Source organism: Orbicella faveolata, unplaced genomic scaffold (assembly GCF_042242905.1).
Source record: "Orbicella faveolata isolate gen_17 unplaced genomic scaffold, um_ofav_v1 contig_13, whole genome shotgun sequence".
Lineage (NCBI taxonomy): Eukaryota > Metazoa > Cnidaria > Anthozoa > Scleractinia > Merulinidae > Orbicella > Orbicella faveolata.
Window position 1 is genome coordinate 31874429 of NW_028301540.1, and position 60948 is coordinate 31935376.

Genomic DNA, 60948 nt, shown 5'->3' on the forward strand with positions numbered 1-60948 from the left:
CGACGGACCGTGGAGGTTTCGCAATCGTTCTCCTTTGTAAGAATCAGTTTACTTAAGTTAAGTGTCGAAGTGTTTGGCACGGCAGTACTAATTGAGAACACTGAAACTGACAGCAAACAAATATTTCAAATGGAACAGAAACTTGTCAAAAATCCCATTTGGCGAGAGACTGACCGGTTAGCTGTTTACAAAGCGTGGAGTTTAATTTGGAACCACCGAACACAGCTCCATCTAGCGGTAGGGGAGAAGATTCAACCCTTGGACCTCCAACCTCAATTTGTAAAAACATTTTTTCAGATTGGTGCTCGGTGTTCGGTTTTCATAGCCTTACGACGTGGAATACACAGGAAAAATAACAGTTTCAAAAAAACCGATTTTGATGGGAAAAAAGAAAGAAAAAAAAATAATGGGTGATCCTGGTAACTAGTTCGCCTCAACTCAGTATGCCAACTGCGAATACTGTGTACCCACTCTCCTCCCGCCAATAAAATTATGCGCAGAGGTAATGATTCCCTCTTATAAAAATGCTGTCCTCTAAAGGGGCTGAAATTTCATCTCGGGCTGAAGTCCACGGTGTAATCACCCCTTTGGCCCTTGATTGTCGGTAAATGAAGAATTTCAGCCCGGACTGAAATTACAGCCCGGTGAAGTAGCTGGAATCTTGTTGTGATTACTTTACAAGTTTCATGCAACCGGGATTTAAACCTCCTTTTCTCTCGGAATTTGATTAAAAACACAGTCACTGCGAATGCCCAAGATCTCTTTTCAGCCCGGACTGAAAGTGCATTCCGATTACGTGGGTTCTTTTGGGCTTTCAAGCCCATTTGACCGAGTTGAAACTCGAGGCTGGAACTTCCATCCCGGTCTACTATTCAAGCAATCACCATCTTTTTTCCAAGGGATTTTTCTAAGAGGCCACTTAATTAAGCACTTCCTGGAGGGCGATTGCATTGAATTAGCCCGGCTAAGCTTTCGAAACAAATCCTCTTTAAATGAAGTGAACGAATACATGGAGAAAATTTCAGCCTTGGCTGAAATTCAGCCCGTGCTTAAAAATTCAGTCATGGAGAAAAAATTTCAGCCCGCGCTGAAAAATTCTTGGAAAAAAAATAAGCCTATAATAGGAATGGAATTTTCAGTTCGGGCTGAAAACAGAACTTGGAGCAAGCGTAGTGTATTTCAGTGAAACAAGATCAGTGAAGGCGGCCACGAAGGAGAAAAGGTTTCAACCTGGGAGGGAATTTGTTACGTAAGATCAACTGAAATTACACTTCTTAACTCTGAATAAGATGATATTTTCTTCAAGGTATAAAGCCGATAAAAGGATGAATCGTGCTGGAAAGAATTTGCTAACATACTGGCATTGGAATAAAGCCATCTGAAACAGATTGTTTTGCTGTTACGGCTTGTTCATCAGTTGTTGTGTCTAGAAGTTACCTTTCAGGTCAATACTGCTGCAAAATATTCATTTTTGGAATGTCTGCATTTACTATTAGATGTATCTTTTCGTTTATTCTCAAGGGCAGAAACATACAGTTGTTTCCTCATTTAATTGTGTCTCGCACAAGCGAAGAAGCGAATGCGGCAATGCTGATTGGTACTATAGGTGGTGATGGTTTCTCGTTGCTTGGTTGTAGTTCACAGTGTTTCAGCAAGCAGGAAGAGGAAGCCTTGAAAACACGCGTTTGTGCTGTTTCCTATCCCGTTGAAACATATTGAGCTTCAATCAAGCTTTAGAAGAAACAAAGCACAAACCGCGGTGATAAACATGGAACCAAAACGCATGTTAAACAAAGTTAATTTCCTTGACGTTTCGTATGTACAACATACATCTTCAGAAGTGACCGTTAACTAGATTACAATCGAAATTTAAACGCGAAGAGAAAGAAAAAGACTGGTATCTAATAATATGTAACAAGACTAATAGTTAATAACAAACAGATGAGTGAAAAAAAAAAAAAAATTACCATAATAATAACAATACAAAATGCTAGCGAGTAAAGAAAAAGTTTTTCACTGCCAACGTTTTCATTCAAGGCTGGCTTTAAATCACGAATTAAAGGAGTAGGTCACTCCAAAAACCGTGTATTTTTTTCCATCACCAATAAAAAGTTCACATTGAGTTGAGTTACTCACTGTCGTTTTAGCTTCTGAAGTGGATGCGATCCTAATGAAAAAGAAGTGAAAAGTTCGACACCGGGAGCCGCCATTTTGAAAGGATCTTGAAGGCCAGGCCGCATATCCGTGACGTCATTCCGTCCGAGAATGTGTTTGTTCGTTTGAGCTTTAGTATGGCTGCGCTTGAAGCTAGAACGTGCTGGTGATTCCGGGGATGATAATAATCAAGTTGAATGGGACGATTGGTTGGAAAATGCTCTGTGGTGTACTTGTGACAGCTGTGCAACCATGCCGACGCAAAGAGAATGTGTTTGTTGCCGAGAACAGCCGGAGTAGGTCACCAAGATGGAAGGTACATTTTGCAGTACAATTGCAATGGACGCAGTTAGCGGAAGAGGAAGTTTGTTTTTAATTGTATATTGCTCTCAGAATTGAATTGGGGGCTTAAATAAATCCCCAGTATAATGCTTTTGATCTGATTTGTCTCCATTTTTATTTTACTGGCGGTTCAATGCGGAGGGAGTTCTGGTATCACAGAAACTGACGAGTTTTCAATGGTGTGTTCAAATCGGGCGAATGCTTTCCACCTCACAAGTCTGTGATTTTACTTATAAAATTTGGATACTTTTTGCCCATGCTCGTACGTACTTGCCAGGTTTCTTTACACTTATGGACTACGTGGACTCTTGTGAAATACGCAGTGACTTTACATGTAAGATGCGAAGTGAAATCGACGTCTTTGACGTGAAATGTGAAATTGACGACATTCCTTATCATTACATAAGATTTTTTGTGAGAATTGTAATTTGTATTGTTGGAAAGCTAAGCATATGTAATAGATTTTGGATAGAAGAAAGAAGCATATGGAACTTTTACATGCGTAAACATTAGCTGATGAAGAAAAATTCACTCTGCTAGTGTGTTTATCCGTATCGCATGTGTCGTGTTTACTCGCCTCGTTACTTGACAAAGCATGCAGTAAAATTAAAGCTTCATTTTTTACCGTAGATTTGCTTTCATTAGCAACTGTAATTCCCCAAAATGATGTGAATGCAAAAACACTGTCCTTAATTAATGATGAATCGTGTTGATAAAATTGAAAACAAATTGCAACACATTTCAGACAAAATATTATTTACAGGCGGATATCGGATTTCGCTATAGCAGGAGTTGTTATCGGTAATTGTCGATATGTAGATAGGACTGATGTACAGTTAACTACTTCTTCCGATGTATTCCAAATCAAATTAGACAGCATTTAAAAATTTGTAAGTATTTTAACTCATCCCTGGCTGTCAAGGCCGATTATTAAACACGCTCTGATTTTGGCTCACACAAGAGATTTATAAAGCGAAAAAATTCTTTTTCGATAAAAGAAAACCGTACCGGGTTAGTCTGACTTGTAATTTTAAAGAAATCTACAGGGCATTTGAAGTTCCCACGGTACCCTAAGAAATTTAATAAATCACTTCTAAAAAACGCATGCAGTCGCTATGCATCAATGAACACGAAAACACGAAAACCCAAGCGCCGGTCTACGAAATATAATGAATTAAAGCTTGTAACATAGCAGCTTTTTTTTTATAAATACTGGTAAGACTAGTAAATGATGAAAATAATTTCATTCAGCCATTTTCCCTGTTATTATAGAAAAAAAAAGCGGCAAACTGATTATACATGAAACTGACCCGTGATTCACGCCGTTTTAGCGTCTTTTTCGTGAAAATATATTGCCTGAGGGGTCGAAATTTTTGGCGACTAAAATACTTGTGCTGGCGACCAAACCTGAAAATTTAGGGGCCAGCTGGCCCCAAGGGTTTTTCTTGAAATTCGAGCCCTGTAGTCCAGCGAGGAGCTTCAATTTCTTGCGCAGAAATAATATTTACCCAATCAAGTCAACGACAGTTCAGCCGGGCAAAAATATGCTTAAAAAATGAAAAGTATAACTGATAGCTACCTCTTTTCGTTCCTTGCGATGCGCCGTTCGCTTGCCATACGTGCCTTTAAGAGGGCCTTCCGTTGAAAAATTGTCGGAAAGCATTTTTCTTCAATGACCTCCTTCTTGTGTTTCCAGCCACAAGCTCAAATCGGTATTGAGTTTTGAAGCAGTCGTCTGGGAAATGCTCGTTGCACACATACACATGTTCGAGCTTTTTTAGCTTGAATCTCTCATCCCGACGTAGCTGTTCGAACCACTTCTTTGGCAATTTTTTGTTCTTTTTAGGCAAGTTAAGGAAAGTCACTCCTCTTTCCCTATCCTTTTCGGTTCCGGTCTTACAGCTCGGGCCGAATTTAGAACAGAAAAGAAGAGCTTTAGCCTTTGAGCTTTGCGCCAATTCGGACGGAATGACGTCACGGATATGCGGCCTGGCCTTCAAGGTCCTTTCAAAATGGCGGCTCCCGGTGTCGAACTTTTCACTTCTTTTTCATTGGGATCGTATCCACTTCAGAAGCTAAAACAACGGTGAGTAACTCAACTCAAAGTGAACTTTTCATTGGTGATGGAAAAAAAATACAAGGATTTTGGAGTGACCTACTCCTTTAACAATGTTTCCTTAATTTTACAATGTATATCTGACCTACCAGTTGCTAAGATATCAAAATTGTCCCATTTAATATTATGACCCGTGGAAGTAACGTGATCCGCAATGGCTGAGGTGTGACCGCTTTTAGCAAGGGGCTTAAAATGTTCAGTTTTTCTATCGTGTAGTCGACGCTTTGTTTTTCCTATATAAAAATCATCACAGTCCCAGCAGCTTGCCTTGTAAACCACCTTAGACATCTGAGAACGGCTGAACCTGTCCTTGTACGGGAAAAAAGATTTGATTCGGCGGGTGTTTCGGAAAATTATTTTAACGTTAAAACAACCATAAAACTTATAGATACAAGATTTAAGTTGCTGGGTAATTACTTTACTTTGGAACCCTACAAATGGTAAAACAATGAAGATTTCTCTCTTGGGAACTGTAGTGATAGGGTCTTTAGGTTTGTTTTGATGTCTATTCACTACATCGTTCATGTTGTACGTGATGATACCACGGGGATAACCATTGCGTGACAATAGCTTCCTGAGATCATTCAAGGCAGACTGTAATGATGAAGACGATGAACAGATGCGAAGACAACGATAAGTAAGGGTGCGGATGAGGTTTATCTTGTACTTGCGAGGTGTGAAGGAGTCCCATTTCGTGTAAAGGCCAGTGAAAGTTTTCTTACGGTAAATGGATGTTGAGAATGAATTGTTATGGCGTTTGGCAAGAACATCAAGGAATGGAAGTTCGTGATCCTGTTCAAATTCAATGGTAAATTTGATGTTGACATGTCGGTCGTTGAGATAAGAGAGAAATTTAACAGCAGCGTCCTTATTGTCAAATAAGGTGAAGGTGTCGTCAACGTATCTGAACCAAATGGTAGGACGAGCACTGTTATTCATCACCCACTTCTCCTCAAAATGACACATAAAAATATTGGCCAAGACAGGACCCAAAGGGGAGCCCATGGCAACACCATCAATTTGATCAAAAAACTGGCCGTCAAATACAAAATGGCTTTTCTTAGTGGCAAAAACAAGCAAATCCCTTAAAACAGGGCGAGGTAACTTGGGTGGATCAGATAAGGCATATAATTTGTCGAGACAGATCATGTATTGTCTCTTCAAGTGGAACGTTGGTGAACAATGAACTAACATCAAAAGAGCACATAAACTTGTTGTTGTGGTTGTACATCTTCGCCCATTTAGCAATGTCGGAGACTTCGTGTTTCGTGCGTGTTTCTTTGTGGTTTTTATTATAAGTCTAGACATCATGTCAAGAGACAATGGACATTTAGTGACAGACTTTGATCAACCCGTTTTTCTGATTATCACCTGGCAACGACCAATCACATTGTCTAATCAAACAGTATAAAGAGAAACATTTATTTCGTGCATTCAGAGTAGCTATCACACGCCCGTTGTAACAGTGAAAGCTAAGAGAAGAGATTAAAACGTGTGTTAAAACCCAAACGACTTTATTGATTGGGGCTTAGTTAGATTACCGAGTGACTAACCCTAGTGAACGGGGCTAAGTTCGCGAAAAACTAAAAGAGTCCTTCACTGTAAACTGGTTGGTGGAGATAGGTTGAAGTACACGCACCAAATAAGAGGCAAGGTTGTTATTATAAGTGTTAATAGACGAAACAATTGGACGAAAAGGGCAGCCAGATTTATGAACTTTGGGAAGACCATAGAGGACACCAGGAGTAGAACCAGAAGGCATTATCCTCTGAAGCGTAACTTCATCAATGATACCATCTCTTCTAAGTTTACGGAGATAGGAGATCAGACTGTCCTCTCTAGACTTCGCCGGGTTTTGTGTAAGCTTTTTAAATTTTGTTTCATCGGAGATCAACTGTTTCATTTTATTGAGGTAATCAAGTTTGTTGACGATGACAACGCCGTTTCCTTTGTCGGGTTTCGTTATTATGATACTGTCATCACTGCGCAAATCATTAAGGGCTGTCCACTCTTCTTTAGTGAGAATGCGCTTCTGCCGAGAGAAATCATATTAGTGGATGTAGCTGTAGGAAATATTTTTCAATTGACTCTTCAACCTGTCCTGGTTTTCGCTAGTCAAAGTGGGCCCAAGCCTACTAAGATCGCGGAAAAGTAGCTCAAAAGAACATTTGACACCATATGTATCGACCTCCTTCGGCGGCAGACAGAAACGTAATCCTCTTGCCAAGACTAAGCTACCGAAAATCACCATTACCCACAATACCTTTCGACATTGTTGCTTGCCCTGAACGCTTTTGTGGGACAACTTTTCTCATAACAGCTGTCTATGCTTACAAACTGCGCTCATAACAAAACGGGGAAATTCTCGCATGCTCTCGGAGTGCTACTGATGATTTTGGCGAAGTTTTGACAGAGAATTCCATGCTTGTTGATAAGAAGAACAAATGAAACTGAGCCTACGAAAAACTTCTCCGGTCCATCAAGTTATTCGGTGCATCTTCATCCACCTGGTGTCTCCGATGACGCTCGTGTTCCTAGTTTAGGATTTGGCAGTGATACACAGGTACCTAAGACACAAAATTCCAGCAGTACTCCGTGTATTCTTATCCGCTTCCTGTATAAATCCTGACCCGGGAAGCAGTTATACGTGTACTTTTTATCGATGGTCGCTGGAACGATTGAAAAACACATAACCCGTGACTTTGAATGGACGAAGAGCTCGTTTAGGTTCGGCGTTCTATTTGAGTAACTCATACGGCGTATCGCGATTAAGTCTGCTTGCAGAGGAACAGCAAAAAATTAAATTTTTAAGTGAATAGTTGTGAAACCCGTTAAAAGGGTTGTTTTCTTTTGTACAAAGATTATACTGTAAGTCATTACGCGCGTTGACAAGTTTGAGGCAAAAGGACTTTGGATTAATTAATTTGATATCTTACAGAAAAATAGGTCCGCATTGCGTAAATGTTGGAATTACGAGTTATTCCGGTTACGTTATATCAGTGTCCAGTTATTTTTATTGACTTCTAGCTCTACTTGTTAACAACAGTGATTTTGTCATTTATGTCGTGTTTTGTTTTTCTATTCCTCCTTCGCAACACCGTTTACAATGATTTTACAAAACAACAACGTTTTGAAATATGATCTCAATGTGTCATCACTTATTGTGGCTCTTAAGAACGGAAGAGAAAACAAGATAGAACTTTTTCAGAGGGAATTTAGCATGCAAAGAAAGACCGAGCTTCCGGATGAGCAGAGCCGGAAATCTTGCCATGTTGACAGATGCGCGCGAAAAAACCTCATTCGCACGAGTGTTCACGCATGGCTCGAGAAGAAATCATACGCGTGCACTGAACTCCAGGGGGTCCTTTCATGTGAATGGAGTCGGGTCGTCAGTGAACTGAAATTTGATAAATCCCTTAAATAGGCCAATCGGACGTAGAGCAAGCTATGTGTGACCTATATAAAAAAATTTTAAGGCTGATCGATTCAGACTACCAATGTAAACGCAGTTCTCAGTTCTGAGCATGTAACTCTAAAAGAAACCTTGATGGTTGAAAATCCTGACTTTCCTCTCTGAGCAGCCTAAATAATAACAAAGTCTGCAACTTAAACTCCAAAGCGAGACCGATGACGAACGTCCCCGACCCTTCTACATGCCGGAATCCCCCCCTCCTCTCCCTTGACTGGCTGCCGGACAACTTAACGCGTCCGACAGAACGAACAAAGCATTGATAGCACATTTCATGGCTGAAAACTGAAAATATATCAGGTCGATCAACTTTTGTTGGGACACGAGGCCACTGAGAAAACATAATTTGCATGAAAATAGTGCATTTACGCAGACTACATCATGTCGAACAGATCCACTGATTAGACACGACATTATTTATTTACCTTTATTGGGAAATATAGGCAAACATTAATAACGCCGGACTCAATTTTGAACATTGAAGTATTCCAAAATAATGTCAATTGGGGGAATCTCCAGGAGTACAACTGATACTGAACACTCGACGGCATCTTCTACTTCGCGCGTATCGTGTCATTCGCGTGATAACTCGATAACCACGGGTCTTTAAGTAAATATCTAGTTTCATTCCTTTGTTACGTCATATCAACCGTGCGTTTTTCAGATTAGAAAGTCAAATCGGGTCGCCCGCGGAAGCGCAGCAAAACACAAAATGTCTCCAAAATATTTCCTTCTCCTTCTCTCTGTCAGTTTCGCTGTTGAAATTGTCTCTGGATCAACCACAGGTAAGTGTGAGTCTAATTTCATTGAACAATGTTTTCAAAAACTTGTTATTACTGGCCGAACTTAACAGAACGTAATTCAGTCTTTTCTCTGGCACAGTTTACACAGTGAGCCGTAGAATGGTATTCGGTAAAGCGTCGGCGATGCCGTTTACATCTGGGATGAAAAAGAGCCTCTTCGCCCATTTCTAGCTGTATTCAGATTAATGTTAGTTCCTTACTTTTTACGTGCACACCATCACAAATTTGTTTTTAGAACCACTTGAAAACCTACCTTGTAGCGTCTTCTGCGTCGACACCGTCTTATAATCTGTTAATCGTTAAGTGTTCGTTCATTTAAGTCCCTCAGTGCCCAGTTTCTTATTTGCTGCTTCATTTAAGTTAAAAAAGTGACGCGTTTCTCTCGAATACAGTGCAGAATGTGCCGTGATGTAAGATTTTTCAAATTTGCAGGAAACACTTTCTTCGTGTGAAATGTTTTCCTTTGGTTTCGAGCGGTATCGGTTACCGTTTGATCTTTACTGTACGGTAGCCATCGTGAGTTAAGCCGACTTGAAGTTTATTGACGTACAGTTGTGCCGTTTTCGCTCCAAAAGAACAGAATAATCAGATTGTTGGACTTTGAAACGCCTAAAGTTGCCACAGCGCTCAGTTTTCGCATTGCTCCTAATTGCGCTGTACGGATGGAATTTGACGAGACACTGGGGGAGGGTCAGAGGCGGGTAGGGTTGCACCTCATCAATTGTCAAGACAAGCTTTTCCGCTTCAGGTTGGTTTACCGTGTTGCACAAAAAAGAAATTGTCGATTCTAGTTTTTGCGGTTATTTTTCACAATCCGCAGAAAAATAAAGTTCCAGCAAAAGGACACATTGCCGCTCTTGGAGAAGACTACCGATACAAAAGTATAAATATTATAGCTGATAAATCGAGATTTAAAAAAAATACATGGACACGCAGACATATTTGTTGTCAAAATATGCGTCAAATGGCATAGTTGCTACTGCTACTTTGTTTATGCTGTGAAGCCGCAGCGAATCTGATCAGAACAAGGTGTTATTCGGAAACAGACAAAATATTTTAATCCTGGACGACTTGTTTTTCCAGTGATGTGGGGTTCCGTCGTTACTTGTACTTTGATGACGAGTATCAACAACAGTCACACTGTACGTTGAAATGCAGCTGTGCGCAAATCCCTTCTAAGAAAAAACTAATCTCGTCAAATCTCAGAAGATACAATCGCTTATCCGAAAAATTATATACTTCTACGGAAATTAAGTGGCAAGGCCGTTGCGTGTTTACGCAAAGGAAGAAACAGGAGAAACATACATATATGTAGAAGAGCAGCATTTCCGCCAAAATGGTTATTCGTTTCCGGGGACCGTACTGTCACGGAGATGAGGCTGCATTGTTTTGTGACAATGGTCCTAAAATTATGATTAAGAAGTAACTTTTGCTCAAACACGAGATGCACCCACAACGTGAGAAGAAAGATTTCAGTTCAATATTCAAAGGATGGTCTTTTCCTGAACCTTTTTTCCAAGTCGCAAGGGAAGAACTCACGGATAGAATCTACCCGAATTTCAGTTTAGTTCGATTCAAACCTCATGGATGCGTAACTTTGTTATTGCTTCAGTGCGCTACTATAGCAGGTTGGCACAAAACAAAAACACTGCTAGATGTAAATAACTCTTTGGACTTTGACTTTTCGAAGACATGTTCGTGATTATGCCAAAGAAAGTCTGCGCACGAAAGGGTGTCCTGTTACAATCGCGAGGTCACGGAATTCAAACTTCTCTCGTCGAGCAACGCAAGGAAGTGGGAATCTTGGCCAACCGCATGTGTTTAGTTATAAGGTCGTGCACTTTTCAAGAAATGTTGTAGAGTGTCTTTATGAGAGAAGAAACCGGTCTAAATTCTAAAGATTTTCTTAATGTTTTTGTTAATGGTATGGTTTAAACATGTCGTATCGAGAGCGACAGGCTCTTAGCGTTGGAAGCATGGCTGCTTTGTGTCACAATCATTGAATGAGCTGATTCATTCGGCCGTTAACGCCTAGCAACCCTTGAGAGATATATTGTGGAAATACTCACCAGGATTTGAACCGTGAACTCTTTTCCTTTTGTCGCGATAAAGAATTACCGATACACTTGGGCGGTCTAATTAACCTGGAGCGGAGTTTAACCCTGGGGCAGCAGAGTACGGAAAGAGCCCACGTCAACTTAAGATGGTATGGTACCCTCAATATGGACCAAAAAGTTTGTTTAAATATTGTGAAGAAAGATCAATTGTGTGCTATTGCACTCAAGAAGAGAAATTAAATTTCTAGAGTTTTACTCAAAATGGTTGCTATGGAAACCAGCCACAGCCTTTTGAAGAGTATTTTATAGTATTGACGCCAACACTTCCTGCTCTTTTACAAAACAAGAATTGACTGTCAAATAAGCATATCATGTAAGTTTCTGTTTTGTTCTGTGATATGAACCTAAGTTTTGACAGTTAACTCTTATTTTCAGTGCTTTTTACAGCTTTATTTGGAAATAACCTTATTTTTTTACCACACCCAGTGGATAAATCATCTCATGTCACGACACTATTGGTCTTTGATGAGCCCAAGTTTCAGAAATTCTACTTAAAAACCTTTCAAACGTAGAAATGTTGGCGCGAAGTCAGTCGGTACAAAAGTAAACTTTTGAGAAAAATGCATTTTAAGTTTCTTACACGAAGTATTAAGCATTTAACGAGCCACAGGTAGTGGGGGGGGGGGGGGGTGCAGATTGGATCTCGGGGGAGGGGGTGCAATGGTTGTTCTATTTTGTAAAAAGTTACCGCAGTTGTGGGAAATATTCCTTGTCATAAGGGAAATGAATGAACCTGTGATGGCAATTCGAGGCAAAGCTTTTCACAAATAATTATACCAATCGAGTTGTGCATGTTTTAAAAGTTTTTTCTAAATAGTTTCGTTCATATAAGTTAAAAATAATATATATTTTTGGTCACGTTCTTATAGTAAACAATCGTTGCTATGGCCGTTGCCACGTGAAAAAACTTATACCACTGTGTACTTTCCTTAAATTTCACACTCATCTGGAAGGAAATTCGACAAGATCGTTTCAAAATGTTTTTGACAAGTCCTCAAGCGTCTTAAGCAAGAAATTGAATTTTTCATGAACATCGCCATATTTTAGGGTACCATACCCCCTTAAAGTGGACATTTTGAGTGTTTGTAGGGTCTTTGGGTTTGCACTAGTCTATCACAGAACAAATTGCAAATGGCAAATGCCATGCCATATATTATTTTAAGTAAAACAAAGCTCTCTTGTGATTTATGACTATCACGTGATTGCTATACTGCTCCCCACTGAGTTATTGCGTAATGAATATAAAATTCCTCAATATTTCATAAAATGAAGGTAAATTTAGCTCTTTGTCTAGGAATATCATTGCTGGAGACGCTTAATGACCTTGTGAGGTAAATAAGGCACCCATTATGACCTGATTTACCATTGCAGGCTCATTCATTTCCCTTATGAAAAGGAACATTTCCTACAACTACGGAAGCTTTTTACAAAATAGATGAAAAAATTTGTCAGGTTTAGGGGTATGGTTAGGGTAAGGGTTACCTCACTTAGTGTTAGGGTTAGCTTTTAGGGTTAGGCTTAGGGCAAGGGCTAGGGTTAGGGTTAGGGTTAGGGTTTAGGGTTAGGCTTAGGGTTAGGGCTAGGGCGAGAGCTAGGGCTAGGGTTAGAGCGAGGGTTAGGGTTAGGGTTGGGGTTAGGGTTAGGATTAGGGTCAGCATATGAGTTGAGAAATAGAAATATATATTTGTTTTAAAGGAAAAATAAAAGCACTTAACGTTTTTTCGGTAAGTAGCAATAAAAAATGTTTGCTTTAGTTAAGAACGGGCAGCTAGAAGTTGTTGACGCCATTTAAGGTAGCCAAACATAGGATTTTACACTTGGAGAACGAAACAGTTTTATTTGTTTATAAATTCTTTAGAAAAACTACAGGCATAAGCTGCTGGGTGCTTGAACGTGATAACAAGTCTTCATTTCACTAATAAAGTGATAAATATACGATCATTTGGCCTAAAAAGCTACACCCGAAATAGTTTCACATTGTTGAGCAACACCAATAGAGTTTACGCTCCATTGCCTGGTCACGTGACTAGTTATTATTTCAAAACTTTGTACCCTGTTTGAGCGGAAAAAACAACTGATAGTGAGTAAACCTAGTAATTTTTCAATTTCTTTTAGTAAGACCTTTTTATAGCGTGTTTTAAATTTTGCCTATTCTGCATTAAATCCGTGCAATATTAGGAAATAGGTCAAGTGACAATATTAAAGTATTCATAAAATCTTTTAAAAACGGGTTAGTTAATGTTGTATCATATTATCAACATTTCCTTTACCTAAGCAATACGTCGACAGCAAATGGGCGTAAAAGTTCTCTTGCAAACTGGCTTATTTACAAAAATGTGTTTTTTGACGTCATGACCACGAAACGTGCCATCCGACATTGAGCATCACTTTATACCCTTGATATGATAAAATATAACTTATTCTTTCCAAAACACCCAGCACAGTAGTTTTCTTTTTTGATAAAATGGGCTTTTGGAAACATTTATGTTCTCTGCTGGGGGTCTTGGAATAGCCTCAAACACCAGTTTCTGTACGTTTGTGCAAACTTATCTGCCAGAAAGATGGTTCAGAATAAGAATTTCACTCTGGAACTGATTTTGGGTCACTGTTTAAGCACAATGAACTATAGAAACTCACATTTAAACATCCAGAAGGTGAACCAAATAAGGCAGAAAAAGTGATGATCCGGATTTCCAAGTCCAGTCCGCATTCTCAAGTCCTAGAATTACTATAGTCCAGTAGCGTTAATTCTAATCATCAACCCGGCTACCTTGGTTTAAAATTTGTTCGTTATTTTGTCTTTTCCTTGTTTTCTCCATGGGCAGAAAACCCTTCTTCGGCTATTTTCATTTCTGAGAAACCTACAGAATTTCGAAGTTCAGAATTTTGCTACATCGAAAATCACCTCGCCAACGAGTTCGTGTAGGTCGCTATTTTGCATTGTTTGTGATAGTTATCTCAATCCCGGGGAAAGCTTTTAGACAGAGCAATTCAAGGGGTCATTCGTTTCCTCAAATATGCTATAGTCTTGACTTTGCTTGTTCTGGTTCCTGGCTAACAGCAGCCTTTATTTTCACATACATCTTGCAATGCATTATGGGTAACTATACTGTTGTGACACGGAATGCACCTTCCCGCCAAGTCTAAAACCAGGTCAAAACATTCGTACTTTCATAAGCCCGGTACCTACTACTTGTCATGTAACTCGCCAAAATACCTTTTTTGTGCCCTTGAAGTGACCTGCTTTTAGACCTGCTCTGTTTTGGCCTGACACAGTCGCAAACCAAGTTTCCATCTTTTAGCGCTTAACAGCACTCTTGGAATCGCCAACTGCCGCAAACATTCAGTTCTTCGAATGCTGCATGTCAAGTTACCGATCGCCAGACTTAAATGATGTCCTTTGACCACCAAAACAGCTATTTAGAAGACATTCTGTCACTTACACGTTAATAAGTTTTCGATACGTGGCATAATCGAACTTCTTCAATCGATATATTGACATCGAGGCTACTACGTCATGTGTGTCTATTTCTCAGACCCAGTCTGCTCAGGTGAGACCGGGGGGGGGGGGGGGGAACGCGGCTCATCGTCGTAAAGTCAGTAAAAGTAAAGCAATGGTTCCAAGCAAAGTCCACCATTTGTACGTAATGTTTTCAATATTCAAGCAAAAGCTGTCAAGCTTTGCGACTGTATCTAATATTTCAGTATTTGGGAACAATTTGGGTTGACATGTTATTGTATTCAAAACTTGATGTGTCCATGACAATCATATTTTGACGGGCATGTTTTCCAAGTTTGGAATTTTCTTCTTTTTTATTTAACTGTCAAGCAGGTTTTTTTTTTTTTTTTTTTTTTTTTCCTTCATTTCATTTTTAGGACTTTTTAAAATATTATTATTTTACTGAGTTTTGGCTGGTTTTGAGTCATTTTTGATCTGACATTTTTGAAAAAGGCAATAAAGAAATCAAGATGGCGGATCCAAGATGGCGGCTGTTTGAATTACCACGCGATATGACATTATGGAGGGGGAGCGGATTGCGGATTCCGCCGACCCCCCGGTCGTAGCTATAGAAAAACAGAAAAAAGCCCGACAAATCTGCTTGCTCTTCCACGAAATATATTAAGAACAGATTACAAAAAATTGAAACAAGGACAAGCTGTAGCCAATAGGCGGGAGTTAATTGCGTTCCAAAAATATCTAAACGTTGAAGAGAGCGAAGGTCAGTGTTGTTTCTCCAACACTGTCCAGTGAAATTGAAAACGAGAAACGTTTTTTTTAATGTAATGCAACTAATGCAAGATTAAGAGGGAAAGAGTTATGCATGACATCAAAAGTATTTCTTTTATTTATTTTTTCATTGACCCCGACAGTTCCAGAAACTGGGTTGTTTAGTTATCGTGCAAGAATTCAAATTGAAATAAGAGACGGAAGAATCTGAAGAAGGCTGATACTGGGCAGCCGAGATATTGTATTCATTAAAATCAAGTTAAATTCTACGTTGTGTCGGCATTTTCGTGTACATCTTCAGCAGACTTGATCAATCTCCGATCGACTTAAACCGGGAGGATCATCATTCTCGGTTACTTGCTATCTCTTCTTGTTTAGACATCGTTACCATCGCATTACGCAAGGGCTCATTGAGGTCAGCTAAGATTGTAATTACCTCAGCATACCTTTATTTTGTCTCATGTAGTTACATTTTCACGTATTTTTTAACTTATTTTTAATTGATATTAGACAAGGCCATCTGTAAATGGGAACGTTATTGTTGTTTCAACCATTTAAAATTTAAAATGACTGTAAACAGAATCTCTCCTAATTGCCTGCCCTTTTTAACTCTCTAGTTATTTCAGATAGCCTGACCCCTGACTCTATGAACATAAAACAGTTGTAAATATATATGTCTCAACAAGGGAGAATAAAGCTTGTTGTTGAAAGGTGTTAAAAAGCATGAGAAAATGAAAATCTTACAGGTGAAACATTTTTGTTTATTACCTCTTTATTAAACAGTGTTGTCAAGCTCAACAGTTCGAGCCAGTGATCTATCAGCAACATCCACAGCGACATCCACAGTGACACCCGCAGCGACACCCGCAGCGACATCCGAAGCGACATCCGAGGCGACACCCGCAACGACACGTACTCCCTCCCTGCCCTCTGTGAACATCGCGTCAACATCGCTCCATGTCTCAGGTACTTCTGCAGTTCAACCCTCTAGCACTTCATCCCCATCATCGTCTTCAGGTATGTGTACACAAATTCCTTTCAACAGTCACAATTTTTGCTGAAAACCCCTGGCGAAGTCATATACATTATACAGTGGTGATCCAGGTGTCAACTTCCTCTGGGTGCCCTCTCCTGTCTTCCTTCTTTTCTATGTCACATTTCCCCCACCATCCCCTCCCCACTCCCATCATAAGCACATCGCATCCGCCACTGTATCACCTGGTAAACATTTTTCGACATCGACCGGAAGTTGTACATTTCTTAATTTCAGTCATCTTCCTTCTCTCTCCTCCCCGCTACTAAACCTTGCATACCACTCTCACCTAGCCTGCGAACGCAGACGTATTTCCGGCTGTCGCTTGTCTCCGCCGAAAAATAACGTCTGCGAACCCGAGCCAGGAAACGATTTCTGTGACGTAAGAATTTTAAGCCAATCACAATTTAGCTCAAGTAACCCCAGAACTACTGCGCGAGGTATTCGCTGCAAGAAGCACTCGAGTTTCATTCTATCACGGAATCTGATTGGCCAAAGAGAAACAAAAGTCATTACGTCACAGAAATCGTTTCCTGGCTCGGGTTCGCAGACGTTATTTTTCGGCGGAGACAAGCGACAGTCGGAAATACGTCTGCGTTCGCAGGCTAACTCTCACCAGACAGCAGTGTTATTTTTCTGGTTTCCAATCGACAAATTTCATATTGCGAACGTTTAATGGAGAATTTCACGTCTTGTTAGTCAAACTAGGCAACTGTAGTGTGTTTTGCCCCAGTTCAAGACTTTTTAATAGACCATTTTACAGTTGTCTGCTCAGTGACCTAGCCTTTGAATGGCAGCGAGGCTGGAGGTGACCTTGTTTAGATACAGACCTCACTGCTTTTGTTGTGCAAATCAAGTTGTTCTTATGTTAACTAGTTTGCATTTAAATGAGAAAAGCAGAGAGGTTTGTATCAAAGCAAGGTCACCTCCAATCTCGCTTGCATTCGTAGGCCAGGTAACTAAGCACACAACTGTAAAATGGCCTATTCGTTAAAAAAAAAAAACTGTTTTAATACATCTTAGAAACTTACATCATTTTGATCGGTTGAGAGCATAGTTAATAGAGGGGAATGGTTATGAAACCCGACAAAATTCTTTGTTGTATGTTTTTGTTCGCTTTTTTGGCATTGACCGTGCATAAAACACAATAGTTGTTTACTCCGTACTGAGGAACTAACCAATAGAAACGTGTTGGTTACGTAGTGTCGTGGACCTTCCAACAAATCTTGGCATCTTTATTTGCTCCTTTGATGTTTGCCGGGCTTCAAAACCAGTCCCTCAATTAATTAATTATGTTGAGAGCAAGCAGTTTATCGTTAAATTTTAATTGGCTCTAAAGTGCAAATTAATGAGTGCACGTTGGTAATTTTCTCGATCACACCGATAAATGAGTAACCGCATGAACGCTCGACCTATTATAAACGATGATCAGTGATATTTGAAACTTCTTTGAATTTGAGCTTGTTCAAGGCTTGTGAAATTTTCAGAGAATTTTCAACTATCACTCGAGTGCGCAGTTTATTACCTGAACCGATAATTTGTGAACATTTGAAAGAGTGTTTGGAAAAATAAATATCTCTGTAGACAAGAGAGATAAGATATAGACAAGATCTGATTAATAGACGCTATTTTTTCTTAGTGTCTACTGGTGCCGCTGTAACCCAGTCCACGAAACAACCCACGACGTCAGATTTGAGTGCTAAAGCCAAGACTATTGGAGGACTGGAAATAATGGGATTTGCCATCCTTACCATCCTTGGCATCATGGTAACAACCTTTGCCATTTACTACTTCTTCTTCCGGGAGCGGATGTATCCAGAATCCGTGAATCCACCAAAGGTGCACACGAACGGGCAGGCGCCAGCGGAAGTTGGGATAACCCACGTGGGGTTTGTTGGGGATGCTCAGAGTCCAACCAAAGTTGCAGCCCCTGAGCCGGAAGTAAAGGTCGTCATTGGACCGGAAGTTACGCCTGTGGCCAAGGGAAATGAAGGACCTGTAGATAGTGCCTTGTAAACACAGGACTGACAAATGACTATGCCAGCCTCGTTTTCAAAACGCAATTTCTCTTAACTGGTATCAGTACATTTTAAGGGGCGTCAGTTGGGAGAATTTAAGAGGGTCTGGATGCGGATGTTGGAATCTATGTTATCAGTCACATTTTTCAGTTCATTTTCTAGTTATAAGTGAGTTTTGTAGATCCCGGTCAGATTTCAACTTTAAGTTAAAAAATCCAGGACATCTCTCAGCTGATAGTTCAAATCTTGTCCAATTCTTACCTATCAGACTGGTTAAACCCCATTTACAGTCTCATTTAACTTTTTGTTTTCTCAGCTTCGAATAGGAACTTAAAACTCAATTCGTAGGCAGTGCGTATTCATGTATTAGTAATCCTTTAAGAGATAGTTAGAATTATATGTTAGTAGTCTCAGATTGCGCTGAAATGGAGAAATTTAGCGTTCGGTTTAATACGTACCCCCCAGTTTTTCCTCTCGGCGGCCCGGGGCCTGAAACAAGTTAACTTCTTTACCAATGCAGTTACAGCTGGTTCTGTTCTGTCAACGGCGTTTTTTTCTTTAATTTCTTGTACGAAAAACAGAAGATTGAAATAGAATAAACATGTATTCTTCCGTACACACGTCATTAAAATAACAAGTTATTTTTAGCTTGTTTAGTGGTGAATCGAATACACATCCTTTTGTTAAGGCCAGCTGAGCTTTTTATGCACCACGAACTGCTCCGCTATAGCACAAAAGTACAACCCAGAAGATGTTTCCGAATGCCTTCATTTTTCATAAACTAATAGTTGCCTGCTCTTTCCTCGGTATAGGTCGATCAATGCTTATTAGCGTGTAAACCAAAATTTCCTCCCATTTCTTAGTTTTCCTTATCAGCAGCTCGGTTAATTGAATTTAACTGATTTAATTTTACGCTTGCCTGCTGTCAACTTTGATTTCTTAAGTGCGGATCATGTGACGTCACAAAGGTTTCAAAGTATAGAATATCACATTCTATCTTCCTGGTGCCCACGTCATTTCCACCAGCCCAACAATAGAGTTAGATACTGTGATCGTTGCAGAATACAGAGCCTGTTATCAGAATATAAAATGTCTCTAAACTTTCTTCATTTACTCCTCTTTCTTTTTTTCGATGTGGAGATCAATGCCTCGACCACAGGTAAATGTAAATCGCATTTCATAGAACACTACATTTGAAAAAAGCACTGATGTGAAATGGAGCTTTGAGGTGAGATTTTAGTTCAATAATGAGAGACTTTTCACGTTATTTCAGACGATTTTTACTCGGTGGTTATGCTTGTCTGTATAGTTTCTAATCCGGCTGATTGCGAGTGTGTTAAGTGTAAACTCAAATAAGACAACGGGTTATACAACGCATGTGTCTGTACGGAAACAAGACTGGTAACTGCAGAATATCCTCTACTTAAGAATTATTTTTAAATGAGTCTCTGGGTATGTCATTATGCGGAGATAGGAGTGTTCATGTTCAATACAGAACGAGATATATCTCTCGCTTTTCCCGTAGAATATTCCTGTGGACATTTTATAGCGTAGTACAGCTAATTGCGCCGAACCCGGAAAGATAAGCGGAAAAGCACCCTTTACTTTGACGTTTCAGAGTACATTTTATAGTTCGTGGATACTCAGCTGGTTTCTATATTTTGTTTTTGATCCTCAATTCTTTTCAAGAACAGATTTATAGAGTAGCGCGAAATATTTACCTTGAAAAAAAATATTTCCGGGGCCACAATATATTCATTACTGACTGCTCCTTCGTTTTAGTCCCTCAAAATGGAATATTTAAGCGATTCTAAAGCAACGCTTTAACAAGAGCATCACTGCACGCGAGACGATTGAATTTGCCGAATGATCTGGATAGCTTAACACTAGAGGACGTACCTTCAGGCCTATCTTTGCGTTTATCGACGTGAATTAGCTCAGAAAACTCCGCTATAAAATATACATAGTAATGATATCCTGCAGGAAAAGTAAGTGACACTTCGTCCTGTTATCTATAATACATTGAATTCCCACATGGCAACCATGTAAAACAGCTTTCCAGCATTTTCATAATTCATATATGTCGTTTTTACCTCAGCTGATATTTTGACCGTTTCAAATAAAAGACGTAATCACGTTTATGGATGTAACACCGTGCTTATGTAAATAATCTGGGGTGTAAAATTAGGCTACATGCAGAGGGCTACTTTAATCATAATCATAATCATAATAATAATAATATATATATATATATATATATATACATGTATAAAAAAAGTTAAGATGCTTCGAGCCAACAGGGATGCCACGCGCCAGAAGGATCCAAAAGGATTCGTAGTCCAAACCTCGAGTAATGAAATTTGTAGGCAATTGTGGAAAACGAGGACGGACAACTTCGAGCGAAAAAAAAATATATATATACAGTAAAAAATCTAAGAAATCGGGAATTTATTACATTATTGTTGTTTAAGGGCCCTGTTTAGGGCGCCTGTTGTGCCTTGCCGCGGCATAGTTTCAAGGGCTTTGTTTGGGGATTTTGGGACCGCCTTTTTTGAACATTGAATATTCTACACGCGGGTCCCTTCACACTTTCGGCTGACTCGACGAATCGCGTTACTTTTTTGATATTAATCTTATTTGTATTATATTCGATTATTTATTCTTATTTGGTTTGTGTCTTTTGAGTTTTGTACCGCATTGTCATAGTATCTCGCTTAGTAATCACCGATTGTTTATCATTGGTTAATTTTTTCGTTTTCATGTGTTACCACGCCCTGTTATGTAATCATCTTTGTAATATTATGTCATTTTTTATACTGTAAACTTATTTAAGGTTATTGTAATTTATTATTCACTTGCACTGCAACTGATGAAGGTCTTTGACCGAAACGTTTATTTTTATTAAATTTTTAAACTTTTTTTTAGATTTCTTAAATTTTTTACTGTATATATATTTTTTTTTCGCTCGAAGTTGTCCGTCCTCGTTTTCCACAATTGCCTATATATATATATATATATATATGGTCAAATGCGCTTTACAATAGCATATACAAATCTTAAAAATAAAATTAAAATGCACTTAGTAAAAAGATTGTAAAATATTAAAAATTACATCTGCTACTTAATTTTGAATGCAACCTTATCTAATTTTATAAAAATAACTGAGATACTACGCACTCTCTGATTGGTCAATAAAGTTGCTAAACCTATGTTCTATTGTACCGGTAAACCACGGTTCCTGATCTATGGCAGCTCTTCGCGGGAACTAGAGAACTCGGAACTCTAGCGATAACAAATGCAATAAACAGTTTTGCTTTTCACTGGCTGAGATATCAATAACACGACTATCATTCAACATGTACATGGAAATTTGCAAGGAAAATAAGGACCAGAAGTTGGTCGTCATAGAAAGCTTTATCTTTTTCTTCCACGGCAAAAATCTTACGCCGACTCCGGTTACGCTTGAGATTAAAATTAGGGAAGTTTTAAACCCTTTTTTCGGTGCTCTCTACGGTCTGTGGAGGAGGAAGTCAGCTGGGCTTGACTGATCAATTTGGGTTGTCAAAATCAGGGAAAAGATTTCTTTCTATCAGACATTTTGAGTTTAAACGCGATAAATGAATTTGGTTTCCATAAGCATAGCTTTCAAGCAATAGTTTTCGTTGAGCAAAATACAGAGAAACACCGACTTCATAATCTTCAGCATAAATAAATAAATTCTGAATAAATTGCGGAAGCAGCGTTTCTGTAACTAACCTTTATTCCATTCGCAAAACTTTGGAAAGTTATCGTTTGACACTGCGTTGAATCACTTCGCTAAGCACATGAACTTTGGACTGGACTACTTGCACACTTTTCATACAGCCTTTTACTTTCGTGATGACCGATTCGGCCACTTTCGAATCCCTGCATTTTCCCGTCAGAATAATTTTGAGTTAATTATTATACTTTTTGCGTTTAACCGATAACCTTTCCCTTTCCTTCCTTAAAACTTCCTTGGCGTAAAATGTTTTCGTCGCTTTGCTTTGCGGATTTCGTGTCCGGCGCTTGTCCGGCGCGCAGTCTGTGCTTTCATTCTTTCGGTCGCTGTGATTGGTTTGCCGCGTCATCTCATGAATTTGATGAGAATAAGCAACTTGATCACGAGAGTACAATAAATTTCCTCTCATTGACAGACTTTTTCCATAGTTATTTCATAAAAGCGATAGACCACTCTTTCTATGGGTTTACTGGCGCAATAAACCACTTGGGATGTTGGGAGAACACGAGAAAAGCGTGTAAATCACGAGCCTAACCGTGATTTACAAGCTTTTCTCCTGTTCTCTCAACATCCCAAGTGGTTTATTGCGCCAGTAAACCCATAGAAAGAGTGGTCTATTGCTTAAATAAAATTACTTTTTGGGTGAAGTAACGGTTAAAGCCTTGCGCGAGCACTCACAGGCCTGCCTCTGTACTTACCTTGTTGTGAACGGGACGGCTCCTCCAAATGACGTTAAAAACAATCATAAAAGCATAAGAATATTAAATAGTTCAAAAATTTTTTTGATCAGGTTCATATGCATTATCTCTTTACAAACAGTGTTGCCAAGCTTAACAGTTCAAACCAATGGTCTACCGTCGACGTCCACAGTGATATCCACAGCGACGTCCACAGCGATACGCACAGCGACAACCGCAGCGACACCAACAGCGACAACCGCAACGACAACCGCAGCGACAACCGCAGCGACAACCGCAGTGACACGCATTCCCTCCCTATCCTCTGTGAACATCGCGTCAACATTGCCCGTGAAACCCCATGTCTCAGTTACTTCTGCAGTTCAACCCTCTAGCACTTCATCCCCGTTATCGTCTTCAGGTATGTGTACAGGAATTTCTTTCAACAGGTAAAATGTTTGCTGAAAACCCCTGGGGATGTCATGTACATTGTATAGTGGTGGATCCAGAGGAGGGGTCTAGGTGTCACCCTTCCCCTTTTCTATGTCACATTTCCCCCACCATCCCCTCCCCACTCCCATCATAAGCACATCACATCCGCCACTGCATCACCAGGGAAACGTTGTTGCCAAGCTAAACAATTCAAACCAATGGTCTACCAGCGACATCCACAGCGACGTCCACAGCAATTCCCGCAGCGACACCCGTAGCGACACCCGCATCAACACGCACTCCCTCCCTGTCCTCTGTGAACACCGGGTCAACATCGTCTGTGAAGTCCCATGTCTCAACTTCTTCTTTAGTTCGACCCTGTGGCAGTCCATCCCGGTCGCCTGTTCCCCACGGAACATGTGAGTATGAAAATTAAAATTCTTACCGAAATCTCCAGGGGGTCACTCTCTAGTTTGTCAACTTTGACAAAGTGGTTTACTAGCGGTAAATAATAACTGTCTTTTGCCAAATCGATGCGTTATCTTTTCTTAGCGTCTGCTTCCCAACCCACAAAACAAAGTACAACAACACGAACCTCTGAGCCTAGCAGGACTGTTAAACCTGTAAGCCTAGTCTTGGGATTTGTTCTTGCCCTTGTCGCCTTGGTAACAGCCCTTGCCATTTTCTACCTCGTCGCGGGGACGAGGATAAATCGAGAAATTGGTAAGGTGTCAACGATAGAAGGGTTGTCGCTATGCGAGGTAGTGGTAGGAACACAAGGTACAGAAGAACAAGATGCTGGCATAACTCACGTGGCATTTGTTGGAGACTCTGCTGGCCCCCCTGATGGCCCCCCTGATGGGTCAACAAATGTTGCAGCTACTGAGCCAGTAGTGAAGGTTACAGAGAATGACGATTTCGCTGATGAAGCTACTTCATTTTAAACAAGAACAAATAATGATATTCTCAGTGTTGTACATTTTGAATATGGTAACAGATAATTCCTCGTGTTAGCAGAAAAATGGTGTACAGACACGTCGTTTTTGGCAAGATAAAGGCATAATTATTGCGTCGAATTTATGTGGAGTCGAATACCGACTTGTCTGAGGAAATCTTGCTGGTTATCACGTGACTCGACTACGTTGCATCACCTTATCCATATTCATAATTAGCCAATCAGAGCCGTGTGTATTGTCTCGATATCCTGCGATGTTAAGTCACTGAGTAGACACCTAATCGATCGTACTTTGTTTGGAATACTCAGTATGCTGTTCGGCAGCGTATCAGATTCGCTTGGTCTTGCCAAGAGTATTTTGGCAGTGCTGCAAAAATGCAAACCATGGCACGATCAAACATATCTGGTCAAACCGATATGCAGCCAAAGCCTACAGCAACAAGTTCTTCTACGTAAGATTTTCAGGGGGACTCCTGGGTCCTACGTTACAATCTATACGCTACTAAAATGCGAGGTATATAGGTAGCAGAGGAGTATTTAGCATAAGAATGATTCCCTTTTTCTATCAGTCGATACTTTTACGCCTGGGCTAGCCGCCTGATTTTTTTTTAAACTTAAAGCGACTTCCCTGATTGGGTCATGATTGGTTGATCATGCTATTAGCATCGAAAACTGGCGAGACTCAAACCCGTAGGGCGACTCCCATATAAAAAGACCGGGGTGCTCGTCCTACCTTTTAGGGGTTTTGGCACCTAGCTCTTAGAGTGTTAGTGCTTCAAAAGGTCCACAGCGGGAGCTTTTGCAGTACCTTTAAGGGTATTGAACCGAAAAAAATATGACAGTAGTTAATGTGTTGTTTTGGAATTGGTACCTCTCAGGGGGGAGAAAAAAATTCGAGCCACGCCCACAAAACACGATCTTGCTACCTTTAGGGGTTTATTTTCAAAAATTCCGACGAGCATCCCGGCCTTTTTATATGGAAGTCTCCCCCTGGGACTCAAATGCTAGATAGAGTAGAGCTGTAACTGCATGGCTTTTCGAGTATGTCTATTGTAACCCTGTCGAGTGAGCCAGTTGCTGTGCTTTTGCCGATGTTTACAGCTGTAATCCCACACGAGCCAAATGCTGAAACTATATGTTTTCGAAATTCTTTATTCATAGCTATATATCTATTGGATACATAGGGTAAATAAATGAGCTTTTTAGCACTACGATAATTAAAAGATGTCACTGCTTTGCATAAGGAATTGCGTCAGTGAACAATTTTAATTTTGCTTGTACTGTATCTGCAATTAATCAAAACAAAAAGAATTCGTTAGACTAACATGAAGATATTAAATTTTACGTTCAAATCGTTCAGTTTATAGAAGTGTCTGTTAGGCTAAGTAGCTCTATTTCTTCAGTAGGCTCAAAGCAATTATTTCGCCCGATAATCAGGTATATTGCAATTCAATTTCTTTTCTTAGAGTCAGAAACAATTTTATTGGGTTAAAAAAAAAAAAAAAGATTTTGGGGTGTATACATGAAAGGGCTGTTAGTATCTTAAAAGAATTACAACTCAAAAATTTCGAAACTTCTAGTCTGTAACCATAGTACTGTTACCTTTTCGGGCCCCAGCCACACAATTGTCGCGAGCACTAACAAAACAAATGTAAAATGTAGATCATGTAACTGAAATATTTTTAAAAAAGGACTTTCAGACCAAAAAGAGTTTGAAAATGTTTCACGAATTCGAAAATTCGGTCCGCCTATTGAAACGAATTTTTTTCCTTGATGGTCCTTCACTCCAATTTATTTTTTTCCATCGTTTGACGATTGTCTGACTTGAATATCTCAGTGTGTAGTTTAAAGGTGACAGTTATGGCTACATGGTTTAGTGTTAGGGTTAGCGTTAGCATCTAGAGAAAGAAAACGTTTTGGATTGCGACTAACAGTGAAGCACCTCTTTAATAGCCTGCATGTAGCCCGTACCCACCACCAAGGACAAACGGGATGGCTAGAGCCCTTCCTTCCGTTTATTTCCTCGAGGGGTGGGTTCGGGCTAGACTTAGACAGGAGTTCATCACTAGGAGCGTGCAACTACCCCATATTCCTGTCCAGGCGTTTTCACAGACCGATCTATTTTAAGTTTAAATTTACCGCGAATTCAGACCCCCGTAGGAACATCAACGACCAATCACAAGAACGGAGTTTATTTTTAACTGACGTCATCATTTCATCGGAAGAACAAAAAGAAAAACCACCAATTTTTTTCCTTACAGATGCGCGTTTATGTAGACTGGAACTGACCTATTTCGAGGGAAAAGAAGCCTAAAAATAGCCCGGTCTGTAAAAATGCCTTGACTTAGGCTTAGTATGGGAGTTGCACGCTTCTAGCGATGGACTCCTGACTCAGGCTGTTCTAAAATGATACGAAGTGTTTTTAATTCACCTTACGCGTTTCACTTGCCATCAGGGGAATTAAGAATCATATTCTGTGGTCGGCGTTCCCTCTGTTTCTGTTATCTTGATCGTTAATGGCGGAGTTGGTCCTGTAGTTGGTCCTGGTTCTAAAAAATGGCGGGAAAAAGGTGAAGGTAAGACACATAGGCACGCAATGGCGTACATACAACGTTTACCCTAGTAAATGATCATAAAAAACATATTAAAGCCCCATTAGTTTGTTAATTGAGTGTACAGGTGCTCAGTAGTGACCAAAGAATTGTCCCTGAAAGGCAGTATTTCCTAGATTGAGCGTCCTTGTCGTTTCATATTTTATACCCTCGTTGGAAATTGTTTTAAGAAAAGGGAGAGGTTGATATTTTGAATTCAGTGATTCTTTGGGGACGTTTATTCCAATCAGTTAAGTCAAAAGGAATCTTTTACGTTCTCCCAAGACAACAAGCTTTTTGATTATTGAAGCTGTTCTTATCGGAATTGAAAGAGACTAAGAGCACAACTCCGACCGCGAAAATTAAGGACAACTTCCAATACAAAATGAATTTGTACTGTCTAAATGTATTTTCTGTATTCATCTAGCTCTAGGTGAGCTTGTAAAGCGAGCGTCCAGTTCTGATACTTTCTAATGTACACCCAGAATTTGGTAATTTCACGTTGTTGTTTTGCAGAAGATGGCTAAGAAATGTACCAAGACATATGGCATAATATTTGGCATTTTTCGTCAATACGAGCGCACTTTTCATCGATATTCTGAAAGAAGCACTGCTAGCATAATTTGCACTTTTGGCGAGTTTTTGCCCGCTTATTGTCACATTCATGGGACCTGGACCAGGCCTCTTTTCCATAGACTCAACGTCCACGGCAGCGAGTGCATACAGTGAGGTACATGTGTTTGCCATTTTCTTGGTTGTTGCACAGTTACTGAAGTGTTCTTACCAAATTTAAAGTGACAAGTATAAGTATAATTTCTGCATTTTTTGCTAAAATGAGCATAATTTACAAAAACTAGCATAATCATTAACAGTTTTAGAAATATACGAGCACTGCTAGTAGCATATTATGCTACTTCTGCGACCACAATCTATCAAAGCCTACCCTCTGGAGCTATTGTTTTGTTAATTAACCTTTGTTTTATCGTTTTCCGTTACCGTTGTCGTTGTGGTATGCTCCAACTCCCTGTTACAAGCCAACACGAACGACGCAATGAGTTCTGCTTCATTTGAGAAATAATTTCTTACGGTTGCTGAAAGATTCATCAGTCCTAGTAACAGCTACCATATCTGACTTACAATACATCAACTATTTTTGCTCGGGCGCGATTGGTCTAAACGTGTCACATGACTGAATATTCCTAAGCTAAAACTAGGGAATATCCGGGTAATATTCCCCAATTTTCAAAACCGTGCGTGTTGCGGAAAATTATTTGAAGGATAATAAACACAATAGCCTCCATTACACTCGCGGAAAACTGTTTGCTTCTCGGAACAGATAATGTCCGCGGACAAATATCCGAACATATTTTCGCTCCAAATGAAGGCTGTTGTTTATATATTTTGCCAAACCGCGAAGATGCGTACAGTGAACATTGCATTTAGATGGTTTGTTTTTAGTTTGCTTTAACGTATTTAGACGTTTAAAGTTTGAAAACAACAACAACAACAACAACGATAACAAAAACAAACAAACAAACAAAAATTTTCATCTATCGGACAAGTACCGCAATGTGGACATTTGCATTCCTCCACTGGTGGTATGACAGGAGCTGGACAACTCAGTGTTAATGGGCACTCTACATCAACCCTTTTACAGAGTGCATCGCGTTCAAAACATTCACAGTTATAACAGATGTTGTTTTTGTGCTTCAGCCAAGTATCATTAGGGTCCGTTACTTCCTCGCATCCTGGAATTAAAAGTAGGCGAGATATTCATATCTCCGATCCATCCCTCCGTTCGTCCGTCCGTCCGTTCATTTATTAATTCCATCAGTCAGTCAATCAGTCAGTCAGTCAGGAAGCCAGCCAGCCAGCCAGCCAGCCAGCTGGCCAGCCGGCCAGCCAGGAAGCCAGACAGCCATTCAGCGAGCCAGCCACTTAGCCAGCCAGCCAGTCAGTCAGTCAGTCAGTCAGTCCCTTGGTCAACCATGCAGTCAGGCAGTCAGGCAGGCAGTCAGGCAGTCAGTCAGTGGTCAGTTAGTCAGCCAGCCGGCCAGTCAGTCATTCAGCTAGTCAACCATTCAGCCAGCCAGTCAGTCAGCCAGTCAGTCAGCGCCAACGCCTTCTGTGCATATCCAAGTAATTATATCTATTTCTTACGTGGTTCTTCCTTTATCCAGAAAAAGGACTCCAGATCAACTGGCTGCTGTTAATGAAATATAATTCATATATACCAATTAAAATGCGAAATATATTTATTAAAAACTGGATCATTAGATTACGCATTGGTACGTTTAGCCAAATATAGTAAGCGGAATCGCAATTGTTGGGGGGCGTTTTTTTTAAAATTTATTTATGTAATATATCAAACAAGAAAGACAGTGTTGACCACATTTTCAAAAACCGAGAAGAGAGTTGAAAATACGACGCGCGGCGGAGTATTTTTCACGAGCCTCGAGGTGTTTGACGATGTGGTCAAACACTGCATTGAGTGCTGATAGATCTTCTCGATCGAAACTAAAACTAAAGAGAAAATGAAGAATTAGAATCGCAAAAATCTATGCTAATTTTAAAAGATCAGATATCCAGGACCGTCACGGTCATGATTTCCTAGGTTAAAACCTTATGTGTTATTAATGAGTTTAAGAATTTTGTTTTCCAAATTTTGGGAGACATTTTTGATAAAACAAGTATTCCAATCACGCTTGTTGGATATGAGATGTTTATGGGTAACTATATCTATTATCTTTTATCCCGGCGCGCGATTAAGTGACGACGACGTCGACGCCGAGGACGACGCCCAGTCCAATATGAATTTATATTTACCGTGTACCAGCGAAGTTCGCGATTGTATAGATCTGTTCGGTACGTCAATTTTAAACGTGCTCAGGCTAAATATGCAATGAGAGCGTTCAATTCCAAATGGAAATACGAAAATTAGCCGTCGTCGTTCGTGTTACTCAGTCTGCTGCTCATTAAGCCTTTTGTTTGGTGACGTTCTAGTTGCTGTCGTCATCGTGGTTTGCTTGAATTCCCTACTGTACTTCACGAGCGTGCGATGACCGCTTGTTATCTCATAACACACAAAAATCAAAAATTGCTAATTTATTATATATTTAACTGTAAAAAAAAGCTTTTGATAACACTATAACTTAAAAATATAAGCTTTTTGCCAATGCGAGGTAAGGTAAGGCAATATAGAGTCTGCATACGAGCTAGGAGGCCTATTAGACCAGCCCTTATCTCCGGTTTCAGTAGTATGAAGTGATAACAAAGGGTAATTCTATTCCCCAAGATGGGTAGTCCATTAAATTCGTCGGTACGCATTTACACACCTGGGGAAAAAACTGTGAGAGCAGTGCTTTGCCCAAAAACTCAGCACAATTTTACCGGCCAGGGCTCAAATTCGGACCTCTCTCTTTGAGGGGAACCCACTCAATTTGTCCAATACAATAATATGATCAAAGTTGTTACCTGCTTTACGGGATTACTCGACACCATTCCCACTCCGAGGAGTAACAAACTGACAGCTAGAAACATCTGAAGAAAGAAAAAGATGACATAAATTAAGCTATCCGTTCATTTGCTTGTTATTCAATTTCATTCTTTGAACTGCCTCTCGTTCTACAACCTGAAATCCTCTTTCAGGCACTGGAGACGTTGAAATATATAGGAAGTATGCCCTTTCTTTACGCGAGTTTTAACGCAACCAGTTGATCCTACGAATCATAACTTCCCGATATCCGTCTTTGGTTTAATGTTTGTTATAATCTTTCCTTTCTGAAGGCCTATATCTTACAATCTAGCTTTTTTTGATAATATGTTTTTGTCTGTCTCTTTAATTTTATTCCTTAAGTGATTATGAGCAGTTATAAACACCAGCAAAACAGGTGTGGAAATACAAGTGCTAATTTATCTTGGTTGATTCTGGCATATGCAAAATGCTTTTTCAAAAATACAATTAAAAGCTCCAGTTTATGGGATTAAAGTCTTTAAAGCTTTTAGCACATTTTAAGGGTAATTAGCACCTTCGAACCATAGAATATAGGGGCTATCGCTATCATTATCGTTATCATTTTGCACAATTTTTTCCATCGTTATATCAAAAATTAGCATACATCGACAAGTAACGTAGCAGTTAGTTACGATTAAAAATTTGCGTGCGCAAACAAAAGGCTCACTTTCATTGCCGAATAAAACCGATAGCAATTCTAACAATAAAGAACAGCCTTCTAGGTAAGTTTGTATCAAGGGGTGGTCTGAAATCTATCATTTCCTTGCACAGATCTTCCTTTTTTTCATGCAGCTGAGCTTTGAACTTGTTGATTCACTTAGTGTAGTTTATTTTTATTTTAAAATTTGGATTGCGCGTTTAAACGCTTGAAACATTACTGCTGGGAAGTTGGCTATGTACAAGATTACTTTCCAATAAAAGAATGTCTTAAAATCAACAGGATACTGAGGAAGAAAATTATAACTCCAAACACGTTTTATATTCAAACCAAAGCGAATTTTAAGGTTACGTATGACTGAGGAAAATTAAGACGGTTGTAGACGACTAACTTGAAAAAAATATGGTAATTTTTTCAAGATGAAGAGGGATCGGCTGAAGCAACTTACCTTTGATAGCTGACTAGCTATATAGAGGGTGACTTAAGCAGCTCTGAACTCTCTGAAAACAGCTTGAATTTATTGAATTCAAACACTGTAAAGCCTGTATAAGCTGAAGCTTTGTGTCGATGTAAATAGATATTGTAGAGCAAATCAATTTTTAGGCGGTTTAATTGATCAGCACGCCAAAGGTGTTTTTTGCTCAATTTGAAATTAGTTTTTAAGCTTAATTGAACACCTCGCCTAAGGTGATTTTGCTTAATGTGAAACTGCAGACATATCAATAATTTTCCTTTGTTGTATAAATTTCTAACGTCTGCTTTTCGAGCATCATCCGTCTGGAAACTAATCGCAGTCCTAATGTTTTCTAACTCAACATCAGTCTGTAGCTTGGCTTTACGGGTTGCCAATTTTGTGCTAAGGATGTCCGTTTTCGCATGAGGTGAACGGAAGTGTTTGTCAGATCAAGTGTCAATCGCTTTAAGTTATGCATTTTACATCTCACCTGTTATGTGCAAATTGACAGCGTGAAATTACCCAATTTTAAGGTCATGGGAAGTTTCGTAAAATTTGACGCCCAGGGGGCGACTCCCTATAATGGACTATAGGGGGAGGCTGCTTTACCTTTTTTCAGGCTCCAGGCATATATATATAAAAAATACTTTTTTGTGGTTAACATCTTAATCTCTTCTTGTTGTTCTTCCGTAGCATTGTTCATTTACTTCATTCCAAGGGTTTAGAACAGGATGCACGTGAAGGGGGGGCCTTTCTTCAATAAATCGTATACGAAAGGAGTACCTTTTCTGCAAAAATGGTATACAAAAGGGTAAGGGTTTGGACCTCGGGGCGGAGCCTGCCCATATAAAACTTTGTAGGGTACCCCCCGGAATTCGCTTTAACTCAATAAACGATTATTTACATCTTATTTTATTAATACCAAAGGATTCACAACAGGAAATTAATCGGACAGAGCCATTCAAGATAATACAAATTTTAATTCTACTGGGCGGGTTGCTGTTTTGCCTGTTGATGGAAAATTAAATATATCAGCATCGCAAAATGTATTAAAATGAACTTTCTTTTACCATTGATAGGTGTGCTGAGTTCGTTTTTCTAGCATAACTAGAAAACAAAACTGGATATAAAGTATGTCTAAGGTAAAGCGATAAGACACATGGCAATGTATCCCGAAACAGACGTAATACAGTTCTGTTCGACAGTTCAGTTTCGAGTCAGATTCAAGAAACAAATATACTTTGAATCGGGTCAGATCTATGCAGAAAGTTAAGCAGAAGCAACTATATAAATTTGTACGCCTGAAGGCTGAGAACGGAGCGTCGAGCGAAACTCGAGGCTAGATCAGTCAAAGCATATGGTAATCTAAAGACCTATAGAGGATACGTATTAATCCTCGTACGCGCCACCCGCCCCATAGTCTTTGGTTCACGTGCTCAAGCTTGTAACTAACAATTAACAATGAAGGATAGCGTAAAATTTTATTGCCCGGTCAATAATTTCTTTTAAGCTTGGAATTTAGCAGCTTAAAGTTAATTAAAACGAAAACGTGGCGATCTCTCCTTCCGCTGACGTTACTGTTAACCGTCGACAAGTGTTTTGCCATTTAAAATGCGTGTGCCCTGGTTATATTCTTCACGACTACCATCTTGCTTTTAGATTAAAACATGCTGTTTAATTCCCGCCCCTTTTGAGCCTCACATCAAACGCAGTCCAAATTTTAGCGAATTAACTTATCTGATGGCTTCGACTTATATCGACATTTTTCGCATTGTTTTCGTATAACATCCGTAATAAATTACACACTGAGGCTAGACAACGCCGAATTTTTTTCTGAACTGACCAATAATAACGTTAACTACAGTGTTCGTTTTCATTTCGGGTGAACGGAGTGACGTTCGCGTATAAGGCTATCGTTTTAAATTATTCATTTTACTCTTCGCTGTTATTGCAAATCGCCAAATTTAAATTACTAAAGTTTGGGCTCTTGAGGAAGTTCGTGAACTGCAATGTGGTTGCCTTACTCTATACTCGGGGATTGATTGTTACAGGAGATTTATCAATAAAACGTAGATTTTTCTTTCACTAGGAGGAATCTCCATCTTTGTGATGTTAAGGCCAATCACATAATTAATGGTGTTTGAAACCTGCTGTTAGAACAAAGCCCTTGGAGTTAATTTTGTAAAGTTGGGAAGCGTAATGTTTATAGAATTTCCTCTAGTATGCAAGCTTATGTAAGTGAGGTTGAGTTGTTCATGCTTGGCTCCAACTCGTGCGACAATTAGCCTTTCAGTAAAATCTAATTTGATTTCTACCTGTAACTGCGTGAGTCAAGACCACAAATTAAAATAGTGACTTGGTGATGAACCGCTTGATATCAAGATCTCGGTTAGTACAGGGCACCTTACTGTGGTGCTTAATTCTCCAGCAGAGCAAAAGTCCCTACTTTCATGTCAAATAACTGAATCATCATAACATTCATATTCAGACATTTTTTTATTATTCCTTGAATCATTTTTTCGCCCGTCTTTAACAGCTTATCTTAATATCTTTTCTGCTCGTATGGAGCACTAGTATAAAAAAGATCTATCAGTATATACTATCCAGTTGGTATCACATGAAGTTACAAAAGAAAATTGTAAACCAAGCCGAAAGATGAGTTTACCATTGTTATTATTTCTCTTAAATTTTAGACCAGCTCTATGAATTAGAATAGAATAGAATCTTTATCGTATTAAATGGAATTTTTAAATTAGGTGGTTGGCAACAGTTTCCAGCATTGACTTTATTAAGCGTGGCAGTCATAGACGAATTGTCTGTTTTTGCAAAATTACTTATAGTATTTTGTCATTAATAAAATGATGTTTGAGAAATTTAAACCATATTCAGTAGCTGTTGTCCATTATCTTAAAACCGAACGTTTTACTTTGACTGTAACGTCCGTGAAAACCTGTCTTTATTGCGTTTCAAATTAATCAGCACTAAGCAAGTAGGAGGTCAAGGGAACTCTCTGGTACAGCTTTTGATCACAACTGGAGAGAGAATCTCTTATTCTTCGGCCATTTCAGCTTGAGTAAAAATAAAAAACAAACTGCCGTCACAAACATAACAAAACAATGTGAACAGCATGTTGTAAAAACCTTGATTCGAGAACGTAACGTTTCGTATGCTTCTACATACATCATCAGAAGTATATAAAACGGTTAGCTGCATTACAATAAATTCAAACGAGAAGACATGGCATCGGCACAACGGGTATCATTTTGTTTCTTTTGTGATTTACATTTCTGGCCGCCAAGTTTGAAAGACAACGCTCCAATATTTCTAGAGATATTCTTGATTCAGTGTTTTACTACTCATGACGTCATGACTTTCCTCATTTATAGAATACAAAAACGTATCAGAATTTGTATCAGTATAGAAAAACGGTAATCTCTTTTAAACGGAATAAGATATTCCAGAAAGGAAAACGCCATTCTTCTTTATTTTGAAAAGCCTTTCAAATAAACAGCGATTATTTTTCACTCCATAGGCACACAATGATGCCAAAAATGGGAAAATGGTTATCAGGCTGGAGATCAAGATCTCCGAGATATGCAAAATCCTTCCATGCCCTAGTACTCCAGGGATGTTTTCTGTTAATGGCGGTTGTTGAAGTTTATTCCCATCATTATTCTTCATTCCTCCTAAATACTGAGTCAGAACACAAGTTTTTCTTCACAAAATGACAACACGAAACAAAAGAAAGGCAGTGAAACCTCCATTTATTGCAGCCATTTAAAGTCAACAAACAAGATGACACTGAGCCTTGAAATCGTGAACGCAGTCAACAAATTATCCGCTTTTCCAACGCTGGCGACGTTGCGAAGCTTTCACCTTTTCCTTTCTTCAAATAAATGTGCATCTTGAAATTCTTCTGATCGATTATGATAAGCTGAGACAAAACATAAGAGAGAGCATGAAGCAAACTGTATTTACGTTACTAAACAGTTCAGTTTGAAGTGTTGCACTATCAATAATACGTAAAACTGATTGACGGTGTAAATTTAAGATAAGCATATGACACTGTCAATTAGTTTTACGTATTTCCGGTATTACTAAAATATACTACATAAAAACACGTCCCAATGTAAAATTCTCATTGCACCTGAAGAAGGCTGGTTTGGCCAGCCGAAATATAGTACACCTTCAAAAAAATCATCCTACGTTGTGTCGGTTTCTGCTTTTATATTCTTCATTTTATATGTGAAGCCGATTAGATCACTATTGATCCAACGTACACCGGCAGGATCATCGTTCCGGTTGCTTGCTTAAACACTTAATAGCCTCCTTTTTTGGAGTACTATGGCCTTAAAAAACACGTTACCGTCACACATGCAAAATAAATAGTAGTTCTCTTTACAGTGTGGTCGCCTCTCTCGCTAACCTTCTCTGTTCTCTTGTCACTTGGTTTTTACTGCTCCTTGTCGTCTTGCTCCACACCGTCATCAAGTGATATCATGTCCTTCTTGAATGGGAAAGGGAAAGGAAAGGATGGAGGTGCTCTTGTCGTGGTCAACAGGATCGTGAATACGGGTCCTATGGTCGGGTTTGGGGTTGCTGTGTAGAGTTCAAGGCAAGGTGATAATATTTTAACAAATTCATTGAGATAATATTAATCTGTCTCATTATCACTACGACTTCGTGCGCCTTATCATTATATCAGATTATATCAGCGACACTCAAGATCTTGGTTCTAATCGGACTAAGTTAACTATGAACAGGGAGGCGCGGTGGCCTCATGGTTAGTGCGCTCGTCTCCAGATAGAGCGGTCCGGGTTCGAGCCCTGGCCGGGGACATTGTGTTGTGTTCTTGGGCAAGACACCTTACTCTCACAGTGCCTCTCTCCACCCAGGTGTATAAATGGGTACCGGCGAACTTTATGCTGGGGGTAACCCTGCGATGGACTAGCCTCCCATCCAGGGGGGAGTAGAAATACTCCTAGTCGCTTCATGCTACAGAAACTGGGATAAGCTCCGGCCTGATGGGCCACCTGGCTCGCATGCAGACTTTACCCTTTTTAACTATGAACAACATCATTTGCAAATTGAATTTCTCTACTTTCATCGCTTAACTTGACTACTTTCACCTCTTAACTTAACTCTCAGTCTATGGAGAGAAAAAAATTCGAGGGTTTTCAACATCGTATTTCAAATCTATAATCCAGTTTAATTGGCGAAAGCTTTTGGTTTTGGATTTTCTAATGAAGATTTGCAAGGAGGACAAAGGTTATTTGCTTGATTCACAAGTTAGCCTCAGGCCTATTTGCAATATTGTCGTATTCTGATACTCACTTGCCACGCATTTAGGACAGCATTTTCCAGGAACTGGAACAGTAATCCCAGGGCAGCCACTTGCACAGAAGATCGCAGAAGAACAGCGTACAGTGGAACCTTCACATGAACACTCATAGCAGTCACCGGAACTTAAATGCTTAACCCAGGTGTCGCCATTGTTCGAACACGCTAAAATCATGATAATAACGATAATAATAAAAATCATCATCATCATCATCATCATCATCGTCATCATCATCATCATCATCATCATTGTGTTGCTTAACAACTCCACTGGAGAGAGCCGCAGGCTCAGCTGGCAGTCATTTACCGTACAGAAAAAGATGGCTACTTGTACAAGTACCCATAACTCTTAGTGCATAAAACCCAACAACGTTAGCAAAAACGCATAGAAAAGTTCTAAAGCTTCAAATCTAACATACACAATGTTGTTAATGCGGAGGCAAGTTTTTCTCAAAATGGGAATTTCTATATGCCTAAAATATTGCCTGTGTCAGGCTTACAAGGCATTGTAAGAAAATTTACAGCAGCCATCTTTTCCCTGTGTTGGATTCCTGCGGTCGATGTCCCTGGGAAAATTTCCTTCCCATCTGCCACCCTACCGTCTGAAAATGGGCGTCCATCTTCAGAGCGGACAAGCATGTCTCGTACCGTGGGTCACCTGTAGAAACACTCTTTTAAACTTATTCCAGGCAAGTTTTTGTTGTTCTTACCGCAGCGAGGGCAGCATACTCCTTCTTCACCGGTTACCCAGTTGTCGCAAACTTCTATCGGTGGACCTCCCAGGCCGATGTCGCAATAGTAAGAATTACAGTCAGTAATATCTCCCGCAGAACACAGGCAGCTCGTACACAAGGCTTGATCAATAGGGTAAGTAATGTTATGAAGAATGATAGTATCTCCATGGTTGTATGACTTGTCGCTGACGTTGCACGTGGCTGGTAATGAAATAAACATTAACATTTTAGTTTACGCGCGCATTAGGTAAAAGGTAAAGTCAGTATATGCGCCAGACCGGAGCTTACCGCTTTTTGTTGCTTGAAGTGATTAGGAGTATTTCTACTACCCCTATATGGGAAGCTTGTCCACCGCAGAGGTTACCCCCAGCACTAAATATGCCGGTACCCATTTGTACACCTGGGTGGAGAGGGGCACTGTGAGAGTAAAGTGCTTTGCCCAAGAACATCCAGGGCTCGAACTCGGACCGCTCGATCCGGAGTTGAGCACACTAACCATGCACGAGGACACTGTGCATGCATACAAGTATATCATATTGTCAGTCATGAATATATTATACCTAAACTTTGCCGGTAAACGAAGATGGACTTTCTTGACCCCACATTTGCTTTGCATCTCTTTGGATTCAGTGTTGGAATAGCGGCGTTCGGCTTCCATTGCGTTTCGTTCCCCTTTCGGCAAAAAATGTTTCGTCCTATCTTCTGGATTCCAATGATTTCGTAATCGTTTTCACGTGCCATTTGAATGCACTTATCGAGGCCTGTTCCTGACGAGGCTTTAACCTTCTTGTAAGCGGATTTACCAAAGATTCCCAGTATCTTCAGTTTCTTAAAACTGTAACAACCCATACTTTTATAATTCTCAAGGACTAAAAATTAAAGACAAGAGAAAATAAAAGCATTAGATTGAAGCGACAAAGGAAATGGAACATGTACTAATAAAATCACAATATTGACTCGCGGGTCTGCGAACACGCAGATTTGATATTTTCAGGATACAATGAAAAAATGAAAAAATAAAAATTAATAAACTAAATAAGTCCATGCTGTAAGCTTGCATCATCATTGAAAACGCAGAGGCTCTAAAAAGGTTGAAGCAGCTCGGATTGGCTAGTCTATCGCAAGTCCCCTCAGCGCCGACTTTTTGCAGCGATTTTTTTTTATTTAAACATATTCGTCATTGTTTTCCCCAAAAGCACCTAGAGGGATTACAATAAAACAATTTTCACTTCATTTATTCAGGCTCACACACGAACACACACAAACAACACACCAAATTTGCGCTGAAAACAGCTAGTTAAGCTTGCATATCTAGGGATATATCATTTTAACAATCAAACAGTGGCCAACGAAAAGCGATTAGTATCAATTACAAAACGTTGTACTTCTCGAAAACAAACACAGTTGACATCGTAATTTACAGACTAAACACGTACAAAAAATATTAAGTTTCCTAGCATCGCCGCTCGATGAGCATGTTTCACCGAGAATACGTAGTTGTAGCGTTGTGCCCAACAAGGTTTCAGAGGCCAAGCTGGTGTAAAACGGACAATCCAAAGTTACAAAGCGATACTCACCTGCCCTTTTCTGGTGAACAAAGTCATCTGAGTCCCTTGATTCCTGGATTGAATAAAGAACGAAAACGAAATTGGACAAATGAGTGAAATACTTCTAGCTGCAAAATTAGTCCCCATTTCAACATCAAATTGTTCTGGGAGGCAGTGACTATTTTCAGGTTAAATCTTTGCCTCTGAGAAGCTTATATTTATTAGAAGAATTGGCGTAAACCAAGGGCGTGTTAAACGACCCTATGAACTTTCAGAAAAGTCCTTCGTCTTGTTTTTATTCTCAGTTTTTCCTTCGTCTCTTCAATCTTTTTTGTATTTTTGACAATGCTGATATTAGCTAATTTAAGAACTGAATAACTTTTAGCATTTATACAAACCTTGGGTTGACTGAGCGGGTTACCCGATACTGCGCATGCTGCCAAGAGGAGAACGCTGACCACTGAAATAATCTAAATTGGAAGAAAATATTGGTCGCGTGAGTTTGCTCGAACATATTAGTCAGAGACTTTTGTAACTCCGTGGACGAAAATAAACCAGCTTGAATGATTTAAATCTGAACTAACAGCAAATCCCCATTCAGACCACAAAGCAGAAAAGTAAGTTTAAAAAGTTTAAAGTTTTTAGGTTGTCGACCAAAACACGATTTTTTTATCTCTCCCGCTTACCTTCATTTTCATTGCAGCAAGTCTCGTCCACCCTTTTCTCTGATATTTAATCTTATCTGGATGCAGGCCCCTAAGGTAGAAGTTAGATATGACTTTAAATAATTTGGTAACCTTGCTCTTTCGGCGAAACAGATCTTTTTGTTTCTCTTTCGATAGAGCGCGCAAACCGCGCCAGGTGATTACGTCACAAGCTGCATTAATTCATTTATACTTGGCATAAAAATGGGAAGCTTAAGCAACGACGACGACGGCGTCACCGAGGACGACGCCTAGTGAAAAATGAAGTTATATTTTACCTTCGAATTTCTCATTGTCTAGATCTGTTCAGTACGCCAATGGCTCTAAGAACTTGCTGAGGCTAAATATATAATCACAGCGTTCAGTTCCGCACGGAAATACGAAAAATTAGCTGTCGTCGTTCCCGTTCCCCAGGCTACGTAGAACTTGGTCATTTCATGTTGTTGTCTTGCAGAGGACGGCTAAGAAATGTACAAAGATTTTTAACGCCGGCACGTGCAGTTATTGTTTTGCTCAATAAACCTTTTGTTTGGTGACGTTCTCGTTGCCGTCGTCGTGGTTTGCTTAAGCTCCCAAATAATAATAATGTCGTCAAAAGACATGAGAACGTGGGTGAGGATCGTGGGTCATGGCAAATGTCGTGGGACGTTGGCAGTAAAATTACAAATAAGCCGTTTTAGATGAGAGATAAACAAATGATAATTTATAACATAATTCATGACCAAATTCCCTCTACCAGCTGGTCTACGTACGAAGTTGTAATGCACGCTTCTCTGTTGGACGATTCAGTTTCGTTGGAAATGAACAATCACAAAGGAAATAAATACTTAAAGAGTAAACGGGGGATTATGTGACTAATTTGATTGCAAGTGTGAAGCGCAGATTAATCGCACAATTAGTAAGAGTCATAACATAGTATTTGTCTCTCGCTTTGATTGACTTGTTTGCGTCAGGAAGCAGGAACTGAAGGTTCCCAGTCATAAATCACGCCTCGTGTTTATTGGGATCAACGCCGCTATTTGATTATATCTTTTTGTTTCCCCGCAAACCTAGCACGTGCTTTGTAAGAGAACAAAAAAGTACGATCTAAAAGCACTAAGTTCGGGAAGTACGCGAAAATCAAGCAAAGAATTAAAAAAAGAAGTCATGATACTTTGACAGAGCTAGTCAATAACTCTCAGGAAATGCGTCTGAAAAGGCAATGGCCAGAAAAAAATAATGACTGAGGCAATGTCCATAAAAAATTATGACTGAGGCAATGCCCATGTTTAAATTCTCTTGGTAGGTATTTAGTGTGTTTTTGGATGCCTACATAGCAACAAAAACGAATAGAAATGACTGAGGCAAGTGCCTCGGTTTGCCTCAGTTACTAGCTACGGGCCTTCCCGTCGTCACAACTTATAGTCCTTATAAGATGGTCTTGATCAGGCCTTAGCTAGGTTACTCACATAGCCAAGAGAAATTTTCTACTCGCTGAGATTGGCGAGATCTGCAAAATTTAATACTTGACTGTTTGATAACTTAAATAATCTCACTTCACATATGCCGGACACCTTTCTTTCTCTACTAGACAAGTGAACGTTGGCAAAGCAACATTTGGACTTCTGGAAAAATTCCCTCAACACACAATCAGCTGACATTATGGCTTTAATCAATTCTTTCAACCTACCTTGGTTCTTCGTGATTGACTTGTTGTGTCAGTTGGCGTTTTAATACCTCAAATGATCGAATCTGCCGAAAAAAATTCCCGTTGTACTTTCTCTTTCAAGCATACAGCCTTAAATATATAATCTAATGAGGGAGAGCTTTCTAAGTGCGGAGGAAGTTAATGGCGTTTCGAATTGCGTTGGGATTTGTAGTTTATTGCAAGGAAATTACTTTTAAGTCTGCTTTGTCATTTTTGATCCCAATTCGTTATTAATCGCTTAATTTTTCATTTAATGTGTCTTACTAGTGATACGATACGGTCGTAAGAAAACAATCCCTGCTTAGAGAACGCATTTCCTAGCAATTAAATTTAAATGTGGACAGCGTTATTTTATATTTTTATGCAGTTATAACGTAGCTGAGTATCTTGATAACATTGTATTTTAGTCAAAACGTCTTGTGATATGCATGTGCCGTTTACCATAGCTCGCAGGTGTAAATTTGAAACTTGTATTGTGGATTTCAATACGAGAGCTTAATGGCCAAGACAATTTATGAATTGCTCTTGTGTTCTATAAATAGTGGTATTAATTTTGTTCGTTAACCTAAATTCGTGTCACTGCTGTCAATCTTATGTCTTGATTTTGAGGCCGACTCATGATTATCGATTAATTTTGTTAGTGATGCCTGACTAATTAACGGCGCAAGTCCGAGAGTAAACGCGTGTCACAGGCTATACCTCAAGAAAACGGAATTTCTCGTTAGAATCATTTTCTATTTCCAGTTTATATAGGATTGACAGGTATTTTGATAAAAATACATTAAAACCCGCGTGGACGTGTTTAACGAGCCCCGTTAAACAACGTCTGTTTGAGTACAATTTTCAGTGAAAATATGACGTGGTAAAAAAACTGATTGAATGGCATAAATTATTATCTGATTCTGTCCCGTTGAGTAGTTTCAATTGTGTCATGCAAGACCTTTTTTTGAGTTCCCAAAGTTATGATGTCTCTCGCAACCTACCCTTCAGAATCAAGAAACCTATATACGGGAGAAGATAAAAAAATAGTAATGTAATTATTTAAATCCCACATGCAATCTGTTCACTTCGTTTACGCTCTCATTTCTTATGATTATGCGTTGAACGGAGAAATTATACTGCTTTAAAATACCTTAAAATGCACTCCTCGTTTCATGGACGAGCTGGGGTTTTCGACGATGTCACTATAAGAAAACTTTTGATGTAAAAATGGGTTTGGGTAACTCGAGTTATTCCTTGACGACGTCCCATGACAACCATCGACCAATCACAAGGGATTCCTCACACGAGAGACACAAGCTATCCCAGAAATCTCAGTCCTGAATGCTAGTCCTCAGTGCTTTGATTTGATACCGTTCTGCTCGTCCCAGACCTCAATTTTTTTACCTAGCAAAAACCCATAAAATTGCTAAAAATAAGCTTGAAATGTCTGTCCCATCTCCTGTTCCCTCGATTGACAGAATTGTTTGTTCTCAGTTTTAATTTTACGACGCATTTCTAGTGTAGGATCTTTTTAAGTTTAATAATGATAATTTTCGATCGGAAGAGAACGTAATTAAGTAATCAAGACGCTTATTATTTCCTAAATTTCTATCTTGCAATTTCTTCAATAACACTGTATTGGATTTTTCTTTTTCCCGTCAAATTCTAATCTACGACAAAATTCATTTTTTTCTCGGCAAACAACCTCGTTGGATTTGAAAGGAGACGACTATAGCTAATATTAAATTATCAATTGCGTGTGTCACCCATGTCCACTTCTCAAGACCTCGGGTCAATATGCACTAACACCAGCAGGTCACTTTGCTCGTTCTTCTCTCTGCATGATATTCGAATTCCTAGTCAGAATTTCTGAATTTCTCATCTTTTTCGTGTAAGTTGTAAATGATCTGTTTATTCACCCAGCCGGTTATTTCCTGCCAAACAATAGTTTTGCTCTTACTAGACAATAAATAGCGTATAATAACGTAACAGATTGATTCCAAAATTCTCAGCATGATTTTTAAAATTTAATTAAAACCTTACCTCTATGCATCAGTTTCGCAAATATTTCACCTCAAAAGGCGTTAAACAGAAACAGGACGAAAAACTGATTTGTTTTCTTCCTTGATGTGTCACTGACGAATGAATGCATTTAATAATTTATCATTTTCCAGTTAAATAGCAATATAAGAAAGTTTCATTGTTGGCAAGAAGACTTAAAATTTGTTTAGAAAAGCTTATTTGATTATTGAAAAAGTCTATTTTGAATAAGCTATTAAAAAATGGCAAAAGGTGTTTTTATTTATCTGCTAGAGCCAGTGGATAAGTGGAAAGCCAGAAATTAAATATCCAATGGGTTTAATTTGAAGACAGTCCTCTATAACGAGACCAATTCACAACTTCCCGCCTCCCATATAGAGAAAGATTGATCAGTGCTGCGTAATTAAAAAAGGATGGCCGTCGAGTTACCCAATACAGGCACGGTCTTCTTTAGACCTCCGATGTTCAAATTTCCGGTCAGGAAGAAGATTCAAGTTATTTTTATTTGGGACGATCAGGGGCAGAGCTCACGATAAGGTAAGAAATGTAGCTAGCCGAAACAAGTTACTCAATTTCTCGTGCTTTCAGTTTTGTAATGCTATTTATAAGGACGAGCACTCTATTGACTACGATTTCAAAACACCGTCTAGGCTTTTGGGATCCTCTTTGCTCTTATCTGATATCCTAGCAGAAGTCAAAAAGGTAACACCTGATTTTACAAAGCTAAATCATCTACTTGGCTGGGTACATCTATGGGCTATTCGTATGGTCTGCATCGGCGCTGAGTGTACCCTAGTCAAGCTCGATCTTTCTTCAAACACGTCTAGTTAGAACTAAAACCTGCTTTGAGGAATGATGATAAAATATAACTGTGTGCCAAAAGTTAAACTGGAACCCTTCGACTGATGGTAAAAAAAAAAGCAAATAAGGAATTGGACCTTTAGAACGAAGAACGGAAGATAACAAAGAACGAAAAAATTTAAGGAAGGAAAGGAAGGAAAAAAGGAAGAAAGGAAGGAAGGAAGGATGGAAGGAAGGAAGGAAGGCAAACAAAAATAAAAAACTAAAATGTTACCCAGGTAACCATACAGTGATAAGAAATTGTATCTATCGAGAAACTTGCCGAGTTCCGTGATTGATCTACCCCAAAACAATTACTAGAAAAATTATCAAATCTTTAGTTATTCGTTATCAGATGCTCTACCCTATAAAATATGTATTGTATCATATTATCACATCAATAAATTACCAATTCAGAAATTACGCTTGCAAATGCTGAAGTCCCTCCAAACGCGCGCTCAAAATGAGTGTCACAAAAAACGTTTTATATCTATCTTTTTATAGATAAATTCTCGTCGAAGATGGAGCTCGCATGCCCAACATTTAGCATTTTGTGTGTTTATAAAATCGAGTAGGCGAAATATCTTCTGTTACGTAGCAACGTAACTGACCACGTAACACTGACAATTGCAGTCTCGTACATTTGTCAGGGACGGCTGAGTTGAAAATCTGAGTTACCTAAAGGAACATAGACCAGTGCCGGCTTGCTATTTCTATCTTTCACGCATACTGTTTAAATAAATAATTATAGAGTCTCTTTACGACCAATCCTGTTGAACGTATTTCATTCAGCAACACGGCTTACTCTGGAAGAAACGTCTATTCTACTGGGTTGCTATTTGGAGTAAAAGCCTGGCTCACTCGTTGAGTTTTAGAAAGGACAACAATTCATTTGAAGAATTCTCATTACAAAACGAAACTTATTCTACCAGCGCATCTGTCCTCCAGCTTTCCATGGTGGTTTCTCGGGCGAAATATAGCTTCCTGTTAAGGCACCCTTTTTTTTTATAAGAATAATTTTTTTCCGGCCGAGGCTAAATATTCTTATTTTTCGGTCGATTTTAGGCTGAAAATATTTTTGTGAATATTCTTAGATTATAGCGTATGACACTCAGTTCTGTTTTCGAATATATTGGGTGTCTGGAGTGTTCTGAGAGGTTCTATCTTGGTCGGGATTTTGCTATACGGACCGAAAGCTGGCAAATTTCGCTAAAACTGTGCCATATAATAAAGTACCTATTAACCTAGCTTGCTCGAGCCGTACTCCGAAATATTGGCCCTCGGTTGTTTTTGTACAGACCTCGCAGCGCTCGGTCCTTTATTGCCACAACCTCGGGCCAAAATTCCCCAGTGCGGCCCTCGTAATAGATTAGTAAGAGGTTAATATAAACATAAATTACCTTCTACTCACGTTTTACGCACGTTTAACATTGATGGGCCTTAAATTGGAACAGAATCGTGCCGGCCACTAGTTGTAGTCTCGTTTGGGTCAGGTATTTTAATATAACGATGAAATAACACATGGCCATTCATGCATCAAGCAATTTATTTACTTCAATCTATCGGTTGGGTGAAAGTTATCTGAGTGGAACCCCGTTAATCCGGTCACCAACGAGCCACAAAAAAATCTGGCCGTATTAACGGGGCTCTTTAAATAAGAAAATATCAGACTGAGCTCTTGTTCGGGCCAGCCAAAGTGGCCGAACTAATAAACGAGGCTAGCCGCAAGGCGGGGTTCATCTGTATGTGTATATAATAACTCAGTGAACATAATCATACAAGCAAGAGACGTACGATAGACTACATACTCAAGTTTAAGTGACATATTTTAAAAAATCAATGAAATATCAAGAGACTTGCTTGCACCGGCTGGCCGGCTGGCGGCTAGCTGGAGCTAGCTGGCAGCTGGCTGGCGGGAATTTGCTAATTGCCTAGACTGCATGGGAACAGATCCTAAACTCGACCTTACCCTCTTCAAGAAAAGTATTATATTAATCGCCAAATAGAAATCTAGCGAAAGAACAAAAGTAGGCTCGTAAAAACTAGAATCCAATACGTACGTAACCATTGTTTTTAAAACCTGGGAGACTTTTGCAACTCCTTCGGTTATAGCATGCGAGAACCCGCGAAGAGTTTAAAACAAATACATGCATATATAAAGAAACTGGAACTAACCAAATTTCTTTCTTTATGCCAGTGAATCACAAACATGATTCATGGCAGCCCATTTAGATGATGTATGTGTGAAATCTTCCTCAGCCCATGCCGCTGGATCTCTTTAAATTAAAAAAACAATTCTGTTCCTGTATGATTTTCTTTATCCTTCGCAACCATTATTTTCGACTTACCTATAAAGATAAACAAATGAGGGAGATATCCGACCTGATTATAACTTTTGTCAAAAGAAACAATATTCTTGATAACAAAAATATCTCAGAGAAAAAGCCATAAAATTAATGATGTTTGCACTATGTGAAAATCTCTTTTTTAGATGTATTAAGATATAGTTTGAAAATTTACTTCAGAAATTAAATGGATTTTTGAAAGAGGCGTGCTCTTTGTTCAGTTGTTTAGCCTGGAGCAAATTACACTTTGCTTGTATGGGAGTTAAGGTCGCAAAGCTGATTAAGGCTTCGAATTTCACTGCGTACCGTTTAAATTCTGTGTACTTCGTTGTCATTGATCACGAAAATAAGGGAATTGTATTCCTGTCCTTGACATCGTGTTATCAAAAAAAGGAAGGTTAAACTTTCAATCATAGTTCCAATGTGGATCGTGATGAACTCTTTACTGACTGACCGACAATTACTTCTGAAGGGAAATATCACAAATTATAATTATAGTTTGCATTAATTTCACCCTCCGGCATTTGCAACATATTTGATATTTTAATGTTCTTTTCTATTATGATGTCTCTATGGCTGCTTGTGGTTTTAGAAAGAATTTTTCAGTTATGAAGGTTTTTAAAATGACTAATTAGTCATTCGATGTTCACTGGTTCCTTTTCGAAACGCACTTCAAAACGGGTAAGAAAATTTAACAAAGTTTTAGCCTTTTTGTACTCTAAACTATATACGAGCTTGCAGAAAGTATATGTTTTCTAATACATTGTAAGCCATAGGACGAAATTGCTGCTGGTAAATTAAAGAACTTGAACGAAAGTTCTTTATTTGTGGTCGTGTCGAGAGAGTATATGTTAATAGTTTGTGAATCTCGGTATCACGCTGTAAATTGATGTTTTTGTTAGTGGATGCTTTTCTTTTGTCATGCAGTCACTAAACATAGTTCGTAACTTAAGAATTACCAATTGTAACTGAGCAAGGTTAATCAGTAGGAAAATATATTAACATAAATGAGTAGGATCGTTTAGTGGGTTTGGGCTAAATATGCCAAAAAGGAGAAGAAAGAAAAATAGCGGGAAAATGGCGGCCTAGGACACCTGACTGTCAACCGACAAAACACTGATTAGACGGTAGACCTTCCAGTGAACCATTTTAAAGTTCTGTGAAATGTACGGAGCCTTTATATGAGAGAGAGAGGTTTGGGCCGGTTGACATGTGATAATTGATATTAGAAGTGATGAGTTAGCATGAAGATAAGTAACATTTGTTAAGTAACAAGGTCAGTGCACCATACTCAACAAAGACACTAAGCAAAGAACTTTAAAATTGTTATTCTGGTTTTTGTTTTTTTTACAGTATGAATTATCAAGCCCACACTCTACTTAACGATTCGTCGAAGACTTAAAACTTTTTAAAAAATTACACGAAGATACACAACGTCCAGGTCCAAACCGTCCACGTTCAAGAAGTCGAAGCTCAGGTTTTCGACTGTTTCGTTCTAACTTCTAAGTGTTACAATGCGGCTTGATCATAAAACGTCCACTTCGATCTACCATTCATCTACTTGTTTTCGAATATGGCTACTTGAAATTTCAACCAAGAGCACGCTTTTTCACACGTGACTGACATGCACATGACAGACAGGGCGCAGGTCCGCAACACGTTCGAAACGGTAGCTACAGTGTGGTTGTTGTTGATTGTCAGAGCGGTAGTCTGTCCAAGCTGATTTTGCAGACACGTTTTTCTAACTAGGTATACTGTAAAAGGTTAAAATATAGTAACCTAGCCTAAATCTTATTTCAGGGCGAAGTTTTGCAATAAAAGATAAGTCGGCAGTGATAAAGCTGGATATTGACTTGCTGAAGGGAAAATGAAGGTAGGTTACTTGACGGAATTTTTACTGATTTACCAAACCTCGCTGACCGACTATCAGGTAAAGGCGCAATCTGATTGGCCAAGTCGTGGCCATCTTACGATCTATACACATCACAGGGAGCTGGTCAATCATGCTTTGAAAGTGGTCTCAACGACGCGCTTTCGCGGATTTTCTGAAAAAAACTTTGTTTGATGGATCGGTCAGTGAGTCACTCAAGCTAGCCGTTTGATGAATTTCTTTCCTCGCAACAGTTAGACAATGGAAACTTTGAACTCACTGTCTTAAAGTTAAATAGTATAAAACATTTTTATTGTGAGGTAAAAAACCGGAATTGCTACGAACCGGTTATCTAGATCATTCAATGAAAGATTTTCATCGAGTCAATTAATGCTTTTCACTTTATAAAAAAAAACTGCTGTCCCTAATCAATTCAATATCATTCGTTCAACCAGGTCGCAGCGGCCAGCGTTGTTTTTCTGATAACATGCGCAGTATTTGGTAATTCAATCAGTCCACGTGAAGAAAAGGTTGGTATAAAAGTTGAAGTAATGGTTTCATCTGTGAACGTCCAACACATTGGAAAAATGGAAAATGAACTGGAATTATGTACCTCACCTCTGATTCACTAGGTTTTTACAGATTGTGTACGTTCCAAAAATTGTCAACTTTCTTCTTTTTTTTTATTCAATTCAGATAACAAGGGGTTTGGATGACTCTTTAGTCCTGCAAAAAAGGGCACGTAAGTATTACCATATAAATTGGATTTGCTCCTTTTGACATAAATGTGTTGTGTTTTTGGGCGAAACGCTTCAACAATGGCTTCCACGAGCTTATAAAGTACGAACAGCATGAGCAGAAGCCGTAAGATGTTGACAATTACATTAAATAGGGCCTTTCGTTATTATTTCGAACAAAAGACCGTTCCGCGTCTGCGTTTGTTGCTATGCTTGTGTCCGAAACCAGCCCTTTTTCTTACAGATAGTGGTTAATACGTTTAGGCTGTCGAACTGGGAGCGTAGTATTTACATCATTGACTTGACAAAATTTGTGTGACGGAATATCTAGGGCCAGTTCAGTTGCATTGCCGAAACAGATCGGGTTATAAGGTGACTCAGAGAACATGGGTCCATGGGTGGATCCAGGATTTTACAACGGGGTGGGGGGTGAGGGGTTGTGGCTGGGGTTCCAAAATCAATGGGGCATGCCCCAAAAATGTGGCAAATCTAATTGAAAAATGTTACACCCGAAACACTAGCAATAACACAAAGTAGAAGTTACGATGAGGTACCAGACTTTATTTCCGCCATAATATTCGCATATTTTTTTAACATTTTTATTTTTTTGTCTTCCAAAGAGAAGGTGGCTAACTACCCAATCACCACCGCCCCCCCCCCCTCAAAAAAAAATTCGTCCCTGAGGTCTTGTATCTTAGATTTAAAACAAGTAAAATTGATATTATTGCTTAAAAAAGGATTGATCCTTACCCATGATCCGACCTCCAGCCGATAGCAGTAAAAACTCAGGATGAGCACACATGTCAGACGGATGCAAGGGTAAAGCTCATGGTTGAGTAGGGCAGGGATTTGAGTAGAGTGAACAATTTCACTTTGTCGAAAGTTGCCTTTCCAGAAACATGTGCTAACTTAACCAGTGAAAATGTCTCTGGGGGGGAGGGGGGGAATGACACCATTAGGCATGGAAATGAAACGATACAATTTGTGAAGACGGCGATAATAGAAGCTAGGCTCAAAAGGAGTCTTGGTCGGTACGAATTGGAAACCCAGCACAGAACCAGAGATGGCGAGGTATCAGAACACCTATTTCATTGAAAAAGTAGCTCAGTCATGGTATTTTGGCCAAGTACAAAATTATCGTTGAAATGAGGGAAACCCTAAAATAGTAGTTCACTAAGATAGAAAAACAACTAAGAGATAATAATAAACCATAAAGGAACAAGGATGGTTAAGGATGGAGGAGATTAATACGGTTTGCAGACGACGATCTTGAAAAATTTAGGCTTAACTTTTCGACATGCGCAAACCGTGACGTGGCTCCTGTAACGATACGCTTTGCATACTTATTTAAAAAAAACGTACGAGAGCTGATTATATGTACATCTAATTTTTACTCTGTATCGCGTGGATCATTTACAGTAGGGAAATTTTATGGTATCTAAATCTTAACTTAGTTACCATAGTAACAGTAAGTAAAGACAAAGGTAGACTGGCACTGTTACAAATAATCCTGTCCTTTCCTCATGAAAAAGTCATCTTGAAACTCCAGATTATTTTAGGGGGCTCACAATCTGTTGGCTCCTGATAATATGAACGATTTCATTTTTACAAATAACAGGCCGGAGAAATAAATGATCCTTAATTTATCCCCTACCATGCAATATGATTATTCCCAAACTGCACGGCATGAATTAAGTCTTTTTTTCTAGCTTATCGAGTGTCAATGATAAATTACCAGTTAAAGAACTTTATGACTCTTTTTCAGTTGAAAAATCAGTGATATTTTGTATCAGTTCTCACAGAAACACTTCAAGTATCTTTCCTAATCGCATGCAGTGGCCCAGTGATAAGAAAAAGATATGGGGCTTTTATCCTGTTCGCTCAGTCCAATTAAATAAGCAACTAATTAAGGAAAAGACCACAATTTTCTTATTAGGTCTTATGTCATTAATCTAATTAGCTTCTCATCTGTCTCTGAAGACTTTAATGAGAAGTTTTTAACACAAATCTTTTATTCATAACACGTAAAACTAGAAAACGTGATTAGATAACTTTATCAAGTTGATGATATTAGCATCAAACATGCGGCCACGTACGGCCGGTAGCATACGGCTATAGAGCTGTTTTTTCGTTTTGCCGTTTAGAGAAGGGAAAAATATTATATGGCCTAGTAAAAACATGGAATTGTATTGTATTTTCTCTTGCGATAACCGAAAGCATAATGTTATTTTATCACGAGACATTTCCTATGTCTTTTCAGGTTACGGGTTGTGTTCCAATTTGGTAACAATGGAAGTCTCCTGTCCAATGAAAAATGGGTGCGTGTCAAAGTTAAGTACAAAAGGTTGGTCAACTCGTACACGCGGCCCCCTTCTACTATTGCCATCATCGCAAGAAGAAGTTTTCCTCTATTTAGCGTTAAGGACGTTCCTGTCGATAGTTTTTTTTCTAAATTCACTGCAGTCAGATAATGAGATAATTTTGTCAGAAATGCAAAAATAATTGGGGGTCACCGACTTTGTTTCAGAGAAACAGGTGGAAAACTAGCCTGATTTTGCAAAATTGGCGCACGTAATTCAGCATGGTCTACAAGGGTTTATAGCTAAAAATATCGAAGGTGAGTCAACGGAGGCAAACGATCTTAGTCATATTTTGTAGAAGTGGGTCTGTTGCGTAAATGGTTCCAAATGTTACCAACGTTTTCACAAAACGTAACCCCTCAAGAGGCATTTGAAACCGTCGCACAGAGAAACAACGAGCTAAACAGAACGGAATTCGATGGTACATTTTGCAAAAAATTCAAACTTCTAATCGATAGATTTTCTTCATTTTTTCGCTAAACGTGGAAAGTCGGTTAAGAAAATGATCTATCAAAAGAAAAATAGGCGTCACCGAACGTCCTAGATCGTTAAATCCAGGCAAAGCTATAGCAATGGCCATCTGCCCTATCATTGTTCATTTTATTGCTCAGCGCGCGGATCGATGCATGACGTGGCGTGTGAATCTGCGATTTTTGCGCAGAAACAATTAGCGCGGACGTCCTTAAGTCGTATTTGCCCTTTTCCCTCCACCTTCCCGGTCAAGTATTTTATTTAGTTTTTACTGGTGGCGAAAGTTTTATCCCCACCTTTCCTGAAGAGATTTTAATCTTTGTTTGTAAACTCAGTTTCAATTAAACTCGTCACATTTGTGGCCATTTATCCCAAACGATTTGTTTCTATTGTCGTCTACCTATCTCTTCAGCAAACTAGTGCGACGCCTTGCGGAGCCCTCGATGTCTTAATGTTTCCAAATGACTCAAGATAAAATGTTTTTAAAATTTCGCAAATTTCAGCCTCAATATTCTTGTAAAATATATTTTTAAAAAAAGTATAGTCGAAGAACTTTCGGGCACGTAAAATTTGGCTTTTGCGCAGTGTAAGAGATCAGATTAATGTTTAAAAATTACCAAGCACTGAATCGTCTTGTAGTGTATGGTTAATGAAATAATACTATTTAAAGCGGCCACGTCATAGCTCACAAAATTTCTCACAAACCGAAAACTTGGTCATTCGTTTATCATTTCGCCCTGACTCGCCAAGAAGATGATATCCCAGTACCAATTAACTTCTCCACGATACATACTCTACCGTTTTATGTCGCCCTAATTGTTATTTTTTTAAGGGCTTTGAGAGTTTGACAGACTAGCCCATTAAAATTTTGCATGTGTCTTAAAATATCTCGTTTCAATTCGGCCACTCACTCATACAAAGTCAGATGCTGTTCCAAAGAATAAAGACTCTTAGACAGAATGAAATATGTACACCAGTATTATAACAGTTGTGAATTGTGAGATTCGATAATCTTGTTTACGAGCGTAATGGGCATTGTTCGCTGACAAAACACAAATTAAAATAATGCGCACCTCCCCCAACCCCCCCCCCCCCCTCCATCAACTGATTCTAGGAAATTATGACTTGACTGTTTAGCATAAGAGATTTATCATCGGTTTAGTCGTGATTAACGAAACAATGGAGTTTAAAGCGGCAGCCACATCTTGCATCACGAAACCGGCGTCTTGCAAAACTCGTTTGTCAAATTGCTCAGAACGGCAGAAAAGCCTGCAAAAATAATCCTATTGACGAGAAATTCACAAATACTCTCTTGTTTATGATTGCGTGACACTGACCCGCCTTTTTAGCTGCCTTTCCGCTCAAATGAGGCTGAAACGAACAAAATGAACAGACTCTGCCGAGGTTTAAATTAATTTGCGTCATTTAAAAAAAAAGAAAATGAATTACAAAACAAAAGAAAAGAAAAAACATTACACGTCGTTGAATGATCGTTTTAGTAATGCCGTATTGTAGACGCTTTTTAAGTAAAAGAAACTAACCCTAAGTATCTGAAATTTATACAACAAAGTAATTATTGTCAACTTAAGCAAATTAGATCATTCAAGCCTAAAATAATGTATATGATTGCTTTACATAATTCATCTTTATCGAGACAGCTGAGCTCATAAAAGCTCTGCTGTGTCTTGTCTGTTGATATACAGCTGATTGTCTGTGAAGAACTGGAGCTTTGAAAGTCACCCTTAAAATAGCCTTTAAAGGTATGTGGCATGGTTGTCGTTCAATCGCTAGATTCTACCACAGATATTTAGTTCCTTGTATCCTGTGAAATAGCCTTCCTTGCTACTCAAGTCCATTGAAAACAATGCTCCACCTAGATCGATAAGGACCGAGAGATACTTCTCGCTGAGTTGCAAAGCACATCAAACCTTCGCGCGCGCGATGACGACTCTCCTAAAGAACCCAACTCGAAGAAGATTAATCACTAGTGCCATTTTAACACCTGATACAAATTTGAAAACTTATTTAAAAGTGACCACATATATAATATGCTAGTTTATAATCTATAGTTTTAAAATCAATTTGTATTGCTTTGAAAAAGAAATTGTACGATCAACTCCCTAAAGTACTGACACAAAATTAGCTTGTCCAGTTACTGGTGGCTGATTTAGGGAAAAACTTTTAAAATCTTGAAGCATGAATGCCATATTTTGGGTCTTTAAACTTTTAAAGGCATCAAGCAATGAAATAAGTCAACCATAAAAAGTGACGCGGAGTACACTTTATACAACATACTTTTTATTTTGGACCTTTTGTTGTTCTGTTATCATATTCAAATTTCATCATTGTTCATGATATTTGTTTGGTTTTCTTGATTTTTCTTTGAATTTGCGACACTTACAATTCTTGAATTGCTTTGCCTGTTAGCTTCATTCACATGTATGCGAACTCCTGACTATTGCAGTGTCCGTGCTGAATCGAACTGCTCTGCATAATGCCCGATACTAAGTGGTTACGTAATTCAGTCGAAGACAAGGGAAACAAACACTAGTTACGTAAATCAGTTGGTTTGTTATCAATCCGTTCTTTTGTCGTATACGCAGAAGTAGTACCTAAACTCGTACTGTGACGTCACCTCACACAACTTTCGCTGCCACTTAGATATTTAGACACTTAGTTTGTTTCGCCTCCAACCATTTCTACAAGCGAGTATGTATGTCGCCTAGATCTAATCTTTTGGCAAGTATCAAGAACGCGAACTCTGGCCCTGAGTGCCGATGTGAAAGTCCGTGATACACGGACTTCTGGGAGTTTTAACGAGCGACCCTGGAAAGTTCCGATTGGAAGTCCGAAAATACCGGACTTCCGGCTGGATTGCGCATGCCTAGCTGACAAATACGTGGCTCAGTCGCTCAGTCGAGTCACCCATTTCCGTTGTTTTTATGGCCAAAAAAATTCAAGCTTGCAACGGAACTCTCCAGAGTCTCTCGTTTCGTCCAGCTTGCGCAGTAACGAGCGAAGACTCGAGGAACGAGATTTTTCTTTCCCACAGATGCTTTTGATGATCAGTTTCTTAGTTTTTGGAGCATGCGTCGTGTCCAGTAGTCCCGTGGAAAGAAGATACTCCACTCAGGTAATAAAAAAAAAAACCCGGGAGGTTAATGTATTAAATATAAGCGCGCGTTTCCTAATTGAAATGGAAGCTGTTTTTTGCGTAAACACAGTCATGTTTAATTTGCTAGCAGAGTAGGAAAGATCGAAGTGGCTCTGCTGGCAGGGTAAGTCACGTTACACTTGAAACCAAAGCATCAAATTACACGATACTTACACACTGTAAGCTTGTTATAATCTCTCGAAGTTTCTCATCAGACTCCCTCTGCATCATGGTCAAAAAGTATTGCGGGGAGGGGGTGGGCCGGAGCAGAGATGGGGTGGGTAATTACTTTTATGAGCCCTTGATAAGGGGTGGATCGTTCCATTTTCAGCTACCCATGGAGGTGGGTGTTTTATAACAGAAACTGGCACGAATTTGACACAATCGACAACAGAAGTTTAAACTCCCTCTAGTTCCAAAGGACGAAAATTTTTCGAGCCGTTATCAGTATCTTTTTTGGGCCACTGGAAATATTTATTGGTTTAGTTTTTCAAATTGGTATTTTATTAATGCTGTGATTACTAAAAGGAAAAGTAAAAGCCGTCCTGTCGATCAATTCAGAGGACGTAAGATATATCGCAAACTAATTATTTCGCAGTGTTATTTATAGAGATAAAATATTTGTTACTGTCAGGAACCAAGAGATCTTGACTTCCAAGATCATTTAGAGTTCCAAGATGACTCTCTTGCTTTAAAAGAACGGGGTAAGAAATAACTAGGAATAACTAAGGTAATTTCTGTGTGTAGAAATTCATTCACTCTTATTGTAGGTTAGCCTGATTCTCTGACGTCCGAGGTCGTTCGCGGCCACTTCGCTTCCACTCGAGAGAGAGAGGGAGAGGGGAAGCGAAGTGGCCGCGAACGACCTCGGACGTCTGAGAATCTGGCTAATTGTAGGTGAATAAGATATAAATTCAGAGATGCACGAAAATCTCTCTTTTGTAAATGATCCAAGCAAATATGGAGTAATAAATCTGAACATATAACTTAGCATTAATTCATAAGGACTTCTTTTGTTATTGCGTCGAGCAGGCTCATAGGTTTTTCAAGAACTCCCAGTCTCTTGCTCTAGGCAGGTCTTACCAATCTTCAGTTACTGACCAAAATGTTTGAATTCTTTTGAGGTCAGCCTCTATCATTTCCTTCTTCAAGGACTGTATCGCATCATTCTTGACAGATTACTATGTGCCAGACACATTTTTATTAATCCAGTTTGCTTGTAAAACTTTTGCAATAGGAGCCTTTTACAAAGTGAGTTTGTTAGCCCTATTGAAATCCCAAACTAAGAACTCTACTCTAACACCTGTCTGACTTGTGTGCAAAAACCCGGAGTTTTAGCTCCCATGGCTACCCCTCTGAGTTTAGAGGTTCCCAATCGATATCCATTACCATCCCTATCTGTCTGTTACCCAGTGTGTAAATAAAGAAAATCCGGAGGAGGTCCAACAAGTCGTTAGAGTGAAGCAATTCATATAAAAAGGTGTTTTATTTTTACATTCATTTTGGTGCAAATCAAACTCATTTTCAAAAAACTTTTTTGCACGAAAACTCTTTTTTCGAAAAGAGGCAAAAAGCAATTCGGAAGTAACCTATTTCTGCATATCAGATCGATGTATATTTCAGTTTCTCTCCTATTGACCAATCACATTCCTTTACATTCGAACGAATGTATACGAGCACTTGGGAGAAATTAAGCAAGAGATCATTTATGGGTTTAAATATATAGTTTGCTTGATTATTTTTAGGATCTCAGGGTTGTAAATACGATGGTGAGACGTACGAAAAAGGTACACTCCTTAATATAACTTCAAAAGGGATATGTCACCTTCACCAATGTAAGAGAAGAAAGTTCCGCAAAGTGAACGAAAAAATACTTCAGTACTGTGATGAACCATGCGAGCTGGGATGGCTTCCTGGATGTTGTTTGTGCAAGAGGAAAAGTGAGTTTGCATTCCCAATTTTGTTAAAATCATATATCAGTGCAGTCACTTACTATAGTTACTTAAATTCTTTTTTCCTATTCTTTTGTTCCATTCCCCCTTTTCTCCTTTTTCTATTTTCCATTACTTCCTTGAGCTTTCATTCCCAGTTTCTACTCTTCGATTTCCTCTGATTTTTGATTGTCTATTTTTATTTCTTCGTAAGTTGTTTATTCTCAGTACACATGAGTCTATTCTCTGTAAACTGTTCATTCCTTATTCGCAAATCTTATTCCTTTACTATGCTTTATATTTCATTCATGACTCCTTCCAGCTTCATTACCCAATAGCCGTCAAAGTTCATCATTCATTGCACGTTCTTCATTCTCCGTTATACCTTCCTTACTCTCAAATCTTCGTCGTCCGTTCCTCGTCATCATCATCGTCATCATCATCGTCATTATCATCATCATCATCATTATCATCCGTCGTAAAGCCATATTTAACTCGTGAATTTCGCATGCCCAATGAACGAGTTATCGTGATCAACGGAAAATACGGGCGCTCTCTCGCTCGATCGTTCATATTATATAGATGTTGATGAAATACCGAGATTTTTCTTGTTCCTTAAATTTGATTTCTTCGTCGTTCAAAGCCGTGAGGATACTATTTTTATATTTCATATGTAAGGATATCGACGTGGTCATGGTTACGACATGTCAGCCAATAATATTAGAGCATCCTGTTCGCGCGCGACGTCGTGCGAGATGTTTGATGATGTTTATTTTACTTGGACGCACACTTAGCTATGGTAACGATGCGTCCCATAGACTTGATAAGCAGAGCCTTCAGGACGTACCAGTTAGTTTACAGGAGAGCCAAGAAAACAATGTAACAACGTAAAAATGTATAATTGGGTATAAATATTTAACTAAATTATAAGAACTGTAATAAAATTAAAAAATATGTTAACTTACTACTTGGGGATACGATTGCTCAAGGTATCTCTCACGTGTGAGCTCAGCGAACGAGTGCGGGATAGCATGAGCGCTAGCTCTCGAAGTTAAAATTCGTAACCCCGCGCGGTCATGTAATATCCTCTATATTAGCATTATTTCATAATAACAATATTGATTGACAGGTTGCGAAAACAACAGGAAACCTGGGGACACATGGATGCAGGTTAAAAAGTTGACAGGGCCAAATGAAGGCATTTGCTCTCGCTGTCGATGTGGACCAGATAACAAAGAGTATTGTTGGGACAATGAATTTTCCTGCTCAATACCAGGATGTCAAGAGACAGAAAAGGAGCCGATGCCAGATTCTTGCTGTCCAAAGTGCAGTATGTGTTAGCCAAGCATTTAGTGTTTTTTGTTGTCTTATTGTCTTCCTTAACTAGGCATGCTGTAAAAGGTGCTTGTTAAGGATCGAGAGGTCTGGGTTCGAGCCCTGGCCGTTGTGTTGTGTTCTTGGCAAAGAAACTTTACTTTCACAGTGCCTCTCTCAACCCAGGTGTATAAATGGGTACCGGCGAATTTAATGCTGGGAGTAAGCCTGCAATGGACTAGCATCCCATTCAGGGAGGTGTAGAAGTACTCCTAGTTGCTTCATGCTACAGAAACTGTAGAATTGCGGCGGCCTGATGGTGTAATTGACTCGTATGCAGACTGTGGTTGACTAGAAATCGTTTAAGGCGTGGTGTCTGATGCATGGAACTGGGTCTGGGTTTGGGACCTGGCTTGAATCCTAAATCTCTCATTGTCTCTTCGGATTTAGGAATACAAATGTGTACCGGAAAATGTTAGCCAAGTTATGACCTGACCATTAAAACAATATCCTGTTACAGACCTGCCTTATAATCAGTCCTCTGATTCAGACCGAAGTAAAAGGCATTGTAGATTGCAATAACCATACCCTATTTGAGACCAAAATGGCCAAAATCGATACCCTATTTAAGACCAAAATGTCTGAAAACCATACCCTTTGGGCTCGCACATACTTACCGGCAGCCCATGTAAGGGAGTACCTTCCGAGGAGTTCCAGATACGGTTTTGTCATTAGTAGAGGTTGAGCTTGGTGGAATTTTTATGGTTGTACTGTCCTTTACGTAATCCGGCGTGCAACACCAGCTCGTTCATCAACTATAGAGCCGTTTTCAATCACAGTTTCAAACCGAATATGTAATTGTTTTGGTTTCACTTTGCTACGTTCTGTGTGATTAGCTTAAACCAACTCACGACGCTTACTAAAAAACTTGTAGCTATCACGACCTGGTCATTGGTGTTTTCTCATGCTAGGCGCCGTATGTGTTTCGCGTAATTGTGATTGGTAAATTTCTTCTAATAGCCGTTTTCACGTCAGTTTAACTTTTCACATTTACATTACAACTAAGCTAATGTAATCTAGCATGTATGTGAGGCAATTTGATTTTGGCGATTTGGTAGTTTCTGCTCGAAGCTGCGTCGCATCCATATTGGATAGAATTGTAAAGCAACTGAGAAACGTTAACTATGAAAAGGGCTATCGCTTTGTTTTGCCTTTAATAAACTCAATTTTTAACAGAACTCTTGTTATGTGTGTCAACTTCTGCATTTTTTTTAGAAAAAGCACAGCTGCGAATTATATCATTCTTATCCTTCTGAAACTTGTTTTCAGAAATATGGAAAAAGCCAAAAACGACAACCCAGCCTTGGACTACAATTCCAATAACGTTAACAACGGAAGGAACTACAGAGCCGTACCCGTTTACATTCCCTCCTGGCTTTGACTCCAGTGAAGACGAAAACCGTTAAAAGATGTAAGGAGAATGTTGGTGTAAACATTTTGAGCAGATACACACGCATTTGCGGTACTTCAAGGTTTTCTTAACTTGCGCCGAGAGCGGCTTTGCTGTAAGGCTTGCTCCACAAGGCTCAGCACTAGTGATTTACACAGCCCACCCGAGGGACAAATCAGACTTATATGACTGAACAGTTTGCATTACAGCCGATTGTCCTTGAACATCACTATCTGATACCCTCCATGACTACTTTAATAGTCGTTATTGTTGAGAAAAGATCGTTACACTTAAAAATATGCCAAGCAAACCCTAGGAAATCCCACACTACTAATACCCTACTGTAAGAGTTTATTTTCGGTCTTTGGCATAAAAGTTCAACGCGGCTCTAACCATCACCTTATCTCAGACGAACAATCATAATTTTCCATTAAAATTACATGACGTATTCTGTAATGTTAGTCTCCTTTCCTACAGCACTACCTTTTCAAAAATGTTCTTTTCCAGAGGCCTGGCAAAATCGAAAACGGTTCGGATAGCATACCAACCCTTTGAGGCGGTACTTCTGTACAAATTAAGAACGTGAACCCCTCCTTCTCCAGGTCATCAGCGGGTAAAATTACATAACTTAGTTTATGCTAACAATGGTCTTTTCTCTTTGCAGGACATTTTTCTTGGACATGTATTACCGCTAAGAGCCAAGAGTAGTTTAACCAATATTTGCTTGCTTGTAATGAAATGTGCATGACATACACGAGTTGTAGTGGGCACATTTCGATAGATAGAATTAAGTGCTTGCAATAAAAGTCACAACGAAAAGTGCTTTGCCTTTTTTTATCTCCTGGAGTTCGATTCTTCAAAACGTCACTAAATTAATTATTCCAGTTGCCCCTGGAGCTCTCCTTCAAATTACTTGGAGAAATCTGGAAGATCTTGAGGTCCGCAATACCAGGGTATATTAAATCCAGAAAATGTAAAGCCGTGGGTCCTTATTTCAAAAGGTTTGTCTGCGAAAGCAAATTTGACTGAATGGTGAACGCCTCAGCCTTAAATTTTGTCTGGTTTTTCGAATATCATAAATTACTACTATCCTTGATAATTGCTTCTGATTGGTTGCAATT

At 39.2% G+C, this 60948-nt stretch overlaps 4 protein-coding genes across 10 annotated transcripts; 2 read left to right on the plus strand and 2 right to left on the minus strand.

Annotated features, from left to right (window-relative positions):
- The first annotated feature begins 8528 nt into the window (after positions 1–8528).
- LOC110050031 (uncharacterized) lies at positions 8529–25473 on the plus strand. 3 transcript variants are annotated; one of them, XM_089285493.1, is made up of 3 exons: positions 8529–8866; positions 22860–23138; positions 23702–25473. In XM_089285493.1, exons 1-3 carry the CDS (start codon positions 8794–8796, stop codon positions 24091–24093), a joined length of 744 nt encoding a protein of 247 aa, XP_089141619.1. In that variant the 5' UTR covers positions 8529–8793; the 3' UTR covers positions 24094–25473. The 3 variants fall into 3 exon arrangements, with proteins under 3 accessions (XP_089141619.1, XP_089141621.1, XP_089141620.1); XM_089285495.1 differs by lacking the exons at positions 22860–23138; positions 23702–25473 and adding exons at positions 16013–16246; positions 17902–18927 and having other exon boundaries at positions 8571–8866; XM_089285494.1 differs by lacking the exon at positions 8529–8866 and adding an exon at positions 18274–19439.
- LOC110049923 (uncharacterized) lies at positions 25241–31482 on the minus strand. Of its 2 annotated transcripts, none has more exons than XM_020755773.2 (6): positions 31316–31482; positions 30170–30235; positions 28856–28901; positions 28261–28443; positions 26536–26653; positions 25241–25390 (listed from the first exon to the last, which is right to left on the minus strand). In XM_020755773.2, the coding sequence occupies exons 2-5, from the start codon at positions 30233–30235 to the stop codon at positions 26565–26567; spliced, it is 384 nt and encodes a 127-aa protein (XP_020611432.2). In that variant the 5' UTR covers positions 31316–31482; the 3' UTR covers positions 25241–25390; positions 26536–26564. The 2 variants fall into 2 exon arrangements, with proteins under 2 accessions (XP_020611432.2, XP_020611431.2); XM_020755772.2 differs by lacking the exon at positions 31316–31482 and adding an exon at positions 30327–30499.
- Positions 31483–35068: 3586 nt separating this feature from the next.
- LOC110049980 (uncharacterized) lies at positions 35069–42543 on the minus strand. 2 transcript variants are annotated; one of them, XM_089285497.1, is made up of 10 exons: positions 42466–42543; positions 41316–41377; positions 39629–39698; positions 39341–39412; positions 38973–39015; positions 37956–38264; positions 37372–37596; positions 36656–36826; positions 35748–35920; positions 35069–35255 (listed from the first exon to the last, which is right to left on the minus strand). In XM_089285497.1, the coding sequence occupies exons 1-9, from the start codon at positions 42487–42489 to the stop codon at positions 35775–35777; spliced, it is 1122 nt and encodes a 373-aa protein (XP_089141623.1). In that variant the 5' UTR covers positions 42490–42543; the 3' UTR covers positions 35069–35255; positions 35748–35774. The 2 variants fall into 2 exon arrangements, with proteins under 2 accessions (XP_089141623.1, XP_089141622.1); XM_089285496.1 differs by lacking the exons at positions 41316–41377; positions 42466–42543 and adding an exon at positions 39925–40136.
- A 1221-nt stretch (positions 42544–43764) lies between these two features.
- LOC110050049 (uncharacterized) lies at positions 43765–60646 on the plus strand. Of its 3 annotated transcripts, none has more exons than XM_089285500.1 (8): positions 43765–43892; positions 48341–48413; positions 48866–48940; positions 49107–49152; positions 56878–57072; positions 58193–58393; positions 59707–59848; positions 60492–60646. In XM_089285500.1, the coding sequence occupies exons 2-7, from the start codon at positions 48408–48410 to the stop codon at positions 59841–59843; spliced, it is 660 nt and encodes a 219-aa protein (XP_089141626.1). In that variant the 5' UTR covers positions 43765–43892; positions 48341–48407; the 3' UTR covers positions 59844–59848; positions 60492–60646. The 3 variants fall into 3 exon arrangements, with proteins under 3 accessions (XP_089141626.1, XP_089141627.1, XP_089141624.1); XM_089285501.1 differs by lacking the exon at positions 43765–43892 and adding an exon at positions 47131–47221; XM_089285498.1 differs by lacking the exons at positions 43765–43892; positions 48341–48413; positions 48866–48940; positions 49107–49152 and adding exons at positions 53640–53738; positions 55031–55111; positions 55767–55836.
- The last annotated feature ends 302 nt before the right edge of the window (positions 60647–60948 follow it).

What these genes read in the sequence shown, in the direction of transcription:
- LOC110050031 (XM_089285493.1), top strand. Translation starts at nt 8,794, where the DNA reads ATGTCTCCAAAATATTTCCTTCTCCTTCTCTCTGTCAGTTTCGCTGTT. An exon ending in TGTCTCTGGATCAACCACAG is followed by an intron (nt 8,867 to 22,859) that starts GTAAGTGTGAGT and finishes CTTTACAAACAG; the next exon opens with TGTTGCCAAGCTTAACAGTT. An exon ending in ATCCCCGTTATCGTCTTCAG is followed by an intron (nt 23,139 to 23,701) that starts GTATGTGTACAG and finishes ATCTTTTCTTAG; the next exon opens with CGTCTGCTTCCCAACCCACA.
- LOC110049923 (XM_020755773.2), bottom strand. Translation starts at nt 30,235, where the DNA reads ATGTTTCTAGCTGTCAGTTTGTTACTCCTCGGAGTGGGAATGGTGTCG. An exon ending in CGAGTAATCCCGTAAAGCAG is followed by an intron (nt 28,902 to 30,169) that starts GTAACAACTTTG and finishes TTTCATTAACAG; the next exon opens with CAGCCAGTTGATCTGGAGTC. An exon ending in CTGGATAAAGGAAGAACCAC is followed by an intron (nt 28,444 to 28,855) that starts GTAAGAAATAGA and finishes TTTTAATTCCAG; the next exon opens with GATGCGAGGAAGTAACGGAC.
- LOC110049980 (XM_089285497.1), bottom strand. Translation starts at nt 42,489, where the DNA reads ATGAAACGAGGAGTGCATTTTAAG. An exon ending in GTCAATCACGAAGAACCAAG is followed by an intron (nt 39,699 to 41,315) that starts GTAGGTTGAAAG and finishes CTTCTACCTTAG; the next exon opens with GGGCCTGCATCCAGATAAGA. An exon ending in CGTTTACCGGCAAAGTTTAG is followed by an intron (nt 37,597 to 37,955) that starts GTATAATATATT and finishes TTTCATTACCAG; the next exon opens with CCACGTGCAACGTCAGCGAC.
- LOC110050049 (XM_089285498.1), top strand. Translation starts at nt 55,031, where the DNA reads ATGCTTTTGATGATCAGTTTCTTAGTTTTTGGAGCATGCGTCGTGTCC. An exon ending in TTGTTTGTGCAAGAGGAAAA is followed by an intron (nt 57,073 to 58,192) that starts GTGAGTTTGCAT and finishes ATTGATTGACAG; the next exon opens with GTTGCGAAAACAACAGGAAA. An exon ending in TTCTTGCTGTCCAAAGTGCA is followed by an intron (nt 58,394 to 59,706) that starts GTATGTGTTAGC and finishes ACTTGTTTTCAG; the next exon opens with AAATATGGAAAAAGCCAAAA.